The sequence below is a fragment of the Neoarius graeffei genome, chromosome 6, assembly GCF_027579695.1.
Source record: "Neoarius graeffei isolate fNeoGra1 chromosome 6, fNeoGra1.pri, whole genome shotgun sequence".
Taxonomy (NCBI): Eukaryota; Metazoa; Chordata; class Actinopteri; order Siluriformes; family Ariidae; genus Neoarius; species Neoarius graeffei.
In genome coordinates this window covers 91831725-91884569 of record NC_083574.1, presented here as the reverse complement: position 1 = coordinate 91884569, position 52845 = coordinate 91831725, and the positions used below count along the sequence as shown (strand labels likewise).

The 52845-nt window shown below is 41.2% G+C and overlaps 5 protein-coding genes across 5 annotated transcripts; 1 reads left to right on the top strand and 4 right to left on the bottom strand.

The window, feature by feature from the left end:
• Positions 1-2631: 2631 nt before the first annotated feature.
• Positions 2632-6551, bottom strand: LOC132887574 (extracellular calcium-sensing receptor-like). The gene is made up of 6 exons (XM_060923039.1): positions 6334-6551; positions 5698-5989; positions 4626-5456; positions 3987-4214; positions 3665-3788; positions 2632-3545 (listed from the first exon to the last, which is right to left on the bottom strand). The coding sequence occupies exons 1-6, from the start codon at positions 6441-6443 to the stop codon at positions 2632-2634; spliced, it is 2499 nt and encodes an 832-aa protein (XP_060779022.1). The 5' UTR covers positions 6444-6551.
• A 1177-nt stretch (positions 6552-7728) lies between these two features.
• Positions 7729-24011, top strand: LOC132888400 (extracellular calcium-sensing receptor). Its single transcript, XM_060924452.1, has 10 exons — positions 7729-7852; positions 8785-9158; positions 9387-9686; positions 9778-10101; positions 15368-15537; positions 15868-16177; positions 17888-18706; positions 21185-21412; positions 21673-21796; positions 23107-24011. The coding sequence occupies exons 1-10, from the start codon at positions 7729-7731 to the stop codon at positions 24009-24011; spliced, it is 3678 nt and encodes a 1225-aa protein (XP_060780435.1).
• Positions 24012-27731: 3720 nt separating this feature from the next.
• LOC132887573 (extracellular calcium-sensing receptor-like) lies at positions 27732-31743 on the bottom strand. Its single transcript, XM_060923038.1, has 6 exons — positions 31514-31743; positions 30879-31170; positions 29812-30642; positions 29124-29351; positions 28769-28892; positions 27732-28645 (listed from the first exon to the last, which is right to left on the bottom strand). The coding sequence occupies exons 1-6, from the start codon at positions 31621-31623 to the stop codon at positions 27732-27734; spliced, it is 2499 nt and encodes an 832-aa protein (XP_060779021.1). The 5' UTR covers positions 31624-31743.
• A 1459-nt stretch (positions 31744-33202) lies between these two features.
• LOC132887572 (extracellular calcium-sensing receptor-like) lies at positions 33203-37203 on the bottom strand. The gene is made up of 6 exons (XM_060923037.1): positions 36980-37203; positions 36348-36639; positions 35292-36122; positions 34600-34827; positions 34245-34368; positions 33203-34116 (listed from the first exon to the last, which is right to left on the bottom strand). The coding sequence occupies exons 1-6, from the start codon at positions 37087-37089 to the stop codon at positions 33203-33205; spliced, it is 2499 nt and encodes an 832-aa protein (XP_060779020.1). The 5' UTR covers positions 37090-37203.
• An 11655-nt stretch (positions 37204-48858) lies between these two features.
• On the bottom strand, positions 48859-52823 carry LOC132887571 (extracellular calcium-sensing receptor-like). Its single transcript, XM_060923036.1, has 6 exons — positions 52594-52823; positions 51959-52250; positions 50892-51722; positions 50253-50480; positions 49896-50019; positions 48859-49772 (listed from the first exon to the last, which is right to left on the bottom strand). The coding sequence occupies exons 1-6, from the start codon at positions 52701-52703 to the stop codon at positions 48859-48861; spliced, it is 2499 nt and encodes an 832-aa protein (XP_060779019.1). The 5' UTR covers positions 52704-52823.
• Between the last annotated feature and the right edge of the window lie 22 nt (positions 52824-52845).

The following is a 52845-nucleotide window of genomic DNA, read 5'->3' as shown; positions in this document are numbered from 1 at the left end:
CAGGTTAGAGCCCTGTGGCTGATGAGGGCCTTTCTGTGCAGAGTTTGCATGTTCTCCCCGTGTCCGCGTGGGTTTCCTTCGGGTGCTCTGTTTTCCCTCACAGTCCAAAGACATGCAGGTTAGGTTAACTGGTGACTCTAACTTGACCGTAGGTGTGAATGTGAGTGTGAATGGTTGTCTGTGTCTGTGTCAGCCCTGTGATGACCTCGCAACTTGTCCAGGGTGTATCCCACCTTTCACCCGTAGTCAGCTGGGATAGGCTCCAGCTTGCCTGCGACCCTGTAGAACAGGATAAAGCGGCTAGAGATAATGAGATGAGATTAGATCTTACAACAAATCAATATGTTAGGCATTTTTACTTATGTACTTACTTTTGCAGTTTATCCATATTCCACATGAGCTATGATAAAAGGTAAGCATCGCTACTTCATAGAGGATGTGGCACAGAAATGAAAAAGGTAGCTTTCCAATTTGCTTAGTGCTCTGAATGCCAAGTCTATGCATTAATACTTCTGGTCATGAGAGACACTTATTTATGAAAGTTTATCTATGGTACCTCTATGTTGAGGGCCAGAGCATGTTTTTTGTTTTGTTTTTGTTTTGGGGGTGGTATAAAGAACCCCCAAAATATGTCTAGCAATGCCCATTATTCCAAGCATATATTAATGAGGAAACCATCACTCTCTCTAACCATCACTTTCTGGTTACTCGCTGGTTTTACAACAGTACATGTGCAATTGTATGTAAAATGTTTGGGGGCCCTGGCCAAATCACAAAATTTTGTTGATTATTTACTGTAAGTAAAAAGGGGCAGCATGGTGGTGTAGTGGTTAGTGCTGTCACCTCACAGCAAGAAGGTTCGGGTTGGAGCCCCATGGCTGGCGAGGGCCTTTCTGTGTGGAGTTTGCATGTTCTCCCCATGTCCGCGTGAGTTTCCTCCGGGTGCTCCGGTTTCCCCCACAGTCCAAAGACATGCAGGTTAGGTTAACTGGTGACTCTAAATTGACCGTAGATGTGAATGTGAGTGTGAATGGTTGTCTGTGTCTATGTGTCAGCCCTGTGATGACCTGGCGACTTGTCCAGGGTGTACCCTGTCTTTCACCCGTAGTCAGCTGGGATAGGCTCCAACTTGCCTGTGACCCTGTAGAACAGGATAAAGCAGCTAGAGATAATGAGATGAGATGAGATTTAAGTGAAAAGACAACATTTGCAGCAAAGCATTTAAAAATATAGATTATGTATTTATTTATTTTTATTTTATGGACATTTATTTTATATTTGACTTAAATTTGAAAAAAATGCTTATTTTCTGATTTTGATGTGTCCAGTTTATCAAGTTTGCCATAACTGATCAAAACCGTTTCTTGATCAACTAACTATTACCAACTTTGACTTTTCTCTTTGGCCTTTGGATTCGTATGTTTTGCCATTTGCACCAGTAAAACTATAACTACACTTGAACCCAAAATCCCTGTTCATGGCTGGCATACAGAATAGAAGCCATTTTTTTTTTATGTAAAGTATGTACACTCAACAGTCAAAATTGCAAAAAAAAAAAAAACTTAAACATGACTTAAACAAGCCAATCTTAAATCTTTATTGACTCAAATTCTTATTTATTTATTTTTAAAATAACTATACAGAAAATGTTATATGTACAGCAATGCCCTTCACAATTATTGGCACCACCTGTAAAACATAGTAAAAAGGGTTAGAAAAAAATCCACCTTTTGGTGAAGTATCTTCATCTCACATTGGAAAAAAAAGAGAGGAAAAACCCAACATTTAATTGAAATTAATGAATTCAGAAAAAAAAGCAAATTCCTCATCAAGAAATATTTATTTTCAACAAATACAAATGTGCCAAGGGGTGCCAGTAATTGTGTCGTGTACTGTACATTTCTTTTTGCAGAACAGTTTAATTTTATTGATTATTTTACAGTTAAATGTATTGGCCACTTCCCTGGAGAGCCAATACAGTCCAATAAAGGGCTATCAGCCTACAACTTTATTGTTAAAGATAATTTCTATGTCGGAATGTGAAACAAACATCCTATACACCTGTAGGGCACAGCCCAATGAGTCTCAATAAGAATTTCAGTATGTGTGTAGATACCAATAATTTGCTGTCATTTGTATTTCACCTGAAAAATTGCCTGTTGATCAGCAGGTAAAGTGGCAAAGATTATTATTTTTCATTGTTTTCTGTCCATTTCATCCTCCCTCCCCCCATTTAGATGTATGTATATTGTAAGAGCAAAACCTAAAGATGTTTGGTATGGAAATTTATATTGAGATGGTCAGTACAAAGCAAATACCAATTGTCAAAGATTGAGGTCTTGTAGTGGTAGGAAATCTCCTGTGCTTTTAATGTTTTGGGTGAGACTGCAATGTTCTTAGAAAATGAAATAATAATACAATTATTTTTTGATTTATATGTGTATCATTTATTCTTTTCTAGACCTCCAAAGACTATCAAGATCATGGATGAAAAAAAAAAAAAAAAAAACATTCTCAAATAAATTTTTAAACACTATCCAGCACATAATGACCCATAAATCTTTACTTAAGACATACTGTTATGCATATAATTTAATAATATACAGCTATTAAATGATAAATCATTTGTAGCTATTTGTTTTGTGGTGATCGACCCATGATGGCCTTTTTAGTATTCTGTTCAGGGTGCAAAAGAATAATATAGCACTTTGGAGCAAATATGGCTACCAGAATTCCAAAACTGGATGCCAAGATAGCAAAGATCTCTACAGCCACAGAATACTTCCCTGGGGAGCTGACGTATGCAGGCACAAAGGTGATCCACACAGCACAGAATATCAGCATGCTAAACGTGATGAATTTGGCCTCATTAAAGTTATCTGGAAGGTTCCTTGCTAAGAAGGCCAAAAGAAAGCTTACAGCAGCCAGCAGGCCAATGTAGCCTAATAGAGTTGCAAAACCAATCACAGAACCCATGGCACATTCAAAGACTATTTTTGAGCTGATGTAACGAGTGTTTTTATGGGGTGTGGGAGATGCTGTAACCAGCCAGACTATACATATAACCACCTGCAGGGCTGTGAGGACCAGTACTGTACCTCGTTGTTGGGCCACCCCAAACCACTTCATTGCATTTTGGCCTTCTGGCCGAGAGGACTTGAATACAGCCACAACCACCATGGTTTTGACCAGAATGCTGGAGACACTCAATACAAAGCTGATACCAAATGCCACATGCCTCAGTTGGCATGTCCACAGCTGAGGCTGCCCAATGAAAAGCAGCACACATAGGAAGCATAGTTTGAGTGACAGGAGAAGCAGGAAACTCAGCTCAGAGTTGTTTGCCCTGACCACAGGGGTGTGGCGGTGATGGACAAACACACCCAGAACCCCACTGCAGAAGCAGGTGCCAAACAGGGAAGCTGATGTTAAGGAGATGCCCAGTGGCTCTTCATAGGACAGGAACTCCACTTCCTTTGGGACACAATGGTCCTTCTCTGGGCTGGACCAAAACTCATCAGGACATACAATGCATTCATTAGAATCTGAGTGCGAGAGAGAGAGACAGAGCATTGGAGAGGGGGCATGAAGGATTATCAAAAGTAAAGAGCACACATTTTACTGGTATGCTCAATCACTTATAAAACATAAATGTCATGTTCACCTGTTATATTGCTGATTTCTCCATCAGCACAAGGTAGACAGTCAAAGCAGCAGATGGGCATTCCTTTCTTTCTGGCTTTTCTTGTGCCCATGGGGCAGCTTTCACTGCACACTGACCTGGGTGGCTAAGGAATGGAGAGTCCAATTCAGCAATGCATTACTTCTGCTGTATGTTTACTGTCCATTTACTATTGGTGATATTTATATGCAACACAAACAATAAATAAAAAATGAAATTTCCAGTGCTTCACATGTAGTTAAACATATAAGCCTGTTCTCTAACACCTTAGATCCTCTCTGTGATTTATGTGTATGTGATTTACTTTTTTTGTATCAAAGTTCCAGAACAAAGCATCCTCATCCAGTGTAAGCACATGATCTGTCTGTGCAGCTTCATCCACCACACCAACTCTGTGGACCCTGATAGACCCATCCAGGTTTGGCTGCCAGTTCATGACATCATAGATGGCTAAAGGATCACCATTTTTGTCAAAGGATACATAGTCCCCAAAGCCAGTGGTGAAATTCACACGTTGTAGGTAATGGACAAGCTGTACCAGTTGTTAGAAAAGACAAGTAGAGAGGATAGGTTTTAAGCATGTCTTTGACATTAATGTTTGACCAAAAAATATAAATTTTAGGGCCATGGTTCACACTCACATCTGATGTAATCATGTTGAGCTTTAGAAAAAAAAATCACTATTTTTTTCTCTGTCAAAGCATTCATTACAAATTAGCTTTTCATGCTTTTTTCATTTTTAGTTTTGTAACAGAAGATTTTTTTTAATAAAATAATTTTCAAACACACTGTGAATACAGAACTGTTATATTATGAATTACTTATTGTGGGTTTTTTAAAAGCATTGCATATAAAACTACATAAGCATATATTCCTTCTCAGTGCAATGTGTATGGCATCTGTGCTGTACTTCAATAAGCATGTGTGTATTCATTAGTTTCACCTGCCAAGGCTGCAGAGTGGATATTCTGGCACAGCTGTGACCACTAAAGGGCCCATTGCCCTCCTGACACTGTGTCAGGTCATGCAGGGCATGAGCTAGTGCATAAACCGCTTTATACACATTATAGGAAGCTCTTAGTTCAGATATGTCACTGTATGCTGTATTTGTGCTGCTCAGATCTTCTTCACCTGTGCACAACATTATCTTATCTTCCCCAGGATTTTGCATGCGATCTGAATCAAACCTGCATCCAAACATCTCCTCCCAGAAGATCCGCACCATGTTGTTTGCGGGATGCATGTCAGGGCGCAGACGTAGCAAGAAGTCCTGAAGCCCTGCAATCTCTCCACGACGGATGGCAATGCCTAGAGTTCCTCCAAGGAATGGTAGCAGGCGCTGTGTGAGGAAGACAGGTGAAGTAGCCCAGGCTTCACTAGCAATCCATTGCTTTCCAGTTACATTTCTCACAGAAACTTCGTCCATTAGTGGCAACAAGTAGGCCTCAGTAGAAAACACTACCACCACCTTGGCTGTGGAGGTTTTGATCACTCGAACAATGCGCTCCACATCTCTGCGGTTGTTGTCCCTTGGCAGCATCTCAGAGTAAGCCACACATCCACCCAACTGTTCCTGAACATCCTCGTGGAAGGAGAGGGCAGCATAGATACCATAGTCATCATTGCTGTACACTAGGCCCACCCAGGTCCAACCAAAGCGTTTCAGGATTTGGACAATGGCACGCACCTGGAAGGCATCACTGGGGATTGTCCTGAAAAATGAGGGGAACTGATTCCGGTCACTGAGACAAGAGCAAGTGGCAAAGTAGCTCACCTGATGAAAAGTGAGACAGAAAAGCAGAGAGAGAGAGAGAGAGAGAAAATGTGCAAAAAAGGGCAGACATAAAATTACAGAACATGTGAGAGATGCCATTCAGAAAGGAAAAGGACTTTGCTAAAAGTTAGAATGAATCTCCAGTCATATAATTAGTACAAAGGTACAAACATTATGGATGTTACAGATTTATAGACATAAACTCATGCCACATTTTCCCTCAATTCTTAGAAGCCTGTACCATGGGCACTCGAAACAACCCCAGCACACTAGAGATAGCTATAGAGTGAGTGGAACCCGGGTCCCCCACTATCCCAATCACTGGGGGAGAACTGGTGCAGTTCAGACCAGAGGCAATTTCATCAGTTCCACTGATCAGGGCTGTTGCTGCCCGAAATGCCACAGCAAGCTTCACACAGTTATCATACAGATGATAGCCCAGCATGATGTTAGGAAGCAGGTTGGCATTTCTGTTGATTTCATCAATAGCAAAAGCCATAGTCATTGCCTGCTGGAAGCTTGCCATGTCAAACCTGTTGCAATATCACAGACAAAGAGACAGATCATGTGAATGAAGAAGTAATAATGAGTGTGTTGAATCAATTTTGCAATTCCTGCTGTGCTATTATTTCATGTACAAGCAAAATATGCTTTATAAAAATATACACATTAAGTTTATGAAAGTGCACAACAGTTTCTTTTGGCAATAGATCAGTAATTTCAAATATTTTATCTCTTTAATGAATACATTCCCTCCATTCATCCATCCATTATCCATACCACGTATCTGTCACGGTCACAGAGGAAGCTGGAGCCGATCCAAGCTGTTCCCCATTTGCACTTTTTCTCATTATTATCCTGAGCTGAACCCACTTACTGTTGACAATAGGGTTGTTCTGGCTCACTTGTGAAGCTCAACTCTGGAAATACAGTTAGAAAGTGGACCTCAAACAGGCCTCCCAGAATAAGGTCTCCATCCTGGTGCATCCCATTTAGGCCGAAGTGACCCTGAAGCTGACAGTATCCCGAGTCGAGGTCCAAGCCTGTGGCTGATGATATGGAGGAGGAGAGGGCCAATAATAAACTCCAGATGATACACACATACAGATATGAAATAGGCCACATCTTTCTCTCTGTCTGTTTCTCTGTCCTTCTCTTTCTGTGGTAAATATGTGGTGGAGATTTATATAGCTGGTGAGGTCATGTGGGTGTCTGTGGACATAATGACATCATGTGTACATACTGTAATGGCATCTTTTTTTTTTAATGGTGATATGGTTGATATGATTATATGTAATTGATGTAATGGTTGATTTCTTATTATTTTAATGGTATTTATTTTTCCTACTATATGAAGACATATAATGCATGTTAGTGACTTTTTAAAAGCTGCATACATATTTATTCAACATTGGTTGCTCTTGCTCATTTGTCCATTCGCGACAATTTATTTTGGCATTTATTTTTGGTAATGTATTTTAACCCTTTGATGCCCAACATGGGTCAAATACGACCTGTATTCATTTCCTGTATGGCTGAATGTTTCTTTGCTATATCTTTGAAATAAAATTACAATTTAATATTTAAGGTATTCATTAAATGTTTTTTTTTATTACTAATCAGTATTTTTATTTTTCCTTTCTTACTTTATGAATAAATAAGGTTTTGCATTTCTACATCAATTTTACACACATGGGTCAAAAATGACCCATGTTTATTCACTATAGAATTTGAGAGGTACTTTTCATGTTTGTAAATGTTTGTTTGTTTGCAATTGGGAACATAATTATTGTGTAAAATTATTAACCTGCCGCACATTTTACAACTCAGCATAGCTGCCTTTGCAAATCTGATGCATTCAACTCATACTTCACAATTGTTTTACCATAGAAAATTTATATCTTGGGAACGATAACTGTACACACTACTTGGACATTAGGTTAATGTTACATTGACCTTGACATCCATTACTAGTGAAAAAGAAAATTATGTCAAATACTATTAGCGATTTAGCTCTTGACATATTCTATTCTTGCTAGCTGACTGGAACAACAGCAGGCCGGCAGCCACCTTTGCCCTTTCTGCAGGCACTTTTTGCTGTGTCACATCCTGCCACAAGAGGGCACTACACTAATGTCAACAAAATAAAACTCAAAGTAGAATATTCCATACTTGATCAAGTGAATGGGATGCATTTGAACATATTCTTTTGATTTTCTTGATTCAGAGTGTTAGCATGCTTGGTCCCAGTCAATCCAGATTTACGGCTAAAATGGGAGCAGAGATGGTGGTTGAAGAACAGAAAAGAGAACCTGAGGATAAAGATGAGGCAATTCTCAGTCCTGATTCTGAGTCTGAAATCTCTGATGCTGATGACCCAGAATATGTGCCACAGGGTTAAGCTGGAGTTCACCACCACAGTTCACTACAGTTCACTACCGTGACACAGTAGATACACCACAGTTCGATATCATTGTTTTCAATGTTATCAGTGTTATCAGTTATCAGTGATGTGTATGACAAATAAACACATTTCAAGTATTAAATGAGCTATTGTTTGGTCCAAATCAATGATACAATAATTATTTTAGCAAAATTATCATATCTTTTTTAATCAAACATTTTGACCCATGCATGTAAACCTAATGTCATAATCCAAAAACTATTTTTGTTCAGGAATCAAAAACAAGATATTTACTTGTATATCTTGGATTATTAAATGATGAAATTGGTTGATTTCAAAAGATATAGGAAAATAAATAAATAAATAAATAAATAAATATAAAGAACACTCCATCATGGGAAAGTTTATCCATGTAATGGATTTGTCTTCCAATGCAGGATTTTTTTTTTTTTTTTAAGATAATAGCTGACTAGAGCCCAAAACGCCATAGAAATTTTGGGTCTGCTGCATGATTTATTAGCTCGCTGGAACAGCACACCATTGGGGCAAGTGCTTAGTAACAGCACCCATACCTCGTGAAAGCTTAGTCATTTGCTGAGGAACTAAATTCCTGGTTCCAGTCCTCCAGGAAGGAGGAGCCCATCATTTTTTTTGAGGGGGGAGGGGACTGAGACCAAGGACACTGATGCAGTGGGAGAGCCCCAGAGTTCCCTCCAGATGCCGTTGCAGCAGCAAAGGAGGAAGCTGTCAGAGAGGAGCTCCCTCCAGAGGCCATCACAACAGCGGGGGAGGAGGCTGTCACCCCAGAGCTCCCTCCAGAGAATTATGCAGCTGCAAAAGAGAAGGCCATCACCCCAGAGCTCCCTCCAGAAGCTGACACAGTGGCAGACAAGGAGGCTGTCACTCTGTAGCTCCTTCCTGAAGCCGATGCAGAGGGAGAGGAGGAGGCCTTCGCTCTGGAGCTCCCTCCAAAGGCCGAAGCAGAGGCAGAGGAGGGCATTGTTGCCCAAGAGCTCCCTCCAGAGGCCAAAGCAGCTGCAGCATCAGAGGATGTCGCGTCAGAGGCCATCGCACCAGAGCTCCTTCAAGAGGCCGACACAATGGGAGAGGAGGAGGGTATCACCCCAGAGCTCCTTCCAGAGGCTGATGCAGAGGATGAGGCCTTCACCCTGGAGCTCCCTCCAGAGGTGGACACAGCAGCAGAGGAGGGGGCTGTCTCCACGGAGCACCCTCCAGAAGCTGACATAGAGGATGAGGCCATTGCCCTGGAGCTTCCTCCAGAAGCCAATACAGCAGCAGTGGAGTAAGCTGTTGCCACAGAGCTCCCTCCATAGGCTGACGCGGGGAAAGAGGAGGAGGCTGTCACCCTGGATCTCCCTCTAGAGGCCAAGACAGCAGCAGAGGAGGAGGCTGTTGGGCTGGATATCCCTCCAGAGGCTGATGCAGTGGCAGAGGAAGAGGCCATTGAACCAGAGCTCTCAACATAGGCTGATGCAGCAGCAGAGGAGGAAATCATCACTCTGTAGCTCCCTCCAGAGGCTGAGGCAGAGTCAGAGGATGATGTCACCCCAGACCTCCCTCCCAAGGGCAAGATAGCTGCAGAGGAGGAGGCCATTGCCACAGAGCTCCCTCCAGATGCCAATGCAGAAGCAGAGAAGAAGCCCTTCATTCGGGATCTCCCTCCAGAGACCAATGAGGCCATCACCCCAGAGCTCCCTCTAGAGACCGACATAGCGACAGAGGAGGAGGCCATCACCCCACATCTCCTTCCAGAGGCCAATGCAGAGGCAGAGGAGGAGGCCTTTGCTCTGGAGCTCCCTCCACAAGTTGATGCAGATGTTGATGTTGAGGCAGCTCCCTCCAGAGGCTGATGCAGAGGCAGAGGATGAGGCCTTCACCCCAGCGCTTCCTCCATAGGCTGATGCAGAGGTAGGGAATGAGCCCTTTGCTCTGGTGCACTCTCCAGAGTCTGTCACAGAGGAAGAGGGGGAGGCCTTCACACCAGAACTCCCTCCAGAGACCAATCCAGAGGCAGATGTGGAGGCAGACACCCCAGCACTCCCTCCAGAGGTCAATGCAGTGGCAGAGGAGCAGGCCATCACCCTGGAGCTCCATCCAGAGGCCGACACAGTGGCAGAGGATGAGGCCATTGCCCCAGATCTCCCTCTAGACACTGACACAGCAATAGTGAAAGAGGCTGTCAGCCCGGAGCACCCTCCAGAGGCTGACACAGAGACAGAGGTGGAGGACCTCACCCCATGGTTCCTTCCAGAGACTGACATATGCCGCTTTTCCACTACAAACGCGGCTGAGTCGGGCTGAGCCGTGCGGTGCTGAGTCGAGCTGAGCGGGGCTGTTGGAGTTGCATTTCGACTACAACCGCGCTGAACCGTGCTGGCTGGAAGTGGGTGGACACATTGGGTGGAGTTAGCGAAAGTGGGTGGATGTTACGTGATGTCATTAAGCAGCGCAAACAGTGACATCAGTGATCTTTTAAGCGGTAGTCTCACGACCCGAATAGTAAACAATAAACATGGAGGACATGGAGTCGTTAGTGTTGCTGGTCTTGGTGCTGTGGCTTGTTGTCACCGACAACGCCAACAGATACTGGCAAGAGCATATAGATGAGGCGAGGCGCATAAGGCTTCATAATTCTCGTAATTCGTAATTCTTCTTCTTCCGGGTTTATGGTGTTTACAGATCCCAGTGTGCTCGCGGGGCGTGTGTGGGCATGTGAGGACACTCCTCCTCACCAATCAGTGCACAGGGGAGTGTCTGCTCATGCCCCCAGCCTCACTCGGCACGGTTTGGCTCGCTTCAGCCCCACTCCAAAACGGTGCGAGTTTTAGGGGCTAAGCAGGGCTGAAGCGAGCTGAGTCGCGCTGTTTTTTGGTAGTCGAAACGCGAGCCGTGTCGGGCTGAAGTGAGCTGAAGTGAGCTGAAGTGAGCTGAAAAAGGGTAGTGGAAAAGGGCCAATAGTGGCAGAGGACGATGCTGTTGCCCCAAACCTCCCTTAAGAAGGCATCGCAGCTGTAGAGGAAGAGCCCCCGTCTGTGTCCTTGCACCTATTCAAGGCCTGACCCAAACCCAAGCCCCCATCTAAGCTGAGAATCTAGTGCCACATCCATGCAGAGCCAGAGCAGAGCACCAATGATATGGCATCCAGCGCCAGATCCTCATCCCTGGGGCTATCCAAGAGGAGTTTTAGCTCTCAGAGGGAGCTCTTTGGGGGCTTCTATCACATGGTTCTATCACGTGTGCACTGAGCAGCACGCACCTCTAATGACAAGCACCTGCCCCAGATTAAAGCACAATCAGCGTGCACATAAAAGTATGCTGCCTACACCTCTAAAGTGTGAAGTATTGGATTGATTTTCACCATTACCGAGCCATTGCTATTGTATTGTCTTCCTGGTTCTTGACTCTCATTCTGTGTTTTGGATTCTGTTTTTTTTGTCTTTGCCTAGTATAGTCTGTTTGTGCCTCACCTCACCCTTTGCCTGTTTACCATTGATGATTTCTACCTGCCATATTGGATTGTTTGCCTGTAAGCTTTTAAATAATACTCTTCCACACTTATAACCATCTCCATCAACCATATTACTGACAATTACTCTATGTGAACATATATATTTTTCTGATTTCACAGAAAAATAAAGCAAGGTCCATCACTTGACTGATAGCAAAGAAGATGACATACGAGTAGGCCAAATTTACTATGTTATTTTGCAAAATAATATACATCCAAAAACACTGGAACTTTTGTGAATACCTGAGTAATCTAGTCAAGTCAAGTCAACTTTATTGTCAAATATGCTATACATGCTCGACATACAGCACAGATGAAATTTCAGTCCTCTCTGACCCACGGTGCAAACAGGCAATGCAATAAATAAAAATAAAAATAGAATTATTGAAAAAAACAAACAATATAAACAGTATAAACACTCTAGATAAGAACTAGACATAAACACTCAGAGAAACAATATAAACAGTATAAATAAACAGTGTAAACACTAGATAAGAACTAGACATAGACTAAACACTCAGACAATATAAACAGTATAAACACTCTAGATAAGAACTAGACGTAGACTAAACGCTCATATACACACACACACACACACACACACACACACGTAAATTGGTGCAAATAAACAAACAGTCAAGGGCACTTGAGGTATAGCAGGTAAACATGAAATAAGCAGTATAAACAAACTAGCAGCTGTTAAGGTGAGGTAGTGCGGAATAGTGCAAATGAGCGAGGTAAAGTGAGATGTGCGGCCCCTGAGTTCAGTGTGTTAATGAACGATGTATGTATGTACTGTATGTATGTATGTATGTATGTATGTGTGTGTGTGTGTGTGTGTGTGTGTGTGTGTGTTGGGGGGGGAACTGTGAGGATGACATGTCAGATGCTGAAGGGGGGCAGGGGGTGTGTGAGCAGAATCTGTGGCAGGGGACAGAGGGGGGAGGAGGGGCAGAACAGGGAGGGAGTTGAGCCTTCTGACTGCCTGGTGAAAGAAACTGTTCTTGAGCCTGCTGGTTTTGGCCCGGAGACTCTGCAGTCTCCTCCCTGACAGCAGCAGACTGAAGAGGCTGTGAGATGGGTGGGTGGGGTCACCTGCAATCCTGATGGCTTTGCAGGTGAGGCGGGAGTTATAAATATCCATTAGAGAAGGGAGAGAGACACTAATGATCCTCTCAGCTGCTCTCACGATGCGCTGCAGAGACTTGCAACAGGACACAGTGCAGGCGCCGTACCACACGGTGATGTAGCTGGTCAGAATGATCTCGATGGTGCCTCTGTAGAAAGTGTGCATGATGGGGTCCGGGGCTCTTGCTCTCCTCAGTTTACATTCCCTGGTAAATCTTAACCTAATAAATTTCAACATTTTCCACCCAAACACATCATTATAGATTTAAATAGCTCACTTTTTCAGTATAAAAAGCCATAGAAGTGTTTAGTCCCAAAAGATAGAGTAAAAACAGCCAAAGAATCAGTGAAAAATGGAGGTAATATACTACCTCCATATAATATAATTATATATCATATGGTTCTACTTAATTCAAACAACTGCTGACAAACACAAGACAGAACAAGACAAAACAACTGCATGCTGTAGACCTTCTATCATGTCAGTAAAGCCACATGTTTTAATTCTAGGTAAATATTAGACATAACTAACAGTGTATACCAATCAGCCATAAAATTAAAACTCCAGTTTAATATTGTGTAAATCCCCATTGTGCTGCTTAAACAGCCCTAACCTGTTGAGGCATGGATTCCACAAGACCTCTGAAGGTGCTGTGGTATCTGGCACCAAGACGTTAGCAGCACACCTTTTAAGTTCTGTAAGATGCAAGTTGAGTACTCCATGGATCAGACTTGTTTGTCCAGTACATCCCACAGATGCTTGATCAGATTGAGATCTGGTAATGTGGAGGCTAGGTCAACCCCTTGAACTATTTGTCATGTTTCTCAAACCATTCCTGAACAATTTTTGCAGTGTAGTAGGGTGCATTATTCTGCTAAAAAGGCTACTGCTATTAGGGAACACCTTTGCCATGAAGGGGTGAACTTGGTCTGCAACAATGTTTAGAGAGGTAATATGTGTCAAATTGACACCCACATGAATGTTAGGACACAAGGTTTCCCAGCAGAACATTGCCCAGAGCAACACACTGCTTATGCCAGCTTGTCTTCTTCCCATAGTGAATGCTGGTGCCATCTTTAAACCAGGTAAGTCACACACACACACACACACACACACACACACACACACACACACACACACACACACACACACACACACACCTGGCATTCCACAGAATGCAAAACATAATTCATCAGACTTGACCACCCTCTTCCATGGTCCAGTTATGATATTCACATGCCCATTGTAGGTGATGGAGAGAGGTCAGCATAAGCACTCTGACAGGCCTGCATCTATGCAGCTCAATGCATAGCAAGGTGTAATGCACTGTGTGTTCTATCATAGGCAGCAATAACTGTTTTCAACAGTTTGTGCTGCAGTAGCTCTTCTGTGGGATTGGACCAGACAGCCTAGATTTTACCCTTCATGCCCATCCATGAGCCTTGGGTGCCCATCACCCTGTTGCTAGTTCATTGGTTGTCCTTCCTTGGACCATTTTTGGTAGGTACTAACCACTGCATGCTGGGAACACCCCACAAGACCTGTCGTTTTAGAGATGCACTGACTCAGTCATCCAAACAGCACAATTTTGCCCTTTCAGAAGTTGCTCAGATCCTTACACTTGCCGATTCTGTTCCTGCTTCCAAAACATCAACTTTGAGAACTGACTGTCCACTTGCTGCCTAATATATCCCATCCCTTGACAGGTGCCACTGTAATGAGATAATTTATGTTTATTACTTCACCTGTCAGTGATTTAATACTATGGCTAATTGATGTATGTCCAGTGAAATTATTTGACTTTTGTTTGGTTGCTATGAAATTCTTAAGCTCTTTGTAGATTGAAAACCCATGCTATAGATCTTAAATGCATATGCCTGGGAGAATAAATAAGACTTTAAATAACTATCAGAAAAGGCAAATGTCCATAGTTTTAGTACAGCAACAGTATTGGCATTGTCACTTCGATCCTCATTTGAGACCACAGAATGAGAAGTGGTTATAGGCTCTAAAGGTTGTAGAGATGGAATGGGGCATTTGATAAAAATAAATAAATAAATAAATAAATAAATATACTGGTGCCATGCCATATTACAGTCAATTCTAGATCTGACCAGTAAACACTGAAAGAGGATCCTTTTTGCACCTGTGCCATAAAATATCATGCGACACATCTACTTGCCTCTGAAATGTGTCTTGGATCAGGTACATTAGATCCTGCAGATGGCAATGTTGAACATGTGTTCACATCTATTGGAAAAATTCAGCCTAAAACCTATGCATATATGTGAGTATTCCCCATATGACAAATCAAAGTCTGTCAATTACAAACAGGGGCACTCTAATTTTCACACACACACACACACACACACACACACACACACACACACACACACACACACACTGTGACCATTATTGTGTGTTTTTCTCTAATTGCATTAGTTCTAATCTAATGTAAGCAATCAAAATTAATTAATTTAAAAATAAAGAAAAAAGGGAAATTAATTAATTAATTTCCCTTTTTTTCTTAATTTCTGAGTTTGTGATAAGTGTCATCTATCGATAACTGACTATCTGTAATAACCTATCCATATAAGTCTGTTCAGTGCTCAAGTCATTGTTTTCTTCCTCCCAACATTTCAGTCCTCCTCATTGGCCTGTGCACATGCCAGTCATCTATGAAAACAGGTGACATAATTTCTTTTATAAAGCAGAGTCCACCAGTCTGTCATACACTCTATTGGGGACATCCAGGCTCATGAATTCGCCCACATGCCTCTTTGACGTTTGGAAATATGCCAGTGGGTGAGCTGGTACTGTTGGCTATTTTTCTGCTCCTCTGGCCCAAGGTTCAGTCCACAGAATCAAGCAATGGCTGTCAGAGAATGGAGGGAATTGATCCTCATGTGCTAGCAATGGATGGAGATGTTATTCTTGGAGGGCTTTTCCCCCTTCATTACATCACTCCAAAACCTGATCATGTTTTTACAGACCAACCACAGGTTCAGAGGTGTAGTGGGTGAGTGATACCACTTGTTCTGTTGGATATCAGTTTCTGGAAATAAGACATCCACATGAAAGAAACATGAAAGTTTGGCTCTAGTACAGAATGCCTGTATTAGTCACTAAGCACTTTCTGGCTCTAGCTCTGTCACAGTGGTACTTTTTTGGATGGAAAATACATAGATAAACTTAGAAATAGGTAAAAGTATGTATGCTATACTATGCTGTAGAAAACAGTGCTTTTTATTTATGTATTATTTGCATTTTTTTTCCTGATTGTGTTTTGATCATGTCACTTTCCCAGGATTTACCTTCCTTTCCTTACTCAGCTATCCCTGTTTTTCAGATTTGACCTGAGGGCTTTCCGCTGGGTCCAGACTATGGTGTTTGCCATTGAGGAGATAAACAAGAATCCCAGGCTTTTGCCAGGTGTGAAACTGGGTTATCGGATTCTGGACAGCTGTGATAATGTCCACACAAGTCTACAGAGTGCATTCTCTCTGGTCAATGGATCTTCTCTCCATCAGACAGAGGGTTCTGCATCCAGAACCCTTCCTTGTCTTTCTAAAGCTCCTGTTCCTGCAATCATAGGTCTGGCATCATCCACACCAACCCGAGCTGTAGCCCAAACATTTGGGCCTTTTGGGATTCCTATGGTGAGCATTGACTTAAAAGATGTTGAGAATGAATGAAATAAACTAAACACTGCCATAATAATAGTTGCTGTAAGTATAGACAGTCAACTCTTTCTTTCACTTTTTTAATGGTTTATTTTATTCTGTTTTTATGACCCTTATCAACTGCTTGTTGATAACTCTGTCTTGAAATTTGTTCTTTACCACATTGATTCTTGTTGACAAGGACTCAGAAATTAAGCCATCTGTTATCTCCTGCATTTTTCAGTCTGCCTTGCCTTCAGTCTCTTTCACTAGATTTCATGGTCATTTCACTGTGTAATGATATAATACTTATTTTATTATAGAATATAATACTTAAAATATTCAGTTGTTCCTCATATAGATGCCTAAATATATTTCAATGATTGCACACATATACTAAAGACATCGAGGATATAATTAATGTTGTGGTGTATATTAAAATAGTGAATATGCACCAAAATATCTCATCTCATCTCATCTCATCTCATCTCATCTCATCTCATTATCTCTAGCCACTTTTATCCTGTTCTACAGGGTCGCAGGCAAGCTGGAGCCTATCCCAGCTGACTACGGGTGAAAGGCAGGGTACACCCTGGACAAGTCGCCAGGTCATCACAGGGCTGACATAACAGACACAGACAACCAATCACACTCACATTCACACCTACGGTCAATATAGAGTCACCATTTAACCTAACCTGCATGTCTTTGGACTGTGGGATAAACCAGAGCACCTGGAGGAAACCCACGTGGACACGGGGAGAACATGCAAACTCTGCACAGAAAGGCCCTCCCTGGCCACGGGGCTCAAACCCAGACCTTGCTGTGAGGCGACAGCGCTAACCACTACACCACTGTGCCACCCGCACCAAAATATATTATTCTTAATTTGAGATGAAAGAAGTTATGAATATAATTGAATATAAAAATCTCATTGAATTATTAAGAATCATTATTACAATAAAATACAGTTTATTATTATTATTATTATTATTATTATTATTATTATTATTATTATAGGAGACATTACATGAGTATTTTAAAACACCATTTTAGAAATAAAAATGACATTTAATCTTGCTCATTGACTCTCATTTAATGATTTGTCTCATTAAAATAAATTTACCGTGATATTTGTAATTTTACTATAATTTACACATTCTACCCATGTACCTCTGGTAAGTCCATTTCTAATCTCTGCTCATAGTTTATGTATATAGGTCATGTTTAATATATTGAAAGTCTGTATAATATCCATTATCATTGTGCTTACACAATCTAAAGATGGACAGGTATTTCATTTGATTTGACTTGAAGTTTATTAGGTCTTGTTTTATCTCACATAACTTAAAATAATGTTGAATCATCAGTAAACAGGCCTCAGTAAAGACTCTACTGATGACCAATAATTTTAGTATCAATTGTATTTGTTCTTGGTTGGAATGAAAATGTGCAGCCACAATCTTGGTTATGATTTTAATTTGTGTGTGTGTGTGTGTGTGTGTGTGTGTGTGTGTGTGTGTGTGTGTGTGTGTGTGTGTGATATATAAGCATTGCTTTAAAAATTTAATAGTATCACACTGAATAGTATTCCACACAATGCATTCACATAGCCTCTGAAATGACTCTGAAAGAATGCATTTTTGTCCAGGAAAAAGAAACTTTATTAGTCTCTCTTATTTCCTCTCTCTATTTAACTACTTTCAGATCAGCTACTTTGCAACTTGCACATGTCTGACCAATAAGCAAGTGTACCCAACCTTCCTCCGCACTGTTCCCAGTGATGTGTTCCAGGTGCAGGCTCTGGTGCAGTTGATGGCCCATTTTGGCTGGCGGTGGGTGGGCACAATTGGCACAGAGGATGATTATAGCCACTATGGAATTCAAGCCTTTACTGAGCAGCTGGCAGAATGGGGTGGTTGTGTGGCTTTTCACCACACCATCCCCAAAGTCCCCACTGCAAAACAGATCGGTGCCATTGCTGATGCCCTGGAGGCCTCCACAGCCCGAGTGATTGTGGTATTTGCCACAGAAGGTCAACTTCTAGAGCTGCTATCAGAGGTGGCACGCAGAAACTTGACAGGCTGGCAGTGGGTGGCCAGTGAAGCCTGGGTAACTGCCAGTATTCTTACAGCCCCGGTGTTTCAGCATGTGTTAACAGGGACTCTGGGATTTTCCTTCAGGGGTGCAAATATATCTGGGCTGGCTGAATTTCTTCTGAGAATACAGCCCTCTGATAACCCAGAATCAGTCTTCACTAACATGTTCTGGGAAGAACAGTTTAACTGCCATCTGGATTATGCCAGCAGTGAGAATTTGGACAGGCCACTGTGTACTGGTTTGGAGAATCTTGAGCAAGTTGAAAGCAGCTACACAAGTGTGACTCCGGTGCGGGTTTCCTACAATGTGTATAAGGCAGTGTATGCAATTACTCATGCGCTACACCACCTACTACAGTGCACAGCTATAGCACAAGCCTCAGGCCAGAGAAGCTGTAACACTGGGGCAGAATTCACACCTGGACAGGTGATAGGATTGTGCAATCAGTGCTATCTACTAATATACAGTTAGCTCCATATATATATTTGGACACTGACACAAATTTTGTTTTTTTACCTGTTTACTGAAACATATTCAAGTTATAGTTATATAATGGACATGGACATAAAGTCCAGACTTTCAGCTTTCATTTGAGGGTATCCACATTAAAATTGGATAAAGGGTTTAGGAGTTTCAGCTCCTTAACATGTGCCACCCTGTTTTTAAAGAGACCAAAAGTAATAATAATAATAATAATAATAATAATAAGTTAAATTTATATAGCGCCTTTCAAGAAACCCAAGGATGCTTTACAATAGTAGACAAAGAAAGAAAAAAAAAATATATATATATATATAATAAGAAAAAAAAAAGTAAAAAGTCCACCAAGTAGGGGTCAGGATGTAATTCCCGTGGTGTAGCAGCCACAGTCCCACCAAAAGGCACACGAAAACAAGTCCCACATCTCCAGCACTGCTGCTGCGACGCCGTCAGCAACATCGCTCAGAACACCATGCCATGGATCCACAAAGCGAGCAGAGAAGCTCCGCCACGCAAAGTGCTGGTGTGTCCCAAACTGCCTGCACAGCCACCGCGACACCACCAAGCAACATCGCTCGGAACATCACGCCAAGCGTTAAAGCGCAGAGCTCTGGACAACCATGATGTAAAATGAGCAACGAGCTCAATGCAGTCCACAGCTGGGAGCACAGGCATCACCCACAGCAAACCAAGGCCTGGAGGGAACCGACGCCCAAAACTGGGTCCGGAGCTACACCACAACCGGTGGAGAAAACACTCAAACACTCAAACAAACATCAAACTACACAAACACACAGAAAAAAAAATAGAAAAAGAAATAAAATAAAACAAAAAAGCTCTGGTGAGAAGCGGCAGCCAGAACGCGCACGACGTACTCTCAACTGGAAACGGAAACAAACAAGCAAAAAAAAGATATGTCCAAAAGTAATTGGACAGTTGACTCAAAGGCTATTTCATGGGAAGGTGTGGGCAATTCCTTCGTTATGCCATTCTCAATTAAGCAGATAAAAGGCCTGGAGTTGATTTGAGGTGTGGTGCTTGCATTTGGAAGATTTTGCTGTGAAGAAAACATGCGGTCAAAGGAGCTCTCCATGCAGGTGAAACAAGCCATCGTTAAGCTGCAAAAACAGAAAAAAAACATCTGAGAAATTGCTACAATATTAGGAGTGGCAAAATCTACAGTTTGGTACATCCTGAGAAAGAAAGAAAGAAAGCACTGGTGAACTCATCAATGCAAAAAGACCTGGACACTCACAGAAGACAACAGTAGTGGATGATCGCAGAATAATTTCCATGGTGAAGAGAAACCCCTTCACAACAGCCAACCAAGTGAACAACACTCTCCAGGAGGTAGGCATATCAATATCCAAATCTACCATAAAGAGAAGACTGCATGAAGGTAAATACAGATGGTTCACTGCACGGTGCAAGCCACTCATAAGCCTCAAGAATAAAAAGGCTAGATTGGACTTTGCTAAAAAACATCTAAAAAAGCCAGCACAGTTCTGGAAGAACATTTTTTGGACAGATGAAACCAAGATCAACCTCTACCAGAATGATGGAAAGAAAAAAGTATGGCAAAGGTGTGGTACAGCTCATGATCCAAAGTATACCACATCATCTATAACACGGTGGAGGCAGTGTGATGGCTTGGGCATGCATGGCTGCCAGTAGCACTGGGTCACTAGTGTTTATTGATGATGTGACACAGGACAGAAGCAGCCGGATGAATTCTGAGGTATTCAGAGACATACTGTGTGCTCAAATGCAGCCAAACTGATTGGTCGGCGTTTCATAATACAGATGGACAATGACCCAAAACATAAAGCCAAAGCAACCCAGGAGTTTATTAAAGCAAAGAAGTGGAATATTCTTGAATGGCTAAGTCAGTTACCTGATCTCAACCCAATTGAGCATGCATTTCACTTGTTAAAGACTAAACTTCAGACAGAAAGGCCCACAAACAAACAGCAACTGAAAACCGCTGCAGTAAAGGCCTGGCAGAGCATTAAAAAGGAGGAAACACAGTGTCTGGTGATGTCCATGAGTTCAAGACTTCAGGCAGTCATTGCCAACAAAGGGTTTTCAACCAAGTATTAGAAATTAACATTTTATTTACAGTTATTTAATTTGTCCAATTACTTTTGAGCCCCTGAAATGAAGGGATTGTGTTTAAAAAATGCTTTAGTTCCTCACATTTTGTTCAACCCACTGAATTAAAGCTGAAAATCTGAACTTTAACTGCATCTGAATTGTTTTGTTCAAAATTCATTGTGGTAATGTACAGAACCAAAATTAGAAAAATGTTGTCTCTGTCCAAATATTTAGGGACCTAACTGTATTTTAAAATATTACTGTTGTCATACACTTATGTTTTAAAATTGTAAGTACTATTCATATTAGGTTTTGGTATTTTATTTACAGTTGCTATATCATCTGAGGAGAGTGAACTTCACAAACCAGTTTGGAGAAAAGGTGTATTTTGATGAAAACGGTGAGCCAGTACCTCTCTATGACATCATAAACTGGCAGAAAGATGGCCGAGGTGGAATCAGGTTTCAGAGAGTGGGTGGATATGATGGTTCAGCCCCCAATTGGCAGCAGCTCAAGATGGACATGGACTTGATAGAGTGGACAGGAGGGCAGAGCCAGGTGTTCAGTTCAAAAAATAAAATACCTATTTCGATTTTTATGGCTTAATCAAACATTGTAATTCATTGTAGTTCTTACAGATATAAGGAATACATAAGTATGACCTTAAAAATATAAATCTACCCTTGAATAATGTATTATAGAACACAGTTTCTAGGTATTTTGCAAGATTTTATTTCAAACTGTGCATTTTGACAAATTGTTAATTGTATTTCCCTGTGAATTTGCACAAGATAATTTCAGTGTACATCATCCTGCAGGTGCCTTTGTCTCTGTGCACGGCTCCCTGTCCTCCTGGGACTCGACAGGCCATACGACCAGGCCAACCCATCTGTTGTTTTGACTGTCTGCCTTGCACTGAGGGAGAGTTCACCAATACATCAGGTAAAAAGAAATAGATTTTCTACATAGTTGTAAAGACACACACACACACACACACAAACACACACAATGCGTATATATATATATATATATATATATATATATATATATATATATATACACACACATGCATTCATCTCATTATCTCTAGCCATTTTATCCTGTTCTACAGGGTCGCAGGCAAGCTGGAGCCTATCCCAGCTGACTACGGGCGAAAGGCGGGGTACACCCTGGACAAGACATGCATTCATTTCTTTGTAAATGTTCTTTTGTAATATAAAGCTTTAAAAGTTGTCATTACAGAGCTGACTGATAAATATGACAAATACAAAGCAGCTCTGACAGTAGTGCAGTTGCAAATCACAGGCTTATATTAATCTCATCTCATTCTCATTATCTCTAGCCGCTTTATCCTTCTACAGGGTCGCAGGCAAGCTGGAGCCTATCCCAGCTGACTACGGGCGAAAGGCGGGGTACACCCTGGACAAGTCGCCAGGTCATTACAGGGCTGACACATAGACACAGACAACCATTCACACCTACGGTCAATTTAGAGTCACCAGTTAACCTAACCTGCATGTCTTTGGACTGTGGGGGAAACCGGAGCACCCGGAGGAAACCCACGCGGACACGGGGAGAACATGCAAACTCCACACAGAAAGGCCCTCGCCGGCCCCGGGGCTCGAACCCAGGACCTTCTTGCTGTGAGGCGACAGCGCTAACCACTACACCACTGTGCCGCCCACTTATATTAATATGCTCATTATATCATTTCTATAGTGGTATGGCAGATACTCTACATAATCTGTTTAAAATATATTGTTATTTAACAAATAAAAATGTATGATCATCAGTATGGTAAAGCTTCCTGGAACAAGACATTTCTTTTCAATTTATGGAAGTAGTCTCCAGTATCAGCACCAGTCAGAGGTAAAGCTGTTCTTAAGTTTTCCACCATGGGAATGTCAAACATAGGCTGTTGCATCTTCCAGCTTTTTATGCATTTAAAATGCAGCTGTAGGAAGCAACATTGTTTTCCCTGTTTTCTTCAAGAGGAAGTAAGAAAACTATTATTTAAAGCTGTTATAAAGTAAGTGATATTAAGAACTTGTTTCCTGGGACTTGAACACCATTAATTAAATTAAAAAATATAATTGGATAAAAAAAAAAAACATGATGTGCTTTCTTTAACATTCAATAAAAATTGTAATTGTTGACAAATTAACATGACACAAGAATAGAACACTTTAGGATGTACTGATATAGAAGCCATCATGTTTTATACCTTCCAGAAATGTGCTTGTTTCTTGCAGGAGCCACAGAATGCATCCGGTGTCCTCTGTACTACTGGTCCAATGCTGAGCGTGTGGCATGTGTGGCAGGCATAGAGGAATTCCTTTCATTTCAGGAGATCATGGGCATCATCCTTGTTACCCTCTCCCTCCTTGGAGTTGCTTCAGCAACTGCTGTCTCTGTAATCTTCTACCTCTTCAGATCTACACCTATAGTCAAAGCCAACAATTCAGAGCTGAGTTTCCTGCTTTTGCTGTCACTGAAACTCTGTTTTCTGTGTTCACTGGTGTTTCTGGGTCGGCCTTCAATGTGGTCCTGTCAGGCCCGGCAAGCAGCATTTGGCATCAGTTTTGTCCTTTGCATCTCATGCATTCTGGTCAAAAGCATTGTGGTGCTATTGGCTTTCCACTCCACCATGCCTGGTACCAGTTCCCTCAAACGATTTGGTCCTCCTCAGCAAAGAGCATTTATTATCAGTTGCACTGCAGGCCAAGCCATACTCTGCATTAGTTGGTTGTCATTAGCACCCCCTTACCCTTTTAAGAATACATCTTACCAGGGCGGAAGGATCATACTGGAGTGTAAGGATGTCTGGCCTCTGGGCTTCTATTTGGTACTTGGTTATATTGGTGTCCTCTCCTGTGTTTGCTTCATTTTGGCCTTTTTGGGCCGGAAACTTCCAGATACATTTAATGAGGCCAAGTTAATCACATTCAGTATGCTGATCTTTTTTGCTGTTTGGATCTCATTCATACCTGCATACAACAGCACCCCAGGGAAATACACAGTAGCAGTGGAGATATTTGCCATCCTGGCCTCCACTTTTGGCTTGTTTTTCTGTATCTTTGCTCCTAAATGTTACATTATTCTGCTGAGGCCTGAACTTAATACAAAAAAAGGAATGACTGGAAAAACATCAAAATGAACTATTCATTCAGGGCCTTCTTTGAATTGCAGTTTAATCAAAATACATTTTGTTGTGCTGTCCAGTAAGCTGAGACAATAATTCTGTGTCATCATAGACTCTATCTATCACAATCTAGAGACAGAAAGCTGGAGCAATATAGATTTAGTATTTCACTGTATTGGAATTAATAATACAATATAATACATTTTTAATAATTGTTATTGTTCATGTTCCATAAATGCAAGCTGATGTGCAATAAAGTTTATTTTGTGAAAAAAAGAGTTGCTACTCTTGGAGAAACAGTCTATTTCTTAAATTTGAATTTGTTGGAAGCAAATTTGAAATGCAATAAAATTGTCATTAAAAATCTAGGGAAAAATTATTTTATTTACTATGTTACCACATCTGCACAAATACATCCATAAATGTTTCCTGCACTGCATTACCTGGTAGCGCCAGTACACATGTGGCTAACAATAACAATTTAATTGTGACAAATTGCTTGATCTTCATGTTACCTTTGTTTTTTTATTTGAGGCTTTCAAAGTGCTTTGTAGGATTCCAAACCCAGACAGCACTTCTTGATATTCTGGCTTAAATGCAATTTTATCATAAAGTTCAATATGTTTTCAAACTGGAAAACAGGAATATGCAATATTCGAAAGTAAGGGCAATCTCCAAACATGCATTCCGCCATGTAGTAATCAATGTCAAAATATCTTTATTGGATAGCCTGAGAATAATGGTACAACATTTTGATACACTGTGTACTTGCAATCTGTCTTATTATTAATCTTTGTTTCAGGACATGGTATACTCATAGCAGCAGACAGGCCATCACTTCTGCATAGCTGTCCTCTCCAGAGACTCAGGGGGAATCACTTACTGTGTGATGGAAGCATAGTAAGTACAGTTGGACTTTATCTCTGTCTATCCTCCAACCCAACATCATATTTCTGTTCTTCTCTCCTTTTGGTTTGGATGAATCATAATGACCCACTCTTATGAAATCCAAAGCATCAGAATATTGATGCTTATCGCTCAAACATAAGCACATCAGAAAGTGACTTAACTGAAATTCAAACAATTAAAAATATGAATGAAATAGTCGATATTTGATATTTAACTTTATTAGCACAATACTTAAAGTGGTTGCAATATTGTGCATCAATAAAATATGAGAAGAATCATGGAAGGATATGTACATATGGAGATAAATATTTTTGCTATAATAGCTAGATATAGTAGGCCCATAGTACAGTGGCTTCTGGTTAAAGTGAAGAATAAAACTCCATAGAAATATGAGCACTCAGTTCCCTCATGTGAGTGAGACTGGTGCATAGCAAAGGCTCGCTGCCGCATTCGAGGGTGTTTTCTCTTACGTCACCATGTGACACCTGTTCCACACAATGTGATTGGCTGATGCATTTATCCACAGTGGCAAAGCTCAGAAAAACAACCTCATTGTGTAACATTCATGTGCTATATGAAAGTACTCATTACAAAAACAATTGGGGGAAAAAAATTATATATATATATATATATATATATATATATATATGTGTGTGTGTGTGTGTGTGTGTGTGTGAATTAACTGCACCAATAAATAAATAGGGCGGCACGGTGGTGTAGTGGTTAGCGCTGTCACCTCACAGCAAGAAGGTCCTGGGTTCGAGCCCCGTGGCCGGCGAGGGCCTTTCTGTGTGGAGTTTGCATGTTCTCCCCGTGTCCGCGTGGGTTTCCTCCGGGTGCTCCGGTTTCCCCCACAGTCCAAAGACATGCAGGTTAGGTTAACTGGTGGCTCTAAATTGACCGTAGGTGTGAATGGTTGTCTGTGTCTATGTGTCAGCCCTGTGATGACCTGGCGACTTGTCCAGGGTGTACCCCGCCTTTCGCCCGTAGTCAGCTGGGATAGGCTCCAGCTTGCCTGCGACCCTGTAGAAGGATAAAGCGGCTAGAGATAATGAGATGAGATGAGAATAAATAAATAAATAAATTGCCCCAGTGTGTTGTGGCATGTGAAACGTGAATATCAATCGAAAATCAATATAGCTAAAAATTAGACTTAACAATGTGAATGGATCTTTATTTATTCCAAATTCTAATTACTGAATGAACATTTTAGAAAAAACAATTTCAGGAACATTACATAAAATCTTAGGTTTATATTTTGCATAACAGGTCCATGTTTGTGATTATTTTTACAGGAAAATATATTGACTGCTCTATAGGAGAACCAGTGCAGTCCAATAAAGGGGTTGCCCACAGATTTATAATTATTGTTTTACATCATTATGATGTCTGATTGTGCAAATTGTCCTGTCCTCCTATAGGACACAGTCAAATGATCTCTATAAGCCTTCCAGTATTTGTGAACATACCAATAATATGCAGTCACTTGACTTTGATTTCAGAGATTGGGTGTTTATGCTTTATCATATCCAACAGCCCACCACTTCTCCTATTTCCCCTTTTTGTTTGCATTATATGTTTGTGAAGAGTATAAGGTAAAGGACTTCAGTATGGAATCTATGATTTAAATGTCCAAAACTGAAGTATTTGTGAAGGAAGAAGAAATCCCTTGTGATTTTGGCATTATGGGTGACTATGGTTGATATGTTCTCTTCCAGAAAAATATTATAATAATAATAATAATAATAATAATAATAATAATAATAATAATAGTGAAATGAAAATGCTCATTACAAAAGAAGAATTTGAAAAAAATATATATATATATATATATATATATATATATATATATATATATATATATATATATACCGTATATAAAATTTATTTGAATTAACACACACAATTATTTGAATTGAGTGTGTGTGTTTATATGAAACGCACACAGACACAAGATAGATAGATAGATAGATAGATAGATAGATAGATAGATAGATAGATAGATGTGTGATGACCTGGCGACTCGTCCAGGGTGTACCCCGCCTTTTGCCAGTAGTCAGCTGGGATAGGCTCCAGCTTGCCTGCAACCCTGTAGAACAGGATAAAGCGGCTAGAGATAATGATATGAGATGTATCTTTGTTGATTCCAAAATCTAATTACTGAATGAATATTTTAGTAAAAACAATTTCAGTGACATTACATAAAATCTTATATTTATATTTTGCATAACAGGTCCATGTTTGTGATTATTTTACAGGTAAATATACTGACTGCTCCATGGGAGAACCAGTGCAGTCCAATAAATGGGTTGCAGCCCACAGATTTATAATTATTGTTTCAGATCATTATGATGTCTGAACATGAAAAATGTCCTGTGCTTCTCTAGGACATAGTCAAATGAGCTCGATAAGCCTTCCAGTATTTGTGTAGATACCAATAATATGCAGCCACTTGGATTTGACTTCAGGGATTGTGTGTTTATGCTTTGTCACATCCCCCAGCCCACCACTTCTCCTATTTCCCCTTTTTGTTTACATTATATGATTCCTAAGAGTATAAGGTAAAGGAGTTATGTAAGGAATCTTTTTATTGAAATGTCCAAAATTGATTTCGCTATGAAGGAAGACATCCCTTGTGATTTCTGCATGATGGGTGACTATGGTCGATGTGTTTTCTTACAGAAAAAGAAGAAGAAGAGGAAGAAGAAGAAGAATTTTTGTATAATCATAATTTTTATTTTATTTTACTCTTTAATCTTAATATGAGACAATTTATGATCCACGCAAATGAATAATGCACAATTATTCAACAATTAATGTTTGTAGCTATTTATTTTGTGGTGCTCGGCCCATGATGGCCTTTTTGGTGTTTTGTTCAGGGTGTAGGAGTATAATATAGCACTTCGGAGCAAATATGGCTCCCAACAGCCCAAAACTAGATGCCAAGATAGCAAAGATCTCTATAGCCACAGAATACTTCCCTGGAGAACTGACGTATGCAGGCACAAAGGTGATCCACACAGCACAGAATATCAGCATGCTAAATGTGATGAATTTGGCCTCATTAAAGTTATCTGGAAGGTTCCTTGCTAAGAAGGCCAGAAGAAAGCTTACAGCAGCCAGCAGGCCAATGTAGCCTAATAGAGATGCAAACCCAATCACAGAACCCATAGCACATTCAAAAATTATTTTTGAGCTGATGTAGCGAGTGTTTTTATGGGGTGTGGGAGATGCTGTAACCAGCCAGACTGTGCATATAACCACCTGGATGGCTGTGAGGAACAGCACTGTACCTCGCTGTTGGACCACCCCAAACCACTTCATAGCATTTTGGCCTTCTGGTCGAGAAGACTTAAACACAGCCACAACCACCATGGTTTTGACCAGAATGCAGGAGATACTCAATGCGAAGCTGATACCAAATGCCACATGCCTTAGTTGGCAAGTCCACAGCTGAGGCTGCCCAATGAAAAGCAGCACACACAAGAAGCACAGTTTGAGTGACAGGAGCAGAAGGAAACTCAGCTCAGAGTTGTTGGCCCTGACCACAGGGGTGTGGCGGTGATGCACAAACACAATCAGAACCGCAGTACAGAAGCAGGTGCCGAATAGGGAAGCTGTTGTTAAGGAGATGCCCAGTGGCTCTTCATAGGACAGGAACTCCACCTGCTTTGGAACACAATGGTCCTTCCCTGGATTGGACCAGAACTCATCAGGGCATACAATGCATTCATTAGAATCTGAATGAGAAAGGTAGAAGGAAAAACATACAGTGAGAAAGGGACATGAGTGATTATCCAAAAATGAAGAGCATACATTTTAATCGTATGCACATTCATTTAAAAAAAAAATGTCATGTTCACCTGTTGTGTTGCTGATTTCTCCATCAGTACAAGGCAGACAGTCAAAGCAACAGATGGGCATGCCTTTCTTTCTGGCTTTTCTTGTGCCTAGGGGGCAGCTTTCACTGCACACCGACCTGGGTGGCTAAGGAATGGAGATAAATCAGTTCAGCAATGCATTACTTCTACAGTATGTTTATTGCACATTTCCTCTTAGTGACATTGAACTGCAGAGCATGACACTGACTTTAATAAAATCACTGATGTGAAAGAATAAATGTATATTGAAAAAGAAAAATTATCAGTGTTTCAAATGTGAATTAACAAATAAGTATCACATCATGTGCACTCTATTATTTTTGTGTATATGATTTACTTTCTTTCCCTCAAAGTTCCAGTACAGAGCATCCTCATTCAGGAAAAGGACATTGTCTGTTTGTGAACTTTCATCCACCACACCAACTGTAAGAAGCTTGATCGAGCCATCCATGTTTGGCTGCCAGTTCATAATGTCATAGATAGCCAAAGGATTGCCATTCTCATCAAAAGATACACTGTCCCCAAAGCCAGTGGTGAAATTAACTCTGTGTAGGTAATGGACAACCTGTACCAATGGTTAGAAGAGACATGACAGCCAAATAGGATAGGTGTTAATCATGCATTTGATCACCAAGAACATTTTACCAATAAAAACTCTTCAGTTTTTGACAATGCATCACACACAGTGGTTTACAAGAATGAATAAAGAAAGAAAGAAAGAAAGAAAGAAAGAAAGAAAGAAAGAAAGAAAGAAAGAAAGAAAGACTCTCCCTTTCCTTGAACATTCAGCATTACAAATCAGTTTTATACCTAAGGAAATTTTAGTGTTGATTCAGTATGAAACTTTAAATAATTAAATAGCTTTCAAATACAGGATGAATAAAGATTTGCTCTTTCAAGAATTCCTGATTGTGCATTGTAAATGCATACATATAAAACGACATGTGCCTTTAGTTCATCTCACTGCAATCTATGTATCATTTATGCAATACTACAATAAGAATGGATGTATTCATCATTTTCACCTGCCAAGGCTGCAGGGTGGATATTTTGGCACAGCTGTGACCACTAAAGGGCCCGTTGCCCTCCTGACACTGTGTCAGGTCATGCAGGGCATGAGCTAGTGCATAAACCGCTTTATATACATTATAGCAACCTCTTAATTCAGACACGTCACTGTATACTGTATTTGTGCTGCTCAAATCTTCATTCCCTGTGCACAACATTATGTCATCTTTCCCAGCAGTCTGCATGTCATCTAAATCAAACCTGCATCCGAACATCTCCTCCCAGAAGATCCGGACCATATTGTTTGTGGGATGGATGTCAGGGCGCAGACGTAGCAAGAAGTCCTGAAGCCCTGCAATCTCTCCACGATGAATAGCAATGCCTAGGGTTCCTCCCAGGAATGGTAGGAGGTGTGGTGTGCGGAAGACAGGTGAAGTAGCCCAGGCTTCACTTGCAATCCATTGCTTTCCAGTTACATTTTTAACAGAAACTTCATCCATTACTGGCAACAAGTAGGCCTCAGCAGCAAAGACCACCACCACCTTGGCTGTGGAGGTTTTGATCACTCTAACAATGCGCTCCACATCTCTGCGGTTGTTGTCCTTTGGCAGCATCTCAGAGAAAGCCACACAGCCACCCAACTGTTCCTGAACATCCTCGTGGAAGGAGAGGGCAGCATAGATACCATAGTCATCATTGCTGTACAATAGGCCCACCCAGGTCCAACCAAAGTGTTTCAGGATTTGGACAATGGCACGCACCTGGAAGGCGTCACTGGGGATTGTCCTGAAAAATGAGGGGAACTGATTCCGGTCACTGAGACAGGAGCAAGTGGCAAAGTAGCTCACCTGATGAAAAGTGAGACAGAAAAGGAGCGTGAGAGAAAAAAAATGTGCAATAAAGGGTGAATATAAAATGAGAGAACGTATGAGATATGCCATTCAGAAAGGAAAAGGACTTTGCTAATAATTAGAATGAATCTCCCATAATATAATTGGTACAAAGGTACAAACATTATAGATGTTACAGATTGACAGATATAAACTCAAGTTACATTTTATCCTAAAATCTTAGAAGCCTGTACCATGGGCACTCGAAACAACCCCAGTACACTAGAGATAGCTATAGAGTGACTGGAACCTGGATCCCCCACTATCCCAATCACCGGGGAAGAACTGGTGCAGTTCAGACCAGAGCCAATTTCTTCATTTCCACTGATCAGGGCTGTTGCTGCCCGAAATGCCACAGCAAGCTTCACACAGTTATCGTACATATGGTACCCCAGCGTGATGTTAGGAAGCAGGTCCGGATTTCTGTTAATCTCATCAATAGCAAAAGCCATAGTCATTACTTGCTGGAAGGCTGATATGACAAACCTGTTGCAATATCACAGACAAAGAGACAGATCATGTTAACGAAGAAGACATAATGGGTCTCTTGAATCAATTTTGCTGTCCTGCTGTGCTATTATTTCATGTACAAGCAAAAAATGCTTTATAAAAATATACACATTAAGTTTATGACAGTGCAGAACAATTTCTTTTGTCAACTGATCAGTAATATCAAACATATTATCATCTTAATGAAAACATTCTGTCCATTCATCCATCCATTATCTATACCACCTATCTGTCATGGTCACAGAGGAAGCTGGAGCCGATCCAAGCTGTTCCCCATTTGCACTTTTTCTCATTCTTATTCTTTGCTGAACCAACTCACTGTTCACAATAGGGTTGTTCCGGTTCACTTGTGAAGCTTAACTCTGGAAATACAGTAAGAAAGTGGATCTCAAACAGGCCTCCCAGAATAAGGTCTCCATCCTGGCGCATCCCATTTAGCCTGAAGTGACCCTGGAGCTGACAGTATCCTGAGCTGATGTCCAAGCCAGTGGCTGATGATATGGAGAAGGAGAGGACCAATAATAAACTCAAGATGATACACACATACAGATATGAAAAAAGCCACATCTTTCTCTCTGTCTGCTTCTCTGTCCTTCTCTTTCTGTGATAAATATGTGGTGGACATTTATATAGCTGGTGAGGTCATGTGGGTTTCTATGGACATAATGGCATCATGTATACATAATGGCATCTTTTATTTATTTATTTATTTATTTATTGGATAAAGCGGCTAGAGATAATGAGATGAGATGAGATATGGTTGATATGATTATATGTAATTGATGTAATGGTTGATTTGTTATTAGTTTTATGCTATTTATTTATCCTACTATATGAAGACACATATACTGTATGTTAGTGACTTTTTAAAAGCTTGCTCTTTCTAATTTGTCCCATGGGAGAACCAGTGCAGTCCAATAAAGGGGTTGTAGCTTACAGTTTTATAATTATTGTTTTAAATCATGATGATGTCTGAATGTAAAAAAAAAATGTCCTGTCCTCCTCGAGGACACAGTCAAATGATCTCTTCAAACCTTCCAGTATTTGAGTAGATTGCAATAATATGCACTCAGAGATGGCTTTGAAGGCTTTGACTTCAGAGGTTGGGTGTTATGACTTGTCATATCCCCCAGCCCACCACTTCTCCTATTTCCACTTTTTGTTTGCATAATATGATTACTAAGAGTATAAGCTAAAAGACTTAGGTATGGAGTCTATGATTTAATATCAAAAATTGAGGTCTCTATGAAGTAAGAAATCCCTTGTGATTTTTGCATTATGGTTGATTATGGTTGATATGTTTTCTTACAGAAAAAAAAAAACAATAATAATAGTAATAATAATAATAATAACAATAAATTTCTTTCATAATAATAATAATAATAATAGTAGGCACTGGTGGCTTCTGAGGATGAGTAAGATCCTGTCCCTGCCCGAGGCAAACAGGTTCGAGGCTCGGCTCAGGTGAACCTACAGTGCTGGAACCAGGTTGGGACACTAAATCTGGCGGCACGGTGGTGTAGTGGTTAGCGCTGTCGCCTCACAGCAAGAAGGTCCGGGTTCGAGCCCCGTGGCCGGTGAGGGGCTTTCTGTGCGGAGTTTGCATGTTCTCCCCGTGTCCGCGTGGGTTTCCTCCGGGTGCTCTGGTTTCCCCCACAGTCCAAAGACATGCAGGTTAGGTTAACTGGTGACTCTAAATTGACCGTAGGTGTGAATGTGAGTGTGAATGGTTGTCTGTGTCTATGTGTCAGCCCTGTGATGACCTGGTGACTTGTCCAGGGTGTACCCCGCCTTTCACCCGTAGTCAGCTGGGATAGGCTCCAGCTTGCCTGCGACCCTGTAGAAGGATAAAGCGGCTCGAGATAATGAGATGAATGAATAATAATAATAAGTGGAAGAAGAAAAATTATTATTTTTATTTTACTCATGAGTCTTTATACAGTATGAGACAATTTATTATCCAGGCAATCGAATAATGCACAATTATTCAACAATTAATATTTTGCAGCTATTTATTTTGTGGTGCTCGGCCCATGATGGCCTTTTTGGTGTTTCGTTCAGGGTGTAGGAGTATAATATAGCATTTCGGAGCAAATATGGCTCCCAACAGCCCAAAACTAGATGCCAAGATAGCAAAGATCTCTACAGCCACAGAATACTTCCCGGGAGAGCTGACATATGCAGGCACAAAAGTGATCCACACAGCACAGAATATCAGCATGCTAAATGTGATGAATTTGGCCTCATTAAAGTTATCTGGAAGGTTCCTTGCTAAGAAGGCCAGAAGAAAGCTTACAGCAGCCAGCAGGCCAATGTAGCCTAATAGAGATGCAAACCCAATCACAGAACCCATAGCACATTCATAGATTATTTTTGAGCTGATGTAGCGAGTGTTTTTATGGGGTGTGGGAGATGCTGTAACCAGCCAGACTGTGCATATAACCACCTGGATGGCTGTGAGGACCAGCACTGTACCTCGCTGTTGGACCACCCCAAACCACTTCATAGCATTTTGGCCTTCTGGTCGAGAAGACTTAAACACAGCCACAACCACCATGGTTTTGACCAGAATGCTGGAGATACTCAATGCGAAGCTGATACCAAATGCCACATGCCTCAGTTGGCACGTCCACACCTGAGGCTGCCCAATGAAAAGCAGCACACACAAGAAGCACAGTTTGAGTGACAGGAGCAGAAGGAAACTCAGCTCAGAGTTGTTGGCCCTGACCACAGGGGTGTGGCGGTGATGCACAAATACAATCAGAACTCCAGTGCAGAAGCAGGTGCCGAACAGGGAAGCTGATGTTAAGGAGATGCCCAGTGGCTCTTCATAGGACAGGAATTCCACCTCCTTTGGGACACAATGGTCCTTCTCTGGACTGGACCAGAACTCATCTGGGCATACAATGCATTCATTAGAATCTGAATGAGAAAGGAAGAAGGGAAAACATACAGTGAGAAAGGGACATGAGTGATTATCCAAAAATGATGAGCATACATTTTAATCGTATGCACATTCATTAAAAAAAAAAAAAAAACATCATGTTCACCTGTTGTGTTGCTGATTTCTCCATCAGTACAAGGCAGACAGTCAAAGCAACAGATGGGCACGCCTTTCTTTCTGGCTTTTCTTGTGCCTAGGGGGCAGCTTTCACTGCACACCGACCTGGGTGGCTAAGGAATGGAGATAAATCAGTTCAGCAATGCATTACTTCTACAGTATGTTTATTGCACATTTCCTCTTAGTGACATTGAACTGCAGAGCATGACACTGACTTTAATAAAATCACTGATGTGAAAGAATAAATGTATATTGAAAAAGAAAAATTATCAGTGTTTCAAATGTGAATTAACAAATAAGTATCACATCATGTGCACTCTATTATTTTTGTGTATATGATTTACTTTCTTTCCCTCAAAGTTCCAGTACAGAGCATCCTCATTCAGGAAAAGGACATTGTCTGTTTGTGAACTTTCATCCACCACACCAACTGTAAGAAGCTTGATCGAGCCATCCATGTTTGGCTGCCAGTTCATAATATCATAGATAGCCAAAGGATTGCCATTCTCATCAAAAGATACACTGTCCCCAAAGCCAGTGGTGAAATTAACTCTGTGTAGGTAATGGACAACCTGTACCAATGGTTAGAAGAGACATGACAGCCAAATAGGATAGGTGTTAATCATGCATTTGATCACCAAGAACATTTTACCAACAAAAACTCTTCAGTTTTTGACAATGCATCACACACAGTGGTTTACAAGAATGAATAAATAAAGAAAGAAAGAAAGAAAGAAAGAAAGAAAGAAAGAAAGAAAGAAAGAAAGAAAGAAAGACTCTCCCTTTCCTTGAACATTCAGCATTACAAATCAGTTTTATACCTAAGGAAATTTTAGTGTTGATTCAGTATGAAACTTTAAATAATTAAATAGCTTTCAAATACAGGATGAATAAAGATTTGCTCTTTTAAGAATTCCTGATTGTGCATTGTAAATGCATACATATAAAACGGCATGTGCCTTTAGTTCATCTCACTGCAATCTATGTGTCATTTATGCAATACTACAATAAGAATGGATGTATTCATCATTTTCACCTGCCAAGGCTGCAGGGTGGATATTTTGGCACAGCTGTGACCACTAAAGGGCCCGTTACCCTCCTGACACTGTGTCAGGTCATGCAGGGCATGAGCTAGTGCATAAACTGCTTTATATACATTATAGCAACCTCTTAATTCAGACACGTCACTGTATACTGTATTTGTGCTGCTCAAATCTTCATTCCCTGTGCACAACATTATGTCATCTTTCCCAGCAGTCTGCATGTCATCTGAATCAAACCTGCATCCGAACATCTCCTCCCAGAAGATCCGGACCATATTGTTTGTGGGATGGATGTCAGGGCGCAGACGTAGCAAGAAGTCCTGAAGCCCTGCAATCTCTCCACGATGAATAGCAATGCCTAGGGTTCCTCCCAGGAATGGTCGGAGGTGTGGTGTGCTGAAGACAGGTGAAGTAGACCAGGATTCACTTGCAATCCATTGCTTTCCGGTTACATTTTTCACAGAAACTTCATCCATTACTGGCAACAAGTAAGCCTCACTCGAAAACACTACCACCACCTTGGCTGTGGAGGTTTTGATCACTCTAACAATGCGCTCCACATCTCTGCGGTTGTTGTCCTTTGGCAGCATCTCAGAGAAAGCCACACAACCACCCAACTGTTCCTGAACATCCTCGTGGAAGGAGAGGGCAGCATAGATACCATAGTCATCATTGCTGTACAGTAGGCCCACCCAGGTCCAACCAAAGCGTTTCAGGATTTGGACAATGGCACGCACCTGGAAGGTATCACTGGGGATTGTCCTGAAAAATGAGGGGAACTGATTCCGGTCACTGAGACAAGAGCAAGTGGCAAAGTAGCTCACCTGATGAAAAGTGAGACAGAAAAGGAGAGTGAGAGAAAAAAAAGTGCAAAAAAGGGCAGACATATAATGACAGAAAATGTGAGATATGCCATTCAGAAATTAACGGAATGTGCTAATAATTAGAATTAATCTCCCATAATGTAATTAGTACAAAGGTACAAACATTAAAGATGTTACAGATTTACACTCAAGCTACATTTTCCCTCAAATCTTAGAAGCCTGTACCATGGGCACTCGAAACAACCCCAGCACACTAGAGATAGCTATAGAGTGACTGGAAGCCGGGTCCCCCACTAGCCCAAGCACTGGGGAAGAACTGGTGCAGTTCAGGTCAGAGGCATTTTCATCAGTTCCACTGATCAGGGCTGTTGCTGCCCGAAATGCCACAGCAAGCTTCACACAGTTATCATACATATGGTACCCCAGCGTGATGTTAGGAAGCAGTTTGGGATTTCTGTTGATTTCATCAATAGCAAAAGCCATAGTCATTACTTGCTGGAAGCCTGCTATGTCAAACCTGTTGCAATATCACAGACAAAGAGACAGATCATGTAAATGAAGAAGAAATAATGTGTGTGGTGAATAAATTTTGCAGTCCTGCTGTGCTATTATTTCATGTACAAGCAATATAGGCTTTATAAAAATATACACATTCAGTTTATGATAGTGCACAATTTCTTTTGGCAATAGATCAGTAAATTAAAATATATTATCATCTTCATGAATACGTTTTGTCCTTTCATCCTTCCCTTATCTATACCATGTATCTGTCATGGTCACAGGGGAAGCTGGAGCCGATCCGAGCTGTTCCCCATTTGCACTTTTTCTCATTATTATCCTGTGCTGAACCCACTCACTGTTCACAATAGGGTTGTTCCGGTTCACTTGTGAAGCTTAACTCTGGAAATACAGTAAGAAAGTGGACCTCAAACAGGCCTCCCAGAATAAGGTCTCCATCCTGGCGCATCCCATTTAGGCTGAAGTGACCCTGGAGCTGACAGTATCCTGAGTCGAGGTCCAAGCCTGTGGCTGATGATATGGAGGAGGCGGGGACCAATAATAAACTCAAGATGATACACACATACAGATATGAAATAAGCCACATTTTCTCTCTGTCTGCTTTACTGTCCTTCTCTTTCTGTGGTAAATATCTGGTGCAGATTTATATAACTGGTGAGGTCATATGGGTTTATGTGGACATAATGGCATCATATGTCCTCAATTACATCATTTTTTTTTTTTTTACTTAATGGTGATATACTTGAGATGATTATAGGTAATTGATGTAATGGTTGATTTGTTTTCATTTTAATGGTATTTATTTTTCCTACTACCGTATATGAAGACACATAGACTGTATGTTAGTGACTTTTTTAAAGCTGCATGCATATTTATTCAACATGGGTTACTCTTGCTCATTTGTCCATTAGCTACAATTTCCATCCATCCATCCATCCATCCATCATCTATAGCCACTTATCCTGTCCTACAGGCAAGCTGGAGCCTATTCCAGCTGACTATGGGTGAGAGGCAGGGTACACCCTGGACAAGTCGCCAGGTCATCGCAGGGCTGACACATAGAGATACCCAACCATTCACATTCACATCTACCATCTACCATCAATTTAGAGCCACCAATTAACCTAACCTGCATGTCTTTGGACTATGGGGGAAACCGGAGCACCCGGTGGAAACCCACACAGACACGGGGAGAACATGCAAACATCACACAGAAAGGCAGTCGCTGGCAGCTGGGCTTGAACCCATGAACTTCTTGCTGTGAGGTGACAGTGTGAACCATTACACCACCATGCCACCCATTAGCTACAGTTTATTTTGCCATTTGTTTTTGGTTATATATTTTAACCCTTTGATGACCAACATGGGTCAAATATGACCTGTATTAATTTTCTGCATGGCTGAATGTTTCTTTGCTATATCTTTGAAATAAAATTAAAATTTAATATTTAATGTATTCATTAAATGTTTTGTTTTTGATTACTAATCAGTATTTTTATTTTTCCTTTCTTACTTTATGAATAAATAAGGTTTTGCATTTCTACATCAATTTTACACACATGGGTCAAAAATGACCCATGTTTATTCACTATAGAATTTGAGAGGTACTTTTCATGTTTGTAAATGTTTGTTTGTTTGCAATTGGGAACATAATTACTGTGTAAAATTATTAACCTGCCGCACATTTTACAACTCAGCATAGCTGCCTTTAAAAATCTGATGCATGTAACTCTTATTTCACAATTTTTTTATATTTTATTTTTTTTTTACCAAAGAAAATATTTTATATTTTGTGAAAGATAATTATAAAATTAAACAATCCTTACCTGTAAGGTGAAGTTTGATTGTGATTCTACCAAATCCGGGGTGATGCGCTGAGGGCTAACATGAGATGCACATGTGCTGCCGTGGATACTCAGATTTTTAAATGTTGTGGACACGATTATGAAGATACAGTACCAGGTAAGAACACGGGTGGGAAAAAAGGATAACTTTAAGGGAGGGCATGTTAGCCCTCAGCACGTCACCCTGGATTTGGTAGAATCACAATCAAACTTCACCTTACAGGTAAGGCTCGTTTAATTTTATAATTCTACCAAATCCCGGTGACGTCACTTCTGGCTAACATGAGACTTTACAGCAATCATCGTGGACACAATGAATTAACATGCAAAAGCAATTTTATTATGATAGCGGTTTACTTTAATACAGCTCCAGCAAAGTCAGTGAGCACAGGCTTGTTATAGAATATCTGGAAGGTTGAAACTTGAGACCATCCTATGTGCTTTAATATTTCATCAGTGGGAATCATCTGGTTTGCTTTGGATGTAGCAGCTGATCTGGTACTGTGAGCCTTGAACTTTGTTGTATCCACACCACTTGCTTGTAGGACAACTTTAATCCATCGTCCTATGGTACTTGTACTAACAGGTCGATAAGGCTTGACGTAAGATATAAGTAGTCGTGAATTTCCTTGACTACGTAGATTCTTTGTCTTTTTGAGATAGTATTGAAGAGTAGAATAAACACAAAGTTGCTGTTTGACGTACTTTCTACCAAAAAATGATACACAAATCTTTCCGGGTCTGTCTTGTTTGACATGATCCCTTATGTTGAATAAATAGTAAACTGCAGTCTCTTTCATAGTGTCAATATTGAGAAATGATAATGTCTGACATCTTTGTCCAGATGTGAGCGCTAGTAAGATAACCAATTTGAATGTTAGTTCCTTTAATGATAGTTTTTCCAGTAGAGACAACAGTTCTATATACTTCAGTACTGGGTTGACATCCCAAGTCTCTTGATAACCAGGAGTGGGTTTGGAAAAATTAAACAGGCCTTTGAGATAACGTACAATGAAAGGATGATTAGCGATCGTGTAGTGGGTACCAGGAAATTCAAAACCCATTAAATAGTTTGATAATGCTGAGCGTGCTGTATTAATTGTGGAATAGGACAATCATTTGTTATGTAAACTGTGAAGAAACTCTAACACGACAGTGATATTTGGGTGCAGTGGATCAATTTTCCTTTGAAGGCAAAATTCACCCCATCTTCTGATGTGAATATCATATTGTTTCTGTGTACCTGGCCTCCACGAGGCCATGAGTACATTGGCAATGTCCTCAGAAATGCTGTATTCAATGAATTGTTGCCTGATACCTTGCATGCCATGAGTTGTAGCTTGGGACTCAGAGGATGAACATCCCCCCGAACTGGATGGCAAAGCACTTTCCTTGTGACTCGGAATATTCTGGGATGATTGATTAGGAGACTTAGAAGTCTTGTAAACCAAGTTTGTGTGGTCCACAGAGGTACTATGATGATCCCTGTGGCTTGTTCCAAAAGTATTTTTTGGAGACATCTGCCAATTAAACAGAATGGTGGAAAAATATAACTGTTAGTGAACTGGGACCAATTCACAGTAAAAGCATCTACATAGGTTGCATATGGATCTTGTTTCCAGGAAATGTAGGCACTCGTCTGATGGTTGATTTGACTGGCAAACAAATCAATCTGAGGTACCCCATACAACCCACAATTTTTTTCAAATAGAATAGGATTCAGCTGCCACTCTATCCTATCCTCAAAATGGCGTGACAGTGAGTCTGCAGTTGCATTCAACTGTCCTGGGTGATGAGCAGCTGAGAGCCAAAGGTGCTGGTCGATGGCCCATAACCAAATTTCCTTAGCAATCTGATTGCATTCTTTGCTCTTACAACCTCCCATAGCATTAACATAAGACACTGTTGTCGTATTGTCAGACAAGATTCTAATGTGTTGGTTAGATACTGAGCCAAAAAGGGACACAAGTCCCAGTTTTACTGCAAAAATTTCGAGGACATTGATATGATACTTCCTCTCCTCTTGGGACCATAAACCTTGTGCTTGGCTTTTATGAGTCGCAGCACCCCGACCCATAGATGACGCATCAGTTGTAAGGGTCATGGTTGGATTCTTATGTACAATGTTTCTCTTTGCAGTGGGGAGTGAGCTAACCCACCATTCCAATTCTTCAATACTTTCCCTGGAAAGGGACATTTTCTCATCAAAATTCCCTTGAGCGACTTTTAGGGCCACATCTTTGTCACATTCTAGTTTCTGTAAAAAAGAGGGCCAAATTCCACCCCAGAGAACTTCGACACCAATGTTCCTATCAATGAAGCAACTTCCCGAATAATATGTTCCTGGGTATTTAAATACTTCTGACACCTGAGAACAATTTTCTCAAATTTCTTTGGGGTCAAACAAACTGTCATGGAGTCAGAATTTAGCAGGAAACCCAGAAACTCTAATGATTGTGTAGGATTGAATATAGACTTGGTAGGGTGAAGGACAAAACCTACTCACGTGAGTAGTTGAGCTGCATGTAAGGTAGCCTCGTGACAGGCATCCTCAGTATCCTTGGTGAAAAAAGAATCATCGATATATCCCAAACAATTATGTCCATGTTGAGTTCGTAAGGTCAAAAAAACAGGTTTGAGCACCTTCGTAAATATCCATAGACTACTTGTCAACCCCATGGGTAGGGCCCAAAATTGAAACAGGCATCCCCTCCAGGCAAACTTAAGAAACTTTCTAAAGTCAGGAGATATTGGTATCAAGTAATAAGCATCTTGTAGGTCTATTGAATACATAAAACAACCGGGCTTCATTAATTTTATAGCAGACTCAAGTGTGTCCATTTTAAACTTATGGTATGTTACTGTTTGGTTTAGGGGCTTTAAATTGAAAATCACTCTGTAGACCCCTGGTTCCTTCTTGGGTCTTAGAAATATAGGAGAAATTATTTCCCCTAGTTCTGACTGACACTGTTCAATAATTTGTTTTTCCAAAAAAAAAGCATCAATCTCACCATCAATAGCCTGTTGTTCTGTCAATAAAAACTTGTATTCTGGGTGTAAGGAACTTGAAAAGTCCTCAGACGGCTTAGGAACACAGTCAAACTCAAGTTCACAATTAGACACACATTGTAAAACAAAAGGGGCTGAAGTAATTGTCTTCCATTCTTCTAAACAGTGTTGTAATTGCCCTGCTCTGAAGTGTGTCTCTGACCAATAATATCATTAATTTGACTCATGTAACTAACCTGAGTTCTGGAAATTATTGGCAAGACTCTCTCTTGGTCTGGGGAAGAGTGGACTGTTTTGCTCCTGCCCTCCTGTGGTAGGAGCCTTTTCCCCATAAAAAAGACTTTGAGGAATAGGATCTACCATCTCTTGAAGATGAAGAGGGTCTCTGCCGGCTCTAGGTGTTATAGGGGTGAAAACCTTTACGCCTGCTTGTCTTGGATGATATTTTATTTGACAGCCTGTTTGCCTTATTGACTTTGTCAATTTCTTTTCCAATGTCATCCCCAAACAACTGATCTGTAATTGGTGTGGCAGAATTGCAAAGGGAAGCAAACTGAGAGTTCAGTTCAGGTCTTAAGGATTCTCGCCAACGAAGGTTCAGTTCCCGATTACCTGCCAGGGCAAGGACCAAAGAGTGTGCAAGAATGGACTTTATCTCCCCTGTTGCCTTCTCGCAGGCAGTCATCGTGGCATACATGGCGGTAATAAAGTACTGCTGAGACTTTTGAAAAGCCCTATCTCTGGCTTTGGTATTCTGGTTTAACTGATTCCAAACAGCTCTATTGACCTTGGGCGCGACCAGCAATTTGCAATTTTCTGGTGGTGGATATTTGACCATCAAATCTTTGAGTTTTGACTTGGGTAGCTGTCCTCTAACCAGCTCTTCCACCATGGTAGCTAATTTGGAATCAACTGCTGGCCCAGTCTTATCTGATGTAGAGAATTCTTCCACGAGGTTCTCGAAACCAGAAGTGGCATTCCCCACAAAATCATCAATAAATGTGTTCACTTCTTGTATACCCTTGGCACTTTCATCTGAAGACTGGCTGTCTTCAGTATTTGGGTCATCAACAGGTCCAAGCTGCTCGTGGATCTGATCAGTGATTTCCTGTTTGAATGTAGCGAACACTTGCAGCAACTCATCTTTCCAAGATATAGGGGGTGAACCATTAGTATCGTCAGCCATGGCTCCAAACTACTGGAGATAAATGATTAGGGAGTAACCATTAGTTTTTATCAGCAGCCATTACCACGTGGTCCATTTTAACTCAGGAAACTACTGTACAACTTTATTTCCCTTAAATGTTGAAATTTTTTGTAGAAAGGGAAACTATAACTTTCTTTCCCCAATAACCGCCTACATTACATATGTTTTGGCGATGTAAGTGAGGCATGAAGCACTCGACTTACAGCAATCAGATTTGCTTGGATGTAGATTGCACTAAAATATCACTTTAAGTGAAGTCAAAATCCCACAAAAAACCTAGAACGAAACATGAAGAGATAGATAAAGCAGATTATGCTTCTTACCTAAAGATTAAGGGGATTTATTGCCGAAAAAATGCCTCCACAGCTCCGAAGGATTAGAAGAGATCCGAACTCCACGGCTAAGCGATGTGTACTGAGTATCCATGGCGGCACGTGTGCATCTCATGTTAGCCAGAAGTGATGTCACCGGGATTTGGTAGAATTGTCCATACTAGTTGAACATTAGGTTAATGTTACATTCACCTTGACATCCATGACTAGTGAGAAAAAGAATTATGTCAAATACTATTTGCTATTTAGCTCTTGATAAATTGTATTCTAGCTAGCTAACTGCAATAATGGCAGGCTGGCAGCCACCTTTTCCCTTTCTGCAGGCACTTCTTGCTGTGCCGCTGTGTAACATCCTACCACAACAGTAGGGGAACACTGCAAAATCTGAACCTGAAATTAATAAATACTGCTTTCAAATTGAAAGAGGACACTCTTGAATGAAGTGAAGAATAAAACTCCATAGAAATATGAGCACTCAGTTCCCTCATGTGAGTGACAATGGCACATACATGTAGCAAAGGCTCACTGTTGCATTTGAGACTATTTTCTCATATGTCAGCACAAGACTTCTCATCTCATCTCATTGTCTCTAGCCACTTTATCCTGTTCTACAGGGTTGCAGGGAAGCTGGAGCCTATCCCAGCTGACTACGGGCAAAAGGCGGGGTACACCCTGGACAAGTCGCCAGGTCATCACAGGGCTGACACATACAGTAGACACAGACAACCATTCACACTCACATCTACGGTCAATTTAGAGTCACCAGTTAACCTAACCTGCATGTCTTTGGACTGTGGGGGAAACCGGAGCACCCAGAGGAAACCCACGCGGACACGGGGAGAACATGCAAACTCCACACAGAAAGGCCCTCGCCGGCCACGGGGCTCGAACCTGGACCTTCTTGCTGTGAGGCAACAGCGCTAACCACTACACCACCGTGATGCCCACAAGACTTCTGTTCCACACAATTTGTTTGGTTGATGTCTTTATTCGCAGTGCCAAAGCTCAGTGCGAAAAATATGTGCCGCCTTGTCATTGGGTAACATTCATCATTCATGTCCTATGTGAAAGTGCTCATTACAAAAGAAGAATAGAAAAAAAAAAAAAATATATATATATATATATATATATATATATATATATATATATATATATATATATATATATATACACTACCGTTCAAAAGTTTGGGGTCACCCAGACAATTTTGTGTTTTCCATGAAAAGTCACACTTTTATTTACCACCATAAGTTGTAAAATGAATAGAAAATATAGTCAAGACATTTTTCTGGCCATTTTGAGCATTTAATCGACCCCACAAATGTGATGCTCCAGAAACTCAATCTGCTCAAAGGAAGGTCAGTTTTATAGCTTTTTATAGCTTCTCTAAAGAGCTAAACTGTTTTCAGCTGTGCTAACATGATTGTATAAGGGTTTTCTAATCATCCATTAGCCTTCTGAGGCAATGAGCAAACACATTGTACCATTAGAACACTGGAGTGATAGTTGCTGGAAATGGGCCTCTATACACCTATGTAAATATTGCACCAAAAACCAGACATTTAGTAGAATTTAGCTAGAATAGTCATTTACCACATTAGCAATGTATAGAGTGTATTTCTGATTAGCTGAAAGTGATCTTCATTGAAAAGAACAGTGCTTTTCTTTCAAAAATAAGGAAATTTCAAAGTGACCCCAAACTTTTGAACGGTAGTGTGTGTATATATATATATATATATATATATATATATATATATATAAATAATTTATCTCATCTCATTATCTCTAGCCGCTTTATCCTTCTACAGGGTCGCAGGCAAGCTGGAGCCTATCCCAGCTGACTACAGGCGAAAGGCGGGGTACACCCTGGACAAGTCGCCAGGTCATCACAGGGCTGACACATAGACACAGACAACCATTCATACTCACATTCACACCTATGGTCAATTTAGAGTCACCAGTTAACCTAACCTGCATGTCTTTGGACTGTGGGGGAAACCGGAGCACCCGGAGGAAACCCACGCGGACACGGGGAGAACATGCAAACTCCACACAGAAAGGCCCTCGCCGGCCCCGGGGCTCGAACCCAGGACCTTCTTGCTGTGAGGCGACAGCGCTAACCACTACACCACCGTGCCGCCCTAAATAATTTATTTGAATTTGAATTAAAACACACACTACATATATATATATATATATATATATATACAGGGTGTCTCAAAAAAATGTACTCACACTTTGAATGACGAGAAAACCTTTATTTATGAACATAGAGTGAAATGGAATAGCTTCGAATACAGAAGATAAATGTAATTGAAGAATCATGTTCGCAAATGTTTAAATTGATGACCATTATTGTCCAGACAACGCTGATAACGCGCACCAAGGGATTCGCAAACGTCACGAAACAGGTCATTAGGAATATCGCAACATTGTCTTTCAATTTCCACTTTCAATGCATCAATTGTTCTTGGTTTGGTGCGATACTTTCCTGCCATGCTGTGATTAATTAATTACACCTGCAACACAAAAAAGGCAGCATGTTAGGGACAGTTAAAGTGTGAGTACATTTTTTTTGAGACACCCTGTGTGTATATATATATATATATATATATATATATATATATATATATATATATATATATATTAAGATTGTCTTCAGAGCAGCATTCACATCTACTAGTAGAGCTTCTGAAGGTACTTGGCAACTCAGCTTCGGTATTTGTCGGGGGCTCCAGGTTTCCATTTGGGTCACGATCTTCCTTCTCAGGTCAGCAGCTCTTGTGTTGAGGCTGTTAGTTCTTGGGGCTTGGTACCCAATCTATGGTTGTGGGGATGATGATGACATCTCCCCGCTGACCTGTCTTCCTGGCTCCCCCTTGCCGTAGCATCGTTGTTGTATTTCATTAATCTCTAATTGTGATAGTAGATTTCGATTACGGATGTTGGAACACTGGGCTAATAGCTGTTTCTTTGTTAGCCTTGATTGTGGGTTTTGAAGTATCCAATGGGCCCACATTCACTGCATGTATCCCCTCTCTCTGGGATTGCTTGTATAGTAGCATTCCAGCAATTCCATATTTTCTGTCCTCGTCCATCGATGTCTTGTTCCAGTAGCCCATTTCTCATCAGTTTGCCCTGGTTCCCTAGCAACTGACGCAGACCTTGTTGACCCGGGTGACGTCTGAGCCGGTATGACTCTATCAGTTATGTCTTCACTCATTCCTGAGGTAGATGTAGAAATGTGGAAGACAACCCTAGAGGCCAACTCAAAACCCATTGCCCAAGTCAACATCAAGTGCGGCATATACCAAGGAGATGCGCTATCACCACTGCTGTTCTGCATAGGCCTGAACCCCCTCAGTCAGATCATCACGAAGAGCGGCTACGGGTACCGATTCCGTAGTGGGGCAACAATCAGCCACCTGCTCTACATGGATGACATCAAGCTGTATGCCAGGAACGAGCGAGAAATAGACTCGCTGATCCACACCACCCGGATCTACAGCGATGACATAGGGATGTCATTCGGACTGGACAAGTGTGGCCGGATGGTCTCAAAGAGAGGCAAGATGATCCGGACTGAGGGGCTTGACCTACCAGAGGGCAACATAGGTGATATCCAAGACAGCTACAAGTACCTTGGCATCCCACAGGCTAATGGAAACCATGAAGAGGCCACAAGGAAGTCAACCACAGCCAAATACCTCCAGAGAGTAAGGCAGGTCCTGAAAAGTCAGCTGAATGGTAAGAACAAGGTCCGAGCCATCAACATGTACACACTACCAGTCATCAGATACCCCTCTGGTATCATAAACTGGCCAAAGGAGGAGATAGAAGCCACAGATATCAAGACTAGAAAGCTCCTCACCATGCATGGAGGGTTCCACCCCAAGTCCAGCACCCTGAGACTATACACTAAGCGGAAGGAGGGAGGCCGAGGGCTAGTGAGCGTCAAGACCACGGTCCAGGATGAAACATCGAAAATCCGAGAATACATCAGAAAGATGGCCACAAAGGATGAACTGCTAAGTGAATGTCTCAGGCAGGAGAACCCTGATGAGATTGCAGAGGAGGAGGAGGAACAGACAACCTGGAGGGACAAACCCCTACATGGCATGTACCACCGTCAGATAGAGGAAGTGGCTGATATCAAGAAATCCTACCAGTGGCTGGATAATGCAGGACTGACAGACAGCACAGAGGCACTAATCATGGCAGCACAAGAACAGGCCATAAGCACAAGAGCCATAGAGGCCAGGATCTACCAGAGTAGATCAGACCCAAGATGCAGACTGTGCAAAGAAGCCCCTGAAACAGTCCAGCACATAGTAGCAGGGTGTAAGATGCTAGCTGGATCAGCATACATGGAGAGGCACAACCAAGTGGCTGGGAAAGTATACAGGAACATCTGCAACCAGTATGGAATAGAAGTACCCAAGTCCCAATGGGCCATACCACAGAAGGTGGCTGAGAACAACAGGGCCAAGGTTCTGTGGGACTTCAGCTTCCAGACTGACAAACAGATCCTGGCTAACCAACCGGACATAGTGGTGGTGGACAAAGAGCAGAAGAGGGTGGTGGTGATAGATGTGGCGATCCCAGCTGACGCCAACATCAGGAAGAAGGAACATGAGAAACTTGAGGAGTATCAAGGGTTGAAAGAGCAGCTGGAACGGATGTGGAAGGTCAAGGGTTGCGTGGTCCCCGTGGTAGTGGGGGCACTTGGGGCAGTAACCCCCAAACTGGGAGAGTGGCTCCAGCAAATCCCAGGAACAACATCTGAAGCCTCCGTCCAGAAGAGCGCAGTCCTAGGAACATCGAAGATACTGCGCAGAACCCTCAAACTCCCAGGCCTCTGGTAGAGGACCCGAGCTTGAGGATGACATGGATACCCCCCCCCCCCCCCCCCCCGCTGGGGGTGAGAAGGAGATATATATATATATATATATATATATATATGTGTGTGTGTGTGTGTGTGTGTGTGTGTGTGTGTGTGTGTGAATTAACCGCACGAAAAAAAAAACAATGTGTTGTTGCACTCTCGCCAGTGAGGGGCAACCCACATGTCTTTTCATACATGAACACTGCTCAAAAATCAACATAGCTAAAAGTTAGACTTAACGAAGTGAATGTTGATTCCAAAATCTAATTACTGAATGAACATTTTAGTAAAAAGAATTTTAGTAACATTACATAAAATCTTACATGTATATTTTACATAGCAGGTCCATGTTTGTGATTATTTTACAGGTAAATATATTGACTGCTCCATGGGAGAACCAGTGCAGTCCAATAAATGGGTTACAGCCCACAGATTTATAATTATTGTTTTATATCATTATGTCTGAACATGAAAAATGTCCTGTGCTTCTCTAGGACACAGTCAAATGAGCTCGATAAGCCTTCCAGTATTTGTGTAGATACCAATAATATGCAGGCACTTGGATTTGACTTCAGCGATTGTGTGTTTATGCTTTGTCACATCCCCCAGCCCACCACTTCTCCTATTTCCCCTTTTTGTTTACATTATATGATTCCTAAGAGTATAAGGTAAAGGAGTTATGTATGGAATCTTTTATTTAAATGTCTAAAATTGATTTTGCTATGAAGGAAGAAATCCCTTGTGATTTTTGCATTATAGGTGACTGGTCGATATGTTTTCTTACAGAAAAAAAAAGAAGACAAAGAAGAAGAGGAAGAAGAAGAAGAATTTTTGTATAATCATAATTTTTATTTTATTTTATTTTATTCATTAATCTTTATATGAGACAATTTATGTTCCAGGCAAATGAATAATACATTCAACGTTTAATGTTTTGTAGCTATTTATTTTGTGGTGCTCGGCCCATGATGGCCTTTTTGGTGTTTCGTTCAGGGTGTAGGAGTATAATATAGCACTTCGGAGCAAATATGGCTCCCAACAGCCCAAAACTAGATGCCAAGATAGCAAAGATCTCTATAGCCACAGAATACTTCCCTGGAGAACTGACGTATGCAGGCACAAAGGTGATCCACACAGCACAGAATATCAGCATGCTAAATGTGATGAATTTGGCCTCATTAAAGTTATCTGGAAGGTTCCTTGCTAAGAAGGCCAGAAGAAAGCTTACAGCAGCCAGCAGGCCAATGTAGCCTAATAGAGATGCAAACCCAATCACAGAACCCATAGCACATTCAAAAATTATTTTTGAGCTGATGTAGCGAGTGTTTTTATGGGGTGTGGGAGATGCTGTAACCAGCCAGACTGTGCATATAACCACCTGGATGGCTGTGAGGACCAGCACTGTACCTCGCTGTTGGACCACCCCAAACCACTTCATAGCATTTTGGCCTTCTGGTCGAGAAGACTTAAACACAGCCACAACCACCATGGTTTTGACCAGAATGCTGGAGATACTCAATGCGAAGCTGATACCAAATGCTACATGCCTCAGTTGACAAGTCCACAGCTGAGGCTGCCCAATGAAAAGCAGCACACACAAGAAGCACAGTTTGAGTGACAGGAGTAGAAGGAAACTCAGCTCAGAGTTGTTGGCCCTGACCACAGGGGTGTGGCGGTGATGCACAAATACAAACAGAACCGCAGTGCAGAAGCAGGTGCCGAATAGGGAAGCTGTTGTTAAGGAGATACCCAGTGGCTCGTCATAGGACAGGAACTCCACCTGCTTTGGAACACAATGGTCCTTCCCTGGATTGGACCAGAACTCATCAGGGCATACAATGCATTCATTAGAATCTGAATGAGAAAGGTAGAAGGAAAAAAATACAGTGAGAAAGGGCATGAGTGATTATCCAAAAATGAAGAGCATACATTTTAATTGTATGCACATTCATTTTAAAATATAAAGGTCATGTTCACCTGTTGTGTTGCTGATTTCTCCATCAGCACAAGGCAGACAGTCAAAGCAACAGATGGGCATGCCTTTCTTTCTGGCTTTTCTCGTGCCTAGGGGGCAGCTTTCACTGCACACCGACCTGGGTGCCTAAGGAATGGAGATAAATCAGTTCAGCAATGCATTACTTCTGCAGTATGTTTATTGCACATTTCCTCTTAGTGACATTGAACTGCAGAGCATGACACTGAGTTAAAAAAAAAATTACTGGTGTGAAAGAATAAATGTATATTGAAAAAGAAAAATTATCAGTGTTTCAAATGTGAATTCACAAATAAGTATCACATCATATGCACTCTATTATTTTTGTGTATGTGATTTACTTTCTTTCTCTCAAAGTTCCAGTACAGAGCATCCTCATTCAGGAAAAGGACATTGTCTGTTTGTGAACTTTCATCCACCACACCAACTGTAAGAAGCTTGATCGAGCCATCCACGTTTGGCTGCCAGTTCATTATATCATAGATAGCCAAAGGATTGCCATTCTCATCAAAAGATACACTGTCCCCAAAGCCAGTGGTGAAATTTACTCTGTGCAGGTAATGGACAACCTGTACCAATGGTTAGAAGAGACATGACAGCCAAATAGGATAGGTGTTAATCATGCATTTGATCACCAAGAACATTTTACCAACAAAAACTCTTCAGTTTTTGACAATGCATCACACACGGTTGTTTATTTAAAAAAAATCAAAATCATGAATTTCCCTTTCCTTGTACATTCACCATTACAAATTACTTTTATACCTAAGGAAATTTAAGTGTTGATTCAGTATGAAACTTTAAATAATTTAATAGCTTTCAAATACAGGATAAATAAAGATTTGCTCTTTTACGAATTCCTGATTGTATATTGTAAATGCATACATATTATATCACATGTGCCTTTAGTTCATCTCACTGCAATGCATGTGCCATTTGCGCAAAACGACAATAAGAATTGGTGTATTCATCATTTTCACCTGCCAAGGCTGCAGCGTGGATATTCTGGCACAGCTGTGACCACTAAAGGGCCCATTGCCCTCCTGACACTGTGTCAGGTCATGCAGGGCATGAGCTAGTGCATAAACCGCTTTATATACATTATAGCAATCTCTTAATTCAGACACGTCACTGTATACTGTATTTGTGCTTCTCAAATCTTCATTGCCTGTGCACAACATTATGTCATCTTTCCCAGCAGTCTGCATGTCATCTAAATCAAACCTGCATCCGAACATCTCCTCCCAGAAGATCCGGACCAGGTTGTTTGCAGGATGCATGTCAGGGTGCAGACGTAGCAAGAAGTCCTGAAGCCCTGCAATCTCTCCACGACGAATAGCAATGCCTAGGGTTCCTCCCAGGAATGGTAGGAGGTGTGGTGTGCGGAAGACAGGTGAAGTAGCCCAGGCTTCACTTGCAATCCATTGCTTTCCAGTTACATTTTTAACAGAAACTTCATCCATTACTGGCAACAAGTAGGCCTCAGTAGCAAAGACCACCACCACCTTGGCTGTGGAGGTTTTGATCACTCTAACAATGCGCTCCACATCTCTGCGGTTGTTGTCCCTTGGCAGCATCTCAGAGAAAGCCACACAGCCACCCAACTGTTCCTGAACATCCTCGTGGAAGGAGAGGGCAGCATAGATACCATAGTCATCATTGCTGTACAATAGGCCCACCCAGGTCCAACCAAAGCGTTTCAGGATTTGGACAATGGCACGCACCTGGAAGGCGTCACTGGGGATTGTCCTGAAAAATGAGGGGAACTGATTCCGGTCACTGAGACAGGAGCAAGTGGCAAAGTAGCTCACCTGATGAAAAGTGAGACAGAAAAGGAGCGTGAGAGAAAAAAAATGTGCAATAAAGGGTGAATATAAAATGAGAGAACATGTGAGATATGCCATTCAGAAAGGAAAAGGACTTTGCTAATAATTAGAATGAATCTCCCATAATATAATTGGTACAAAGGTACAAACATTATAGATGTTACAGATTGACAGATATAAACTCAAGTTACATTTTATCCTAAAATCTTAGAAGCCTGTACCATGGGCACTCGAAACAACCCCAGTACACTAGAGATAGCTATAGAGTGACTGGAACCTGGATCCCCCACTATCCCAATCACCGGGGAAGAACTGGTGCAGTTCAGACCAGAGCTAATTTCTTCATTTCCACTGATCAGGGCTGTTGCTGCCCGAAATGCCACAGCAAGCTTCACACAGTTATCGTACATATGGTACCCCAGCGTGATGTTAGGAAGCAATTTGGGATTTCTGTTAATCTCATCAATAGCAAAAGCCATAGTCATTACTTGCTGGAAGCCTGCTATGTCAAACCTGTTGCAATATCACAGACAAAGAGACAGATCATGTTAACGAAGAAGACATAATGGGTCTCTTGAATCAATTTTGCTGTCCTGCTGTGCTATTATTTCATGTACAAGCAAAATATGCTTTATAAAAATATACACATTAAGTTTATGACAGTGCAGAACAATTTCTTTTGTCAACTGATCAGTAATATCAAACATCTTATCATCTTAATGAAAACATTCTGTCCATTCATCCATCCATTATCTATACCACATATCTGTCATGGTCACAGAGGAAGCTGGAGCCGATCCAAGCTGTTCCCCATTTGCACTTTTTCTCATTCTTATTCTTTGCTGAACCAACTCACTGTTCACAATAGGGTTGTTCCGGTTCACTTGTGAAGCTTAACTCTGGAAATACAGTAAGAAAGTGGATCTCAAACAGGCCTCCCAGAATAAGGTCTCCATCCTGGCGCATCCCATTTAGCCTGAAGTGACCCTGGAGCTGACAGTATCCTGAGCTGATGTCCAAGCCAGTGGCTGATGATATGGAGAAGGAGAGGACCAATAATAAACTCAAGATGATACACACATACAGATATGAAAAAAGCCACATCTTT

What these genes read in the sequence shown, in the direction of transcription:
- LOC132887574 (XM_060923039.1), bottom strand. Translation starts at nt 6,443, where the DNA reads ATGCACCAGGATGGAGACCTTATTCTGGGAGGCCTGTTTGAGGTCCAC. An exon ending in GAACAACCCTATTGTCAACA is followed by an intron (nt 5,990 to 6,333) that starts GTAAGTGGGTTC and finishes ATATTGCAACAG; the next exon opens with GTTTGACATGGCAAGCTTCC. An exon ending in GGTTGTTTCGAGTGCCCATG is followed by an intron (nt 5,457 to 5,697) that starts GTACAGGCTTCT and finishes ACTTTTCATCAG; the next exon opens with GTGAGCTACTTTGCCACTTG.
- LOC132888400 (XM_060924452.1), top strand. Translation starts at nt 7,729, where the DNA reads ATGGGAGCAGAGATGGTGGTTGAAGAACAGAAAAGAGAACCTGAGGAT. An exon ending in CCCAGAATATGTGCCACAGG is followed by an intron (nt 7,853 to 8,784) that starts GTTAAGCTGGAG and finishes TCCTTCCTGAAG; the next exon opens with CCGATGCAGAGGGAGAGGAG. An exon ending in CAGAAGCCAATACAGCAGCA is followed by an intron (nt 9,159 to 9,386) that starts GTGGAGTAAGCT and finishes ATCACTCTGTAG; the next exon opens with CTCCCTCCAGAGGCTGAGGC.
- LOC132887573 (XM_060923038.1), bottom strand. Translation starts at nt 31,623, where the DNA reads ATGCGCCAGGATGGAGACCTTATTCTGGGAGGCCTGTTTGAGATCCAC. An exon ending in GGTTGTTTCGAGTGCCCATG is followed by an intron (nt 30,643 to 30,878) that starts GTACAGGCTTCT and finishes ACTTTTCATCAG; the next exon opens with GTGAGCTACTTTGCCACTTG. An exon ending in GGAACTTTGAGGGAAAGAAA is followed by an intron (nt 28,893 to 29,123) that starts GTAAATCATATA and finishes TCCATTCCTTAG; the next exon opens with CCACCCAGGTCGGTGTGCAG.
- LOC132887572 (XM_060923037.1), bottom strand. Translation starts at nt 37,089, where the DNA reads ATGCGCCAGGATGGAGACCTTATTCTGGGAGGCCTGTTTGAGGTCCAC. An exon ending in GGTTGTTTCGAGTGCCCATG is followed by an intron (nt 36,123 to 36,347) that starts GTACAGGCTTCT and finishes ACTTTTCATCAG; the next exon opens with GTGAGCTACTTTGCCACTTG. An exon ending in AGAAATCAGCAACACAACAG is followed by an intron (nt 34,117 to 34,244) that starts GTGAACATGATG and finishes TTTCTCATTCAG; the next exon opens with ATTCTAATGAATGCATTGTA.
- LOC132887571 (XM_060923036.1), bottom strand. Translation starts at nt 52,703, where the DNA reads ATGCGCCAGGATGGAGACCTTATTCTGGGAGGCCTGTTTGAGATCCAC. An exon ending in GGTTGTTTCGAGTGCCCATG is followed by an intron (nt 51,723 to 51,958) that starts GTACAGGCTTCT and finishes ACTTTTCATCAG; the next exon opens with GTGAGCTACTTTGCCACTTG. An exon ending in GGAACTTTGAGAGAAAGAAA is followed by an intron (nt 50,020 to 50,252) that starts GTAAATCACATA and finishes TCCATTCCTTAG; the next exon opens with GCACCCAGGTCGGTGTGCAG.